The sequence below is a fragment of the Xenopus laevis genome, chromosome 6S (genome assembly GCF_017654675.1).
Source record: "Xenopus laevis strain J_2021 chromosome 6S, Xenopus_laevis_v10.1, whole genome shotgun sequence".
Taxonomy (NCBI): Eukaryota; Metazoa; Chordata; class Amphibia; order Anura; family Pipidae; genus Xenopus; species Xenopus laevis.
In genome coordinates this window covers 56,161,335-56,233,423 of record NC_054382.1, presented here as the reverse complement: position 1 = coordinate 56,233,423, position 72,089 = coordinate 56,161,335, and the positions used below count along the sequence as shown (strand labels likewise).

The window sequence follows — 72,089 nt, the reverse complement described above, 5'->3', positions numbered from 1 at the left end:
TGTTACCACAGCAGTTACTTTGCGTTGTATGAACTGTGTCGGTATAGAATTTGGTTTTAGGATTCTTTTATTTCCACTTCTCATAAAGCAATCCTCAGTGAAATGTTTTGAACACATACGATAGGTTGTAGTTTTTTTTTCTTGGAAAATTCGTTCTGCAACTGAATCAACATCAGCATATTGGCCCATCTGTCCTAACCAGTTCTTGATTAAATCAATGTGCTTCGGAAAAGAGTGAAGACTTACATCCGGATTTTTCTTTCTCTCCAGTTTTGTGAGGGCAACTTCTCACTATACAGTTAGGCATTCTGATAATAAAAAAATAAAAAAAAAAATATAATTAAAGTATATGGTATGGGAGAACAGAACCAGTTCAATGGTAAACAAATATCGTCCAAAGTTGCCAAGTATAGGCTAAGGGGCCAAGAAGTGTGTGTAATGGTCAAAACCGTATCGGCCAAAGCTGCCAAGTATAGGCTAAGGGGCCAAGAAGAGTGTGTAATGGTCAAAAACATAGCGGCCAAGTATAGGCTAAGGGGCCAAGGAGCCTGTGTAATGGTCAAAAACATAGCAGCCAAAGCGGCCAAGTATAGGCTAAGGGGTCAAGGAGCGTGTGTAATGGTCAAAAACATAGCAGCCAAAGCGGCCAAGTATAGGCTAAGGGGCCAAGGAGCGTGTGTAATGGTCAAAAACATAGCGGTCAAAGTGGCCAAGTATAGGCTAAGGGGCCAAGGAGCGTGTGTAATGGTCAAAAACATAGCGGCCAAGTATAGGCTAAGGGGCCAAGGAGCGTGTGTAATGGTCAAAAACATAGCGGCCAAAGTGGCCAAGTATAGGCTAAGGGGCCAAGGAGCGTGTGTAATGGTCAAAAACATAGCGGCCAAAGCGGCTAAGTATAGGCTAAGGGGCCAAGGAACGTGTGTAATGGTCAAAAACATAGCGGCAAAAGTGGCCAAGTATAGGCTAAGGGGCCAAGGAGCGTGTGTAATGGTCAAAACCATATCGGCCAAAGCTGCCAAGTATAGGCTAAGGGGCCAAGAAGAGTGTGTAATGGTCAAAAACATAGCGGCCAAGTATAGGCTAAGGGGCCAAGGAGCGTGTGTAATGGTCAAAAACATAGCAGCCAAAGCGGCCAAGTATAGGCTAAGGGGCCAAGGAGCGTGTGTAATGGTCAAAAACATAGTGGCCAAAGTGGCCAAGTATAGGTTAAGGGGCCAAGGAGCGTGTGTAATGGTCAAAAACATAGCAGCCAAAGCGGCCAAGTATAGGCTAAGGGGCCAAGGAGCGTGTGTTATGGTCAAAAACATAGCGGTCAAAGTGGCCAAGTATAGGCTAAGGGGCCAAGGAGCGTGTGTAATGGTCAAAAACATAGCGGCCAAGTATAGGCTAAGAGGCTAAGGGGCCAAGGAGCGTGTGTAATGGTCAAAAACATAGCGGCCAAAGTGACCAAGTATAGGCTAAGGGGCCAAGGAGCGTGTGTAATGGTCAAAAACATAGCGGACAAAGCGGCCAAGTATAGGCTAAGGGGCCAAGAAGAGTGTGTAATGTTCAAAAACTTAGCGGCCAGAGTGGCCAAGTATAGGCTAAGGGGCCAAGGAGCGTGTGTAATGGTCAAAAACATAGTGGCAAAAGTGGCCAAGTATAGGCTAAGGGGCCAAGGAGCATGTGTAATGGTCAAAAACATAGTGGCCAAGAAGAGTGTGTAATGTTCAAAAACGTAGTGGCCAAGTATAGGCTATAAATGATATATGCATACATACATACATACAGTACTAAATCAAATTATAAATATATATTTGTATACATATAAGAAGTAAAAAAAGTAAAAGAGACCAGTTCAATTCTCTTAGCCAAAGAACATTACTGTTATTGTAGATTAGTTTAGATTTTTTGAAGAAAAAAAAACTTTGCAGAGAACAAAAGGTGTAAGATCAGACATTACAAATAATAGATAAGGCAGACACTCTGGAGCCAAGCTAACTGATCACAATACACAAAGGAAGTGATACTACGTCTGGGTCAAACTTGCTGATCCCACTACACAAAGGAGATATACTACTATGTCTGTGACAAATTTGATGAAATAATATTATGGAAATATTTTTATTAACAGATGGAAAGTCAGAAGATATAGGAAACTTAAATCGTAAAAAAAAACAATTGAAAATTTTGAAAAAATAGAGATATGTGAAATTCATAAAAATCTGATCCCCCACCCTCCCCCTTTTATTTGTGAATAAAGTATATATACAATCAAATATATAAGAAATAAGACAAAGTTTAAATATTTAAAAAATAAAAAACAAACAAAGAATTGATGTAACAAACAAAAAGTATTTATTACATTGGAAACATATATATAAAGTTTAAAATATTTTAAAATTTATTAGGGCTCTAATTCATTATAAATGAAATAATCGTATATAGCTGTACAAAAATAAAATAGTCAAAAAGGATTTGATGGGGTAAAATATGCTTTTTTAAAAATAACTTACTTTGATTTGTGCAGTCCAATGGTTAATCTCTCTGCTCCCTTACTCTACTAGCTGCAGTCAGATGAAATATGGGCTAGCAGCAGCGGAGCAGAGAGTTAAAAAGGGCAGAATAGAGCGCACATAGCAACAATAAATGACTATTTTAACTATTGGCTCAACGAAGAAACAGGCGTGTCTTCAGAGGTCACTCTGATTATTTTGCCGACACTTAACACAAGAATGTGCGCATGCGCTCAATTTTTTTGCTGAACTGCGCATGTGCGCCTAGCCAAATTTCAGCATGCATTCCTAAGGGAGGGGGGAGAGAGGCTGCGAGTGACGGAAGAGTAGAACAACATTGCTGCTTCACGGATTCATTGTCAAGGACTTCAGTGGTCGGTATGTACAACATTTTAAAAGGCTTTTCGCTGGTAAAATTTATGTTAGAGGGGTTGACATGTCCTTTAAAGCCTGCCAGATGTTCGACGGAATTCTCCTTCTCCTCCAATTTCTGTTGCAGGTCAGCCTGAATATTTGGTACAGAGAGTTTGTGGATTCTCGCCTTTCCAAAGGTAACTTACAATATCTGGTACACTGAAAAGGTTATGGTCTTGAGGAGAGATCTTGGGTTCCTGTTTATATAGTTTACCTTTAAATCAGGCACTATATCTTTGAGTTTGTGAGTAGTGATGGGCGAATTTACTCTCCTGGCGCAAAATCGTGGCGAATTTCCTGCTTTTTTTCTTCAATGGGCACTGATTATCAGACACCCGTTGACTTTAAGGGCGAGCGTCAACTTTGACGCTGGTGCCCATTTTGATGCTGGAGAACTGTCGCCGGCGTCAAAATCAGGGTTTCTCAAATTTTTGAACTGTTTCGTGAATTTTCCGTGAAATACATGGCGAATCAGAATGGGACAAAGTCACCCATCACTATCTGTGAGCCAATATTGATGCATATATAGCAGCTATACATTTAGGGAAATTGGACATTAATTTGCGCACTGATTTTAGATTTTTGTCCTATAAGCTGCTATGCTGACAAGGTGTTCTTTGATGGTGATTTTGTGAGTGCATCAAAGATTGAATGACCTCATGTTATATGTATTATTATCTTGTTGGTAAACATTCCCATTTGTCAGAAGTTTACTTTAACGAGCATTTCAATTTTATTTTGGTTCTTTGTTAGACCATTTGTTGCTTAAACACAGTGGTAGTTGGGTTGTTAAATTAGCATTTTCCCTTGATGGTAAGAGATATTGAAGTGTGATCAGACCAGGTTCCTAGACCTATTATATATTTTGAATACAGTGAAACCTGTTTTAAGTTGTCCCACTTTTTATTTTCTGTTGGTCCCACACATATATATTATGCACAGTTCATTTACATTTTCTGGGATTTTACACGATTTTTCTGGTCCCCTGATAACATAAAAAATTAAGTTTTACTGTATTTTGAAAGGTTCGTGATTTCACAAGAATGATATCTATTCTTAAAGGGAAAACATGTTTTCATGTTTTTTTCAAAACGCATTGGTTAATAGTGCTGCTCCAGCAAAATTCTGCGCTGTAAATAGTTTCCCAGCTGCCCTCAGTCATGTGACTTGTGCTCTGATAAACTTCAATCCCTGTCACATATGGCAAACCCCAAGGGAATGACTGGAGTCTAGGATTGCTCTTCTGCCTATAACAGCTTTGGACCTGGACTTCAGCTACTTGGTGCCATCAGGACTTACCGCATGAGAATCCAGTACTCCCACAGAGACAGGCAAGGGTGTATACTCTGGGAAGGAGCTGGTAAGAAAGGAGCTGGAAGTAGTCAGACAGGCCGGGTCAGAACCAGATAACAGAAGCAGAATCATGAGGCAAACTCAAGGTCGGGAACAAGCTGGGTTCAGAAACAGAAAGTCACACAGAGGACAGAAGCAGGTAGCCGGAATCAAAAGACCAACATTCGCAGGGAACAGAGCACCTAGGACCAAATACGCTTGACTGACACTAAAAAACTGATACTGATGAGTGGGGGGAGGAGAAGGGGCAGTGGAGGCTAATGAGGGAGGAAGGTTTGTGACAGTCAGGAGGGGACGTAGGGGACAGAAGGGTAGGGGGGCTGGTCCACAGCTTGTCCAAAACAGCAAAATTCGCTATTTTGGCTGAAGATGCTGGAGAGGAAAACTCTGAACTGGCGTGTATGGAGCAGACGGACTCTCCGAGCACCCTGGGGGGCAGTGGCTCTAATATGGGTGGTGGGGGGAGTGCAAGGAAGAAAAGGCAGGTTATGGTTATAGGGGATTCAATTATTAGAAAGGTGGATAGGGTAATCTGTCGTAGGCCCCTACATGCTGAACAGTCTGCTGCTTGTCTAGTGCTAGGGTTCGGCATGTGGTGGAACGAGTGGACAGATTATTGGGAGGGGCTGGGGAAGACCCAACAGTCTTGGTACAGATAGGTACCAATGAAAAAGTTAAAGGAGGTGGTGAAGTCCTCAAGAACGATTTTAAAAAACTAGGTGTAAAGTTGAGGTCCAGGACTTCCAAGGTAATTTTCTCAGAGATATTAACTGAGCCACGAGCAACGCTAAGGAGACAGTGGGAGTGTAGGGAGATTAATGTGTTGCTGAGAGATTGGTGTAGGGAGGAGGGTTTTGGGTTTTTGAAAAACTGGGCAGATTTCTCAGTCGGCTACAGGCTCTTTGCTAGGGATGGGCTGCACCTCAATGATGATGGTGCAGCTGTTTTGGGAGAGAAGATGGCTAGAGGAGATTTTAAACTAGTGGGGGGAGGGTTCAGTAAAAGATTTAGTGGAAGACAGGTTAGATGAAATAGTGGGCAAAGAAAGGGAAAATGGGGGAGGAGACTTGGCTGGGGATACTGTTAAGGATAGGGAGGACCACATGTCATATGTTCAATATGGTACCAGTATTAAATGTATGTTTGCAAATGAAAGGAGTCTGACTGGTAAAATGGGAGAGCTGGAGGTGCTGGTGCTGGAGGGAAAATATGATGTGATTGGTGTGGCCGAAACATGGCTGAATGAGTCACATGACTGGGCAGTAAATATCAGTGGCTATACTTTGTTTCGGAGGGACAGACGCAATAGAAAAGGAGGAGGGGTATGTCTGTTTGTTAGGCAGGATTTAAAAGCTTATATAAAGGAGGAGGTTATGTTATAAAATGAGGAGGCAGAAGTCTTATGGGTGGAGTTCTTCACCAATTGTAAAGAGTCCAGCAAATTAATTGTAGGCGTATGCTATAGACCCCCTAATGTAAGTGAGGAGGAGGAGGCGAAGCTCATCATGCAAATAGAAAAGGCTGCTAGTTTGGGTAAAGTAATGATAATGGGAGATTTTAATTACCCAGCTATTGACTGGAGCAACAGTACTGCCACATCAGTTAATGGGAACAAATTTATAAACTTGTTGCATGACAATATTATGGCACAGGTTGTTGAGGAGCCTACCAGAAAAAATGCTATTCTGTATTTAGTGATCTCAAATGACCCAGAACTTATAGCAAATGTGCAAGTCATTGAACCCCTGGGTAATAGTGACCATAATGTTATATCATTTAATGTCTGGTGCAAAAAACAAATATATACTGGGGCAACAAAAACCATGAATTTTGCAAAAGCTAATTTTAGTGCCTTGAGGGCTGCCCTACAGAGTATTGATTGAGGCATTAAGTTTTCAGCTAAAAAAACAGAACATAAATGGTTGTCATTTAAAATTATATTAAATCATTACTGTTCTCAATTTATTCCCTTAAGAAGTAAATGTAGAAACTCTAGGAATCATCATATGTGGCTTAATACAGAAGTAAAGAAGTTAATAGGGAAGAAGAGAAAGGCATTTAAAAACTACAAATCTGTTGGGACAGAAGCTGCATTTAATGAATATAAACACTGTAACAAATGTTGTAAATCAGCAATCCGAAAGGCAAAGAAAGGAAATGAAGAGTTAATTGCGATGGAGGTGAAAACTAACCCTAAAAATTTTTTTTAAATATATTACTAGTAAAAAGATGCAGGTTGAGAGTGTTGCTACATTAAATAATGGTACCAGTATGGTTGTAACAGATATAGAAAAGGCAAATGTGTTAAATCAGTTGTTTTCTTCAGTGTATACAATAGAGGAGTCGGAGTTCCCAGGCTCACTTTATAGTTGCACTAATGGCTCAGCTCAAGTAGTCAGTGGCTGACTCAGGATGTGATTCATAAAGCTTTAATACAAATTAATGTAAACAAGGGTCCAGGGCCTGATGGCATACATCCCCGGGTTCTAAAAGAGCTTAGTTCAGTTTTAGACCAGCCCCTATTTCTGATTTTCTCAGATTCACTTTCATCTGGTATGGTGCCTATGGATTGGAGAAAAGCTGATTTTTTTCCAATATTTAAAAAGGGATTACGATCTCAGCCTGGCAATTATAGGCCAGTAAGCTTGACATCTGTGATGGGCAAATTATTTGAAGGCTTGTTAAGGGATCACATTAAAAAATTTGTCCTAGTCAATGGCATTATGAGCAGCAATGAGCATGGCTTTATGAAGGCTAGATCATGTCAGACAAATTTGATTGCTTTTTATGATGAGGTAAGTAAGATGCTGGACAGTGGGGGGGCAGTAGATGTGATCTATTTGGATTTTGCCAAAGCGTTTGATACTGTGCCCCACAAACGACTGCTTTCTAAACTAAGGTCTGTTGGGCTTAATATAGTCATTTGCACATGGATAGGAAACTGGCTACAGGATCGGGTACAGAGGGTGGTTGTTAATGGTACATTCTCTACTTGGAGTAAGGTCCCCCAGGGCTCGTTATTAGGTCCACCTTTATTTAACTTGTTCATTAATGACTTAGGGGAGGGTGTTGTAAGTAATGTATCAGTGTTTGCAGATGACACAAAACTATCCAGCCCAATTAATTCCATCCAAGATGTGGCATCCTTGCAACACGAACTTGACAAACTGGCAATCTGGGCAGCTAAGTGGCAAATGAGATTTAATGTTGATAAATGTAAAGTCATGCACCTGGGATGTAAAAATATCCAATCCACTTTTCAATAATGGATTTGCCTAGTGCAGTACCATTAAGGGTATAAGGACCTTGGAGTCCTTGTAGATGATAAACTTGGCTGTAGCAAGCAATGCCAGTCAGCAGCATCAAGGGCAAATAAGGTCTTGAGCTGTATTAAAAGGGGCATAGAGTCACGGGAGGAGGGGGTCATTCTTCCACTGTATAGAGCACTTGTAAGGCCCCATCTAGAATATGCCGTACAGTTTTGGCCTCCATCACTCAAACAGGACATTATTGTATTAGAGAGGGTACAAAGAAGGGCAACTAAGTTGGTGAAAGGTATGGAAAATCTTAGCTATGAGGAAAGACTGGCCAAATTGGGGATGTTCACGCTGGAGAAGAGGCGCTTAAGGGGTGATATGATAACTATGTAAAAATATATATATAATATATAATATAAGGGGATCGTATAATAATCTCTCTAATGCTTTATTTACCAGTAGGTCTTTCCAGCTGACACAAGGTCACCCATTCCGATTAGAAGAAAAGAGGTTACGCCTAAATATTCGGAAGGGGTTTTTTACAGTGAGAGCTGTGAAGATGTGGAATTCTCTCCCTGAATTAGTTGTACAGGCTGATACATTAGATAGCTTTAAGAAGGGGTTGGATGGCTTTTTAGAAAGTGAGGGAATACAGGGTTATGGAAGATAGCTCATGGTACAAGTTGATCCAGGGACTAGTCCGATTGCCATTTTGGAGTCAGAAGGAATTTTTTCCTACTCTGAGGCAAATTGGTGAGGCTTCAGATGGGGTTTTTGCCTTCCTCTGTATCAACTGGCAGTTAGGCAGATATAATAAAAAAAAAAAGGTTGAACGTGATGGACGTGTGTCTTTTTTCAACCTTACTTACTATGTTACTAAAAAACGACTTAAAACATGACATAAAAGTTACCTATAGGTCATGCTGATTGTTTTTTTCTGACAGGTTTGTTTTTGTAAGTTATTGTTAGTTGAAGTTGCTAAACCTGACTGTTTTGCCAACCTGACAGTCCCATCTCAGTCAGTTAAGGTTTCTAATGCTAAAGGACTCCTGCTGCACAAATATGGCAGCCTACTCATACAGGAACATGAGGCACCAGAGAGGTAATGTAAAAGCATTGTTCAAATTCATTTTTGGCAAAATTATAAGTAGCTTTCAAAGTCAATGTTATGATTGCTTGGGTGCCTCATTTCTCTTGAGAGACATGCAACTTGGGATGGAGTGTATAGTTATACAGAGCCAAGTAGCTTGAAGTTGTACACATTTTGATACTATGCACTTCTGTTTGTACTAGTATTCTGTGTAGGTATCAATAGTTTTGGTCTAGTCTTTATTTAGATGCTTCATATTGGAGCTTGCAGGACTGCCTTCCTGATGATTGGTTGGCAAGTTCCATTCTGTTAGAAGTACATTGGTGAGGAATCCCTGGTGATATGGGATAGTGGTGCTTCAGGGCTGAGAATATGTATAATATATCACTAGAATTATAAATTTAGATATGAAGGTGATCATTTAAAAAAAAAAAAAAAGATTTTTCAGCAATATGAGAAAAACCTTTTGAAAGGAGTTTCAGCATGTCCTTGTGTGACTCAAGAAAAGGATTGTTTTGATAATTGCAGATTTGTCCTTTTCTCACTTACTTCATTGGGATTACTGGAAGTAATCCCTCATGGTAAACCTTCCATGACAAGATGATGCCCACTTGTATTTTTATTTATAGCTATGATGATCTGTCACTATCTTGTTTTCAATTTTTCTACCATTAAATTGCTTAGCAAACAGCAGGGGGTACCAAAGAAATTAGAAGTGTTAAAACATTTTTATTTTCAAGCATCTGCCTTAAAAACAAAAGATTAACCCTGTAATACAAGTATTTCTATGAATTTAAAGCATGAATTTCTAAAATGTCAAGTGTATTTTGTTGTATATATTGTAGTTGGTTTTAAAATAAAATGCAATTCTGTACAAAATATATTAAGTAGAATAGCACATATCAACATGGGGCAAATTTAGCTAAAACCTAACTTTTATTGGTTATTTAATTTAATAAAGCAATAGTGATGATTAAAAAGCGTGCATAACACCTTCCAGTGTAGTGTTAGCAAAGAAACTGGAAATCATTGTGAATCATTAAGAAATTCAACAGTTGTTTTGTTGAATATACTACTGTTCAAGAATATAAAATGGACATGCGAAAAAAATATTTGGTTTTTGACACTAGGGGGCACATTTACTAGCTCGAGTGAAGGATTCAAAAGAAAAAAACTTCGAATTCGAAGTATTTTTTTGGGTACTTCGACCATCGAATAGGCTACTACGACCTTCGACTTCGAGTCAAAAGATTCTAACTAAAAATCGTTTGACTATTCGACCATTCGTTAGTCGAAGTACTGTCTCTTTAAAAAAAACTTTGACTACTGTGGGGGTTCACTCACTGGTTGGCTGCAAATGAGGCCACTTTATACACCAGGATCAGTTTTAGGGCTTCCTGCCTGAGTTTATTTTCCCACGGTTCAAAAACTTCCACTCGCAGGGGGAAGGTAACCGGAGACTTAAGGTTTACTAAATAAGCCTATGGCCTCTTGAAAACCTCGCCTATGGATTTGGGAATCCATCCCACCCTACTCTTGCGGGTTCCCAGATTCGTTTTGAAGGATTTAATCGTTCGATCAAACTATAAATCGAACGGTAAATCCTATTTGCAGTAAACATTCGGCAGTCGAATATCGAGGGTTAATTAACCCTCGATATTCAACCATATGTAAATCTGCCCCTTAGTGTCTAATAAAATGAAAAAAAAATCATGTTTCACAAAGAACAATCACATATATCAGAAACATAATTTATTTTTTGTATGAAAAGACAGCGGATTTGGAAAGGTCTGTGTCTCTTGAACGCGGCAATACCAAATATATATAGTTTTATAGAGATTTCTCACTTGTATAGATCAAATCTACAAGCAGTATACTACCAAATTTCCAAAGCGCCGCTCCCCAAACGACATACTTCTCATTTCAAGGCCAAACATTCCACTAACAGTAGGTTTACCCTAGAAAACTACCCATTATTAGAAAGAACAGATTCTGTTGAATCAAAAATGGGTAAATATATCTATGTACTCCAAACTACCAAGTTGCAATTGTTTCCTAAAATTAGAATGTTTTATAGAAATTGGTGACCGTGGGGTCCCCTGAACAGTTTGATGCCCAATATGTATAGGTTTACCTAAGCACGTGGTACATAGGGGCCCCGAAATGAGGACCCCTCATATGGGCTTTCATTTCAGGTACTGCAAAATCAACACATTTACATTGTTTGGGGGGGGGGGGCAAAGGTAAAAAAAAAGTATGTTTACCCCAGAAAACCATATCTTTTCAGAAAGTACATATTCCCCTGAATCCAAATTAGGTATGCATGTCTTTCTACTCCAAAGCACCAAGCTGAAAAACCTTACCTAAATTTGGCAATTTTGGTGACATTTCCAAAAATCACCTCAAAACTTCCACCCTGCAGCATCGTATGTCCCACATACTATTGAGTATCAAGATAAATCACACCAAATATGAAAGCCTGGGGTCCTCTGAACAGTTTGATGCCCAATATGTATAGGTGTACCCAAGCACATGGCAAATAGGGGCCCCAAAATGAAGACCTCCCATATTGTCTGTCATTTCAGGTGCTGCAAAATTAACACATTTACATTGTTTTGGGGGGCGGCAAAGGTACAAAAAATACAAGTACGTTCACTCCAGAAAACCATATATTTTCGGAATGTAAACATTCCCCAGAATCCAAATTGGTTATGCATGTCTTTCTACTCTAAAGCACCAAGCTGCAAAACTTTCCTACGTTTGGCAATTTTAGGGACATTTTCAAAAAATCACCTCAAAACTTCCACCCTGCCGCATCTTATGTCTCACATACCATTGAGAATCAAGATAAATCACCCCAAATACGAAAGCCTTGGGTTTGATGCCCAATATGTATAGGTGTACCTAAGCACGTGGCATATAGGTGCCCCAAAATGAAGGCCCCCATATGGTCTGTCATGTCAGGTGCTGCAAAATCAACACATTTACATCGTTTTGGGGGCGGCAAAGGTAGAAAAAGTATGTTCACCCCAGAAAACCATATACTTTCGGAAAGTACACATTCCCACAAATCCAAATTGGGTATGCATGTCTTTGTACTACAAAGTTCCAATCCGCAAATCATTCCTAAATTTGTTGATTTTGGTGAAATTTTCAAAACTCACAGTTTGATGCCCAATATGTATAGGTGTACCCAAGCACGTGGCATATAGGGGCCCCAAAAGGAAGACCCCCACATGGTCTGTCATTTCAGGTAATGCAAAATCAACAGATTTACAAAGTTTTTTGGGGGGGGGCAAAGGTAGAAAAAAGTTCACCCCAGAAAACCATATATTTTCGGAAAGTACACATTCCCCAGAATCCAAATTGGGTATGCATGTCTTTGTACTCCAAAGTATCAAGCTGCAAACCAATTCCTAAATTTGATGATTTTGGTGACTTTTCCAAAAATCACCTCAAAATTTCCACCCTGCAGCATCGTATTTCCCACATACTTTTAGGTATCAAGAGAAATGACCCCAAATATGAAAGCCTAGGGTCCTCTGAACAGTTTGATACCCAATATGTACAGATGAAGCCACTTGGATTTGTGAGTTAAATGTGTCATGACTCAGGGTTAATTGAAGAAACTGTGTTATCTAACGTCATCTTAACTCATTTAATGCATTTAACCTTTTCATTAGCATACCAAAGCACCATTGCTTTAATTAGATGGGATGTTGTGACGCAGTTTTCTGTGTTAAATGAGATAAATGGGATAGCTGTGTTTAGTTATTCTGTGTCAAACAGACAAACCAAAGTGGCTGCATCTGTATAGGTGTACCCAAGCATGTGGCATATAGGGGCCCCAAAAGGAAGACCCCCATATGGTCTGTCATTTCAGGTACTGCAAAATCAACACATTTACATAGTTTTTTTTGGGGGGGGCAAAGGTAGAAAAAAGTAAGTTCACCCCAGAAAACCATATATTTTCAGAAAGTACACATTCCTGCAAATCCAAATTGGGTATGCATGTCTTTGTACTCCAAAGTACCAAGCTGCAAACCATTCCTAAATTTGGTGATTTTGGTGACATTTTTTAAAATCATCTCAAAACTTCCAACCTGCAGCATCGTATGTCCAACATACTATTATGTATCAATATAAATCACCCCAAATATGAAAACCTGGGGTCCCCTGAACAGTTTGATGCCCAATATGTATCAGTTTACCTAAGTACGTGGTATAGAGGGGCCCCAAAATGAAGATCCCTCATATGGTCTTTCATTTCAGGTACTGCAAAATAAACACATTTACATTGTTTGGGGGGGGGCAAAGGTAGAAAAATTATGTTTACCCCAGAAAAAATATATATTTTGGGAAAGTACACATTCCCCTGAATCCAAATTGGGTATGCATATCTTTGTCCTCCAAAGTATCAAGCCGCAAACATTTCCGAAATTTGGTGATTTTGGTGACATTTCCAAAAATCACTTCAAAATTTCCACCCTGCAGCATTGTATTTCCCACATACTTTTAGGTATTAAGACAAATCACCCCAAATATGAAAGCCTAGGGTCCTCTGAACAGTTTGATGCCCAATATGTATAGGTGTACCCAAGCACGTGCTATATACAGTAGGGGCCCCAAAATGAAGACCCCCATATGGTCTGTCATTTCAGGTACTGCAAAATCAACACATTTCCATCGTTTTGGGGCGGGGCAAAGGTAGAAAAAATTATGTTCACCCCAGAAAACCATATATTTTCGGAAAGTACACATTCCCCCGACTCCAAATTGGATATGCATGTCTTTGTCCTCCAAAACACCAAGCCACAAACCTTTCCTAAATTTGGCAATAAAAGCAACGGTTTTTACATTTCTGAAAATCGCCTAAAAATATTGCAATTGGCCGCATTTATCTTTTTTTGGGAATCACATATCCATACAGTCAGCATTTCCAAGTAAACAAAATACTTGCAGAAAATAAAACACACTTTTATAAGTACATAAGGTAATGTAATCAGCCATAATTTGCAATTGCCTATAACAATATTACATTATTTGGGGCATACAGTCCCTTACACTATCAGCACCCTATTGTAGTGTCTAGCCACAACTGCCAACTACCCCACCATTTAGGGAGAAGTCCTTCTCTGGTAAGAATGATCTTTTCCTTGTTTGCCACTGAGGTAAATGCCTGGTGCCAGAGCTTAACAGAGGTTGGGGAGCTGCTTTTCCAGTTACATGTGATTTGTCTCCTAGCCTGGAACAATGCTCTGGATATTAACTGCTTATGTTCCTACAGGGTGCATTCCCTGATACCTATGCCCAAAAGGCAAAGACCAGGGTCTAAAGGCAGTTTTGAGCTTACTATATTGGAAAGATGTGCTAGGATTTCTTCCCAGTATTTCCGCAGTTGAGAGCATTGCCACACTGTATGTAACAGGGTGGCCTGTTATACGCATCTTAAGCATATGGACGAGACATTGGGGTACATATTATTTAGCCTTACTCTGGTATAGTAAGCTCAATGTAACATATACAGTTGCAGCAATCTATCATTATAGTTGTACGATACCTGTTAAGTAGTGTAGGTCCCTTTCCCATGCCATTAAAAGATGCCAAAAGATGGGGGGACAAGGTTGTGGCATGCCTTTTGTACACCTTGATCTGTATCCCATCAGCTCCTGGGGCCTTGCCATTGGGGAAGGACTCAATGGCATCGATCACTTCCTCTTTGGTGATGTCACTATCTAGATATTCACTATATTGAGAGGACAGCTTGGGGGTAAGCTAGATCAGTATAGAATTGAACCAGCATACAGTTGATTCCCTCTGGTTACAACATTGCCCCTCTGGCCTGTTAGAGCTGTTATAGTTGGTGGGGTGGAGTGCTGCCTAGAGAGCTAGCATTTTTCCTGCTCTTTCCCCTTGCTGTATATTTGTGCTCTGGTAAACAATTGCTTTCTCTGGGATTTTTGTGTCATGTACTGGCTATATTCCTGCTGTTTGAGCTTAAGGGCTGAGAGATTATCCACAGTGGGCTGTAAGGTCGCTTGCTTTTCATCGGCAACAACCTCGCTCTCTAAACTATTTTGCCTCATAAAACGTTGCTTTTTAAATGCGGCAATCTCTGCCCCTAGCTGTCCTCTGAGATGTGCCTTGAAGGCATCCCATACTACCAGAAGATCAGCTGACCCTTTGTTAATAGCAAAGAATTCCTGAATTGTGGCTTCCAATGTAGTTTTGTTATCTAGGATGTTTAGCCACACCGGGTTCAAGGACCATCTATGAGGCTGGCTCGAATTGTGGAGCTGAATCATTAGCCCTAGTGGAGAGTGGTCAGAGATCCCTCTGGGGAGATATTGCACCACTTTGATAAGTGGTAGCAGGGGTCTGTTCACCATTGCAAAGTCAATTCTAGATAGGGAAGAGTGGGAATATGAGTATTGAAATCACCCATAGCAATTGTATGTACATGGGGGTATTGGGCCATGAACTGGGCTAGGGCCACTAGGCATTCCCTGTTGAATGGGGGGGGGGGTGTAGATGTTTGCAAGGGTTAGCTCCTTGTTGCTAATGTGGCAATATACAAAAATGTATCTACCTTTAACATCCATTTTTATTTCATTCGGCACAAACGGAACTGCTTTGTGTATTAACAGTGCTACGCCAGCTGAGTGGTTCGAATAGGTGGAGTGGTATGCCTAGCCTATCCAGGAGCCATAACCTTGCCCCCTGTTAAGTGGGTTTCATGGAGAAATGCTATTTTAACCTGATTTTGCTTGAGATGATCAAGGACCAACATCCTTTTTGACTGTTCGTCTGAGGCCGTTTTGGATGGTTTAAAGTGGTCTTAGGTCAGAATAATGCTGGCCCAGAGAGAGGAACCCAGCAACACGTCTGTTCACATATAGCGTCAGGCCACGCCCCTCCTGACGCATTTATCTTACATACAATTGTTAAACACCATAAATATTGATGCCAAGGATCTACTGAACAGTTTGATGCCCAATATAGACCAAGGTAGCTGGCATGTGCAGACCCCAAATGAAATTAGTGCATAAGAGTTTCCTGCACTGCCAATTTGCCTTCTGTGAACAAAACCATATATTTTTGAAAAGTACACATTCCTATGAATCCATCAAAAATAAAGATGTCTTTCTACACCAAACTGCAAAGCTTTTCTAAACTTAGAGGTTTTTACAACATTTCTGAAAATTGCCTAAAAATGTTGCAGTTTGCCACATTTATCGCACACAATATTTTACGTACAAAGAAAAATCACCAAAAATAAGGACGTCAGAGGTCTACTGAATAGTTTGATGCCCAATATGCATAGATTTACCAAAGTATGGGGTATGTACAGATCCCAAATGAAAAACGTGCATATGAATTTTCACGGTGGCCAACTCAGCTGCTGAAAAGAGAGTCCCAACTGTGCGTTATGTGCCGTAAGACCCCCAGAAATCCATATATTTTTGGAAAGCACATATTCTGGCGGATCAAACTAAAATATATCTTTCTATACTAAAGCACCAAAGAGCAAAACTATACTAAAGATACATAAGGAACAATAATGCAGGGATAAAATTGCAATAAAACCACATAAAATATGTCAATTAATTAAATAAAATAATTGATCCGACATAGTAATTAGTGGCCAAAATTGATTTTCCAATAGTCACGCTGTCAAACTAACAAGTTTGTAGGCAAAACAAACAAAAGACAACAGTACAATGAATAAGGAAAAAAAAAGACCTGTTTGTGAGTTTTTACATGTTTGTGCACTTCTAAAAGTTGTCTGAGTGTGCAAATACATGTAAATATGTGTACAAAAGGGAGCAAGTGTGCTAAAATAAAAAATACCAATCTTTACTAAAATGTGTGTGTATAAATGTACTGTAAGTGTGTGTAAGTTTGTAAAAAAAAACATGGACTTACCGTTTTTGTAGCAGGAGGATCGCTGGAGACGGCCCGGACATCGTGTCGGCAGAGTTATTGCGCAGCAGGAAGTGAGTGGGCGGGTGTGTGCCGAAGAGGAGGTAAGGAAGTAATAGAAGCGCCATGCATGGCGCATCTGAAACTTTGAAGTCGGATCTGCGACACTCACATCACAGATCCGACTTGACAGCCCCCCAGCCTCATTGCCCAGGGAACTGTCATCCCTCTCTCTGCAGAGGCGGCAAAAGCCGCCGATGCAGAGAGAAGGGCTCAGCTGCTGCAAACGTACGGGGTACGTGCTTGGCAGTCTGAGCCCTAAACCACCAGCATGTATGCCGTACATGCTTGTCGGATAAAGGGTTAATAAATATAGGCAATCCACGCATTTTTAGAGATTCGTGGAAAAAATTAGATTGATTGTAAACAGGACCCTTAGTGCCATATTTATAAAGGGTAAAATAGTAAATTCTAATTTTTGAAATTTTTTTTGGTCACAACTTGAATTGGGAATTATCCAAACTCGGTTCAAAAGTGAGATTTATCAAACCTTTACCCTGGGTATAATTTAAATTTGACTATTCGCCCCCTAAAACCTGCTGAGTTCCTGTATAAGTCAATGGGAGAGGTACAGTGACACATTTGAAGATGTTAATAGTCTTCCTGAAATTCAAGTTTTGTTCTGAGAAAAAATTAGATTTGAGTTGAGTCTAATTCGATTCAAGCTTTTGAGTCAGTAATATTCGTTCAAGTTTTAGATGTTCGAATTTTTTCTTAAATAACCTCACATTAGAATTTCAAATATATTCATATTTATTAGAGTAAAAAAAATTCACATAGATTCAAAATTCGACCTTTGATAAATAGGCCTCCCGTGTTTCAAAGTAGCAGAGCAATGTTGAATTACTCATTAAATAACACCCTCTTTCCTAAATAGTAACCATTCAATTAAGCATTAAGCCAGACATACTGAAATGAAAAATTTAATTTCAGAAAATTGACACTGTCCATTATATGCAAAGCTTCCACAAACACAAACCTGCTTTATTAAATGAATGTGAATTATTGGATAACATAAATTATCCATATAGTAATAGTAGAAATAATTCTTTCATAGATTGTTGGAAAACTAAACTACTATAGCACAAAATGTGTCTAGTATCTTTTTCTTCAAATGAAACTATAAAATATTGATAGAAATGGATGAAATTGTATTAAAGGTATAAAAACACTGGTCTTTATATTTATTTATCACCATTTGCTTGTACTATGTTCTACATGTTCTGCTTATGTAAAAAATGAGTTATACTGCAAAATATAAATATTACTCTTATTGACTTGTTATAAATTTGTTATATACTGTATTTAAGTGTCAATGACTGGATGCTGGCAGTCCTGCGCCTAGACTGAGCCACATGACTGCTACTGAGGAGGCTAAATCAGTCTCTATATAGATATTTCAGACAAGTTTTCAAAGGATGACGAAAAGTGAAAATTGGATAGTTGGTGGAGTTGCTCCCAAAGTACTAATTGTTTGTTTGTTCTAATCCATGGGAGCACCACAAAGTGGGAGAAGGCAGAAGCATTATTATTACCTTTCCTGTTCTAAGTGGGCAATTCTATTCCTCAAAAACCGCAAACCCAACAGCTCTTGGAAGAGAAAATAGCGAATAGGTAAAAGAGTCAAGGCAATGTAACTAACGCATCACAAACAGGAACATGCGGCTATAAAGAAGGAGAGACGCTGACTAATAATTGCTTTTTGAGAAAGCTGTTTAGCGAAATGCGCGTCAGGACAAGACTTGGCTCTAATTGTTTTTATATAATTTTCAGAGTGTTGGTGATTGTATAAGCTAATCAACTTAATACATTTTCCTTGACTCTTTTACCTATTCTCCATTTTTTCTTCCAAGAGCTGTTGGGTTTGCATTTCTTTCAACAAAGAACAGGAAAGATAATCAAGACCGCAGCCCTTCTGCCTTCTCCCACTTTGTGGTGCTCCCAGGGATTTGAACCAACAAACAGTTAGTACTTTGGGAGCAACACTAACTATCCAATTTTCAATTACCTCATCCTTATTTTAGATACCTTGGCAAGCAGTAAATTATTATTTTTATTAATTTATCAGATTCATCTAATTTAATTGCACTAGTCACTTTATATTTATTACCATAATTAATTGATATGAAGATTTGAGTGAGACGAAGTTAAATTAATTCTTAGAAGTGATTTTAAAGCACTTTAATTTTTAAACACCTAAATGAATTATTGGGATACTATTGAAGTTTAATCAATCAAGTGAATGCACTGGATTTATTAAGTGAACAATAAATACAAAATCATTTTATCAAACACTTAAGTGAAGTAACTGTTTGCATATACTAAGTTTATTAAGTTGGTAATTTTATGGTAATCAATGTTCAGTAATTAATATTTATTGGAAGTGGTATTTCGTGTGAATTTTGGTGAATTAATGAATTGTACATGAGTGATTTAAAAGTACGTGGCACTTAATTTTTTTTAAAATTAGAAATGTATTAAATTTGAATTGATTGAGTGCACTAAATTCATTAAATTAATTTAAATTTATAGCAATTAAGTGATTAACTGAGTGCATAAGTTAATCAAGTTATAAATCAATGGTGAACGAGAATCAGTAATTGATTATAACTGCAAAATGTGTAATTATTGAAAAGTGATTTATGAGAAAATGCCCAAAAAAAATAACCCATACGTGGGTAAAATAAAATTGGGAGAAATTTATACAGTCACAAAAAATGGTTCTTTTCTTTATTCTTTTAATTTTAAAATTATGTCAGTTTAAGGACTTTCATCAAACAGTTACATTGCTCAGAGCATCACAATCTTTCAATCCAACTAAACATGCTCCTGGAGCTTTACAAAAGTCTGTGGCAGATTGTTAGTTGCTGTCATTTCTCTGACAGAAACTTAATAGTTCAGAAGGTTGACAACCTACTATATAGTAAATTTATGAGAGGGAATAAAATAATTTCATTCTTGAAACCTATATTTTAGATAAACTGAACAAAAAAGGAAATTAAAACAGATGTTATTTGTGTGCTTTGAAACAGATGTTTTCTAAAGATGATCTGTCCCTTTAAAACCTGTTACTAAAGATTTCATTTCAACCTACATAATGATTAATTAATAGATCATTTGACATATTAATCTGGCATTTTGCACAAATCCATTATTATTTTTCTAGCAGTTTGCCCTAGCAACTTTGGGCAATGTTATGTGTTAAGAAATACAATTTTTGTATTCCAATAAAGATCATTATTTAAGGTATTCCATAAAAAAATTTAAATAAGCTGTATTATACAAACTTAACGTAAACAAATACAACTTTGAATCAAGCAAACAAATCTGCTTCTTGTGGTATGCATAAATGGTTACTGCAGCATTAAGGGAAGTATGAACAAATGCTTTATATTGAAGTTTTGAAAGAAAACATCACAAAAATGTTTACCATTTTGGACCCTTTCATCACTTTGGTCAAAATAAGGAAATCAGCAATTGCTTCAGAGTAGATTATATACTTAAATTTGAATCGCTTTAATATTGAATATGCAATTTTAGATTTTAATTTTTTTTTTTGCTCAGCAATCATTTTATACATAGTTAACAGTAAAAAAATTATATGGCTATCACTGAGGCCATATATTTATAATTATACAAAGCAATTTCTTAAACGCCTGCTGATTATGAGCATCGATCAAATGGATAAGCGGTCAACAGTCCAGATCAGAAGACCCTCAATAAGTTTGCCCTGAGTGGTAACCCATAGCAACTAATAATATATTTGCTTTAAAACACAAATGCCACTAGCTGATTAGACATGTAGCAAGTTTTGCTCCTTTTATTAATGAAGCTCTTTAACTGTTAACTATAAAAAACAACAATTTCTTTTTTTTGGCTAATGTAATGACATTAGTTGTTGGTTTAACTTTCAAATAAACTCAGAAATGATCCTCATATCAACAGATATCTCTCTCTCTCTTTCACTGTGAATTAAATGGGAAAAAACATTAGTGTTCATTAAAGTTGATGTAACATTAACTATGGGAGTCAGCCTATGGTCAATATCAAGAACGGCTCATAGTACTGTTAGTTTAAAAAATATAGAAATGTATGCAGAATCACTTAACTGTAAAAAAAATAAAAAATTGATCTATTAATGATTCTATTACTATTCCCAAACTTTGAGGGAAAATATTACATACCATTTCAAATGAGCTTTCACTTTTTTTCTGGAAAAGCGTGAAGAAACAAATATGCAGCACTATAAAGTTTTGCATGAGTTCCACATACCAATCCTTTGTAGACTAACAATGTAACCATATTAAATTTAATTTCTGGTGTTATTTGTTTGATAATGAAAGTGTTAAAATTACATTACTTAATTACACTGAAATTCCTGAGAGAATAACCAATTTGGAGGTTATGTAATAAAAATGATTAAATGCTACCTGACAAAACTGGACCACACTATTATTAGATCACCCCAAATTCAATGCACCCAGGAATCATATGTTTGAAACTAACCTTCACAGGAGTCAGGGTAAAAATTATTGAAATGCATAATACAAAATCTACTTTTTTATCATGAACAATTTGTACCGGATTTTAAAAATACAGCTGGAAAATCACAAGGATTTTAAGAAATCATATGAAGTTATCAAGCAGCTAACAAAGCACTCGTTACTAAATAAGTGCTAAACTGTTGCGGCAGACCATGATATGGATCAGGATTTAATTCTTTATTTTTTGGCAAATGGTTAGCGCAATTGCACATCTATTTATATTCCACCCTTCATTTGCGAGGCTGATGGATGTGGTGGTTCACATGGTGAGCAGAAGTCAATTTTTCCACCGATGGATGAGGTTTTTGATGAGCTACTTGAGCTGCCACTGGGGGGAAATCCTTGTCACCCTGAATTAGAAGAATAAAAAAATTAAATTACAGATTTTTTAACCAAAAAGCATTTTATACAATCTTATTTGTTTTTAATTCCTATTATTCTATTGATTATTGTAGCATGTAAGAGATAATGCACACAAATTAGGTTTAGTTTATATTTTTTTTCTCCTCTTGCCAACTTAAATATGGTTACCTATACAGGACCATGTTGTTTTAACAGATATCATTATCCCCACTGTCTGTTCTAAACATAAAAGTTATTCAACCTCTTCCTATCAAAAGATACACATTTATGGTAGAGCCTTTTAAAATAAAGTACAGTTAAAGATTACTATCAGATATAAACCATATATGGTTTATGACAATGGAAGTGTTAAACTCTATAGTATGTCATAGAGACTATTAGGGGGTTATTTACTAAAACTTATTTTTTTTCTGATTTTAAAATTCGAATAAACTTTTTGTAGTGTTTTTAAAGATCCATGAGTTTATTATTTATTATAATTCACAAAAATATTGACGTACGATTTTTCATCATTTGTTTTCTAAAAAAATCAGATTGGGTTATTTATTATAATTCACAAAAATATTGATGTTTGTACGATTTTTCATAATTTGTTTTCTAAAAAAATCAGATTTTTCAAGAAGAAAAAAATAAACGGTTACGATTTTGAGAAATTTAAACAGACGTTCATTTCCATGCTTCCTGGTTTTTTTACAACAGGAAATCCTCCAGTGGCCATTTAAGCGGCAAAGATGGACATTTTACACTCTATTTGGAAAGCAAATGAGGAACATCTGGAAAGCTGCCCAAAAATGTATAATAAAATAAAAGATGGCCAACAGATGGAGAAGGCAGGTGAAGGAATAGTTGGGAGAGAACTGCTTCTCAAGTAAGTCCTGTGTATCAATTGCTGGATTTAGTGGGAGGCCATTTAGGGAAGCCAGTGGGCAGAGGAGGAAGAAGCATCTGAGGCTGCAGCCAGGACAGCTGACTGGTGCGGAGGGCATGGGCCACTGAGGAATTGGAGGAGAATTTCTCAGTGCCCTTGCAGGAGGTCACCTGGCCTGGTAGTGGGTCCTGGGGCAGGGGAAAAAGTAAGTTGTTAGGTAAGGGACCCCATTAGTTAGTGGAGGGGACCCCAGCTGGGTGGGGACCACTTGGGGGAGGAGAGCTCAGCAGGTAGGGGGGAGGAGAGCCCAGCAGGAAGGCAGAGCAGACCCCAGGGGGAGGAGAAAAGGGGAAAGAAGGGGACCCTGGTGAGAGGGTGGCCAGAGGGAGAGTATGATGGGCACAAACTAAGCTCAAAGTGTCTGGACTTGCTGCAGAAGCTCTTTTCATAAACACAGAAATAGAACACCAGTGCTTGAAATTCTGTTTAAGATCAAGAATTATTGTCCAGCAAGAATTATATTTTTGTTTCTGAATATGCTGCTGTAACAGTTGCTGCAAGATCAACAACAAGCACTGAAATCGTCATATATGTTAAATCCATCTCAGATTGTATGGGCATCTGTGAGCCTGCTTCACACACTCCAGCCTACAATCAAACTGAAACAGAATTTCAAGCACTGGCGTTCAATTTCTGTGTTTATGAAAAGAGCTGCTGCACCAAGTCTAGACACTTTGAGCTTAGTTTGTAACTTTAAGAAAATCTTGGTGCTAAGGGCTAATGTAAGTGACCAATATTTGCATTGAAACATTAAAGATGTCACGATTACCTCCAAAAACTGAAAGCAAAAAGAGAAATGTCTAGAAAAAATGTACTTTACATAAATTCAGGGGATTCAGATTTAACAAAAAATAAAATGGTTTATATCTGAATGCTGGATTTTATTAAAAATGATTGTCCGTCTATGTATGTATAAGTCAGTCTAAGTATATGGAGCCCTTAACAGACTGGAGCCATAAAAATACCTTTGAGGGAAAACCTTAGCTGGCGTGCCCTGCTTTATATTCAAATATACATAAATATGCAAAGAGTTCTTTACATTTTCTTAATTAACCATTTCTGAAAAGGGAGAAAAGGAAATCAAAGCTGTAAAATTACAAGAGAAAAAAATAAGAATAAAAAACAAGGAAACATAGTATACACAATAATGAAAACATTTATACTAGCAAATGCATTGCATGTAGTTTTATTCAAAAGCTGGCAAATGAATGGTTCATCTGCAGATTAGGAAGTGGAGACCCAGCTCCTCCACCCTTCTTTCTGTTCCGATCATTCCTATAGTTGGCCGAACAAATAAAACCACAGAGGTGTTTATATCATGAATGGCCCTTCGTAAGACATCTGTCTGTTTAGTCTGTAGGATACCTGCGATGACCCAGTGCAGGGCATAGCAGAACTAAAAAAATACACACAGCCTGCAGGTGCAAGACTGCAGGGTAGAACTCTTCTCACACGCCCACATACACTGCTCCTCCACGTCACTTCTCTGGTGGCCTGTGTTTACAACCTCTCTCATTACTCCACCTAGTGCTAAGCTGTTAATGCATATTAAAGTGAACATTTAACTTACAGAAATGGATGGAACAACATTACAGGTTCATCCACCATATAGCTCCTTTAAAGTCCAAGTAACAATAGCAAAGCTAAATGTATTACCTTCTAGAATGTAAGGGGTTCAAGATGAAAATAAAATTCATGTTTCCATTAGACAAACTGAAATTAAAAACTAAATGAACAAAAATCCTTTTATATAGAAGTATGATAAATTATGATTCAGCTCCATTAATCAGTAACTGAAGGCTTACCCTTGCAACAGCTCCCGAAATAATCAATGTTGGTTTAGGTTGCCTGAAAAAATTTTTTAGAAAAAATTAAAACAAGCAAACTCATTACTTACTAAGGGAATGTCAATATGTTATGCTAATTGATGTGAATAAAATCCACACTTTTTTTATTCTGGGCCAGGCTCCTTTTTTGGAACTTTCTATTGCAGCACCAACATTTTAAATGCTTTTTCCAGTCAACCCTAGCTTAGGTTTAGACATGTGCCATTTAATACTTTTATATTACTTTAAATTGACTGTTCTAAATTAATTTTCTAAGTCGTTACAGGAAAATACGGAAATCTGAATATTGAAGAAGCGTGAAAAAGTACTGATGCCTTGGAACTTAGGTTAAGATTTTTTAGAACACAACACAAAGCATACTTTATCAGTTAGACATGAAGGCAGGTAATCAAACAAGTCTTAAAGAAAATCTTATTTGGGTTCTTAGGTGTTTGCTATAAAATTCCACAGAATGTAACTGAAAGTGTGAATAATTCCAAAGCCAATCAACCAAATAAACAAAGAAAGAAAAAATGAAATATAACAAGATTATATAATCTTTAATATTTTACAGTTTTGCAACTGCACATAAATAAATATGTGACTGCTTGCTGGTAGTGATTAAGTTCGCACTGACATCATGCCATTATAGCACAAGGAGTGATAAACTATTCAGACAGGAATCTAAACCCAAGCCATTTATACACTATATGAAAATAGCGCAAGAGCATGTGTTGAGTGAGAATTATCATTCTCATCATGGTCAAAGGCCTATAATATGAGCAAAAATGTAGAATTTAAAATAAAGAGTACAGCAGATGAACATAAAAAGTGTGATGAATAATAAAAATCTCACATTGCAAATTATGAATTTTATGAATGTCAGTATTAACAGAAAGCTTAAATTCCACATTTTTGTTTTTTTAAATTCTTGTTTGCATGTAACTAGTAAAATTAACATTTTGAATTTTTTTTTCTAATGCTGAAAATGTAAAGGAATTAATCCTTATTTTACACATAGAATATGAGGGGCAGATTTACATAGGGTTGAATATCGAGGGTTAATTAACCCTCGATATTCGACTGCCGAATTGAAATCCTTCGACTTTGAATATCGAAGTTGAAGGATTTAGCGCTATTGCTACGATCGAACGAATAATCGTTCGATCGAACGATTCAAAGGATTTCAATCCATCTATTGAAGGATTTTCCTTCGATCAGAAAATTGTTAGGAAGCCTATGGGGACCTTCTCCTAACATTCAGCTCTCGGCTGGCAGGCTGCAAACAGCAGACGGTGCAATGTTGTGCGCACTCTGCAATCCACTGATCATGCCTGCTGTTTGCAGCCGGCCAGCCGAGAGCTGATTGTTAGAAGTACAGGAGATAGCGGGGCTACATAAAGGTCTGTTTTACTGCTCCACACGGTCAGTACAAAGGGCGGGGGAAGGGAACATGCTCGGCCAGTAGATCAGTTGACTCCAGGACAGTAGATAGGAGCGGCCCACTTAACAAAAATTAGAGCGGCCCCTCTGGCATTTTCAGTAAGTAAGTAAGTAGGGGCTTTTCTTAATGGGGTGTTTAGTTCTCCTTTAAAAACAATACCTAAAAAAAAGGACAAAATATTAAAGGAAAACTATACCCCTCAAACAATATAGGTTTCCATAAAAATATATTGCATAAAACAGCTCATATGTAAAACCTTGCTTCATATAAATAGAACATTTTCATAATATATACTTTTTTAGTAGCATGTGCCATTGGGTAATTATAAATAGAAAACAGCAATTTTAAAAAATAAGGGCAGCCCCCTTTGATCGTATAATCAACGCTGCACACAAACATACCAAACAAACTATACTTGTTAGGTCGCATGAGCCAATTAACAGACAGAATTTTGTCTTTTTCTGCCACACTTCTTCCTGTTACAGTTAGAGTTGTAGTATTGTTGGTCAGGTGATCTCTGAAGCAGCACTCAAGACCATCATGAAATGGTGGTTCAAGGTAAGAGTGCAATATTTACTTAAATATGTATTCTAATTTGATAAGATTCTTTAATATTCCACTTAATTTGATATAAACTCTCTTGATTTAGTATTCTTTTTGGAGGTATAGTTTTCCTTTAAAGTGCCTGAACATATAAACTTGTCTCCCAATGCTTGGACTATAGAAGTCATAATCGTTATTATGAGATACGGACAAGGTTAAAGATTTCTTTAAGAAAAGTACTTACACTGTGCCACTTTCCCAGTTTTCTTCATCTTTGTCCTCCTTAGTTTCTACATGAGGTGAGTGAGGATGTTTCTGCACTATCCTCATCCCACCAGCCTTTACTGAAAAACATAAAATGAGAAGTAACAGATTATATAATATTTCACTTCACCTGAAGAACTATATACCACTGCAGAACAAGTAGAGTCGAGTGTGCTGCTATATGTTGTGGAAATGCCTATCACTTTTATAAGCAAAGCACTATTTACACTTTGGTGGCAATACTTACAATAATTTACAATACAGGTAAGGGGCCTGTTATCCAGAAAGCTTGGGACCTGGGATTTTCTGGATAACTGATCTTTCTGTAATTGGGATCTTCATACCTTAAGTCTACTAGAAAATTATGAAAACATTAATTAAACCCAATAGGCTGGTTCTGCTTCCTTTAAGGATTAATTATATCTTAGTTGGGATCAAGTACAAGACACTGTTTTATTATGACAGAGAAAAAGAAAATAATTTTTAAAAATCTGAATTGTTTGATTAAAATGGAGTCTATGGGAGACGGCCTTTCCATAATTAGCAATTTTGTGGATAATGGGTTTCCTGATAATGGATCCCATACCTGTACCATATATTTGCATTAGAGTACATTTACAATGATATTATAAGAAATGTTGACTCATCTGAACAATAAAAGACTGGAGTGAACGGATGTCTAATAAAACAGCCAGAATCCAACTTCCTGCTTTTCAGCTCTATAACTTTATTCAGCGACTTGAAGGGGGGCCACATGGTAAATTTCTGTTCAGTGAGTTTGTCAGTCAGTGAGTAATTGATTCTCAGCATTCAGCTCAGATTCAAAAGCAACAGAAATGACCCATGTGCCCCCCCCTCAAGTCTCTGATTGGTTACTGCCTGGTAGCCAGGGTAACCAGTCAGTGTAAACCAAGAGAGTTGAAAAGCAGGAAGTAGTGTTCAGACTGACATGTTATACATCAAATCACTCCAGCCTTTATACATTACATTTTTGGCTAACTAACTATATTAGAAACATTTTTTATTTTGCACAGCCTATCTATTTACCCATTTTTAATTTTACACTGAACAATTCCTTTAACCCCAAATAGGCTGTTCTGTATGAACAGACTCGACTCACCACAGTGTCCTAAGTGTAGGGCCTCAGAGGCATCTTACCTACACCTCATGGTCTCAGGTTCTCAACTATATTCAGGTACTGCAATGGCGCTCCCAGAATTTCATTAGTAATTTCCCTCCATCCTCACACTGCTGACAGCCTCCCACTTCTGAGGAAGTGGCGAGACGCCACGAAACGCGTCAAGCGTAGGGGTATATGTCACTGTCATTGATGTTTTTAATGATTTCCAATAAATGAAGATTTTAAGATTCAGCTACCGACATGCTCCGCAATCTTTGGTTTGTTTCTACATTACAGCCTCCCACCGCCAGACAAAACCCCACATACCAAGGAGACTGTCCGCTGCGGAGGGAGCTCACTCCTAGCCCCGCTGCGTCATCTGCGCCCGGGATCCCCCTAGCAGCAAAAGTTGCCAAGCAGCGTGCACAAAGCCAGGGATTCAAATAGACGAGATACCGGAAGTGGTTGCATCGCGATCGCATCTGCACAAATCTACCCGGTCATGCCACAGCAGAGGCGTTGAGGCAGCCTACTGAGGGGTGAGTCAAGGATGGACCCTGGGGGCGTCCTTTCTTCCTCCATAGTCTGCCTAACACTGTAAATAACATCCCCAGTACCTCCTCCTCTGTGCAAGCCATTTAAATTGGATTGTGACCATTTACTCCTACAAACTTCTGAGCTATTGCAGGAGTATACTGTTAAATCAATGATCCTATATAGGGTGCAAGACTCACTGTGAATTTTTTGCCCACATGTAGTACTTTATAACTGCAGGGCACTGCTATACATGTGATACTCATCCTGTTATTATTACACACCGCTCACCATTGATACTAGGGTCAACAATTATCTGCTACTTGGCACAGGTAATTCACTGACATATCTAAATTGATCTAAACAGATAGTATGGGGAAAAACACACATAAAATGAGAGCTGAAGCACCTGCACATTTGGAGCAATATGCCTGCAGCAACAGCCAAAAAACTGCTGGCCCCATCTCTCCTACACCAAGGGGCAGATTTATCAAGGGTCGAATTTCGTAGTACAAAAATACTTCGAAATTCGACCATCGAATTAAAAAATTTCGAATTCGAATATGTTTTTTCAACAAATTTGGCAATCCTGCCAACAATTTTTAGCGATCGATCGAAGAATTTTTATTCGACCAAAAAAAAAAACGTAGAAAAGTGCTCTGGAAGGTCCCCACAGGCACTTCGGTAGTTTTAATTTGGCAAAGTATGAAGTCGAAGTTTTTTTTAAAGAGACAGTACTTCGATTATTGAATGGTCAAACAATTTTTACTTTGAATCCTTTGAATCGAAGTCGAATGGTCGAATATAGCCTATTCGATGGTTGAAGTACCCAAAAATTTACTTCGAAATTCAAACTTTTTTAAATTTGAACCCTCACTCGAGCTTAGTAAATCTGCCCCCAAGTGTGCCCCCCCCATCCCCAGCTTCTACTGAAAATGAGCTCGTCAAAGAGAGTTCTGCAGTACCAACCTCAGTAGATCTAATGTCAGCTATCCTGCAATTCCAAACCACCTTAACCTCTGCATTTACTACTGAAATCGAGGAACTGAAGGTAGTTCTTTCTGATTAAACAAAACATCCAAAACAGCCGAGAAAGAACTGGCAAGCTAGAGGAAAGGGTTGGAGCGGTGAAGGATTGCACAACACACCTGCCACAAGATATACACCATATTAAACTTCAACTCCAAACCATGACGGACCGCATACATGACTTGGAGAACCGACAGCGCAGGTCAAGTGTCTGAATTCTGGGTCTCCCAGAGCAGTGTGAAGGGACCCAGCCGGAAATATTTGCAGAAAAATGGCTCAAAGTAACTCTGGATGTGTTCTCCCCACAATTTGTGGTTTACTGTGCGCATTGGATAACCACAGGGATAAGACCCCTGCCCCCTAGCGATCCACCGCGGGCATTTATCATTAAACTGCTCAACTACAGAGACAGAGACATTGCACTAAGAGAGGCTATAAAGAAGGGAGACCTGCAATATGCAGGAACTAGGATCTTGCTCTATCCCGATTATTCAACTACAGTACAGAAGAAACGCAACTCCTAAATGGGAATCATACGTAAGCTTAGAGAGCTTGGCCTAGATTATGCAACGCTCTACCCTGCAAAATTGAAAGTGATGGATAGTGGAAAGGCCCATTTCTTTGAATGACCAGAATCGGCATTGGAATGGCTGGAGAGGAGGCCTGGCCCTGGTCGAAGTCCACCAAAAGATTAAGTGTAAAAGCAGCAACTGAACCTGAGCCAAGGATTTTTTTCAATTCTAGCAGAGTTGTCGACCCTCCAAATCTGTATCCTATATGCAGCGGCTGAGTATAAACGGATATCCAGAGACCCCCAATTTTGTCACATCGGTTGTCGGTATGGGGAACTTATCTTCACTGCTCTTAACAGTTGCAGCATGATAACCTGTGATTGGAAAGGACGTACAGAGCAAAAATAGCCTGGAAACCATCCCCCCATAGAACAGGAGCACTGAACCAGGGGCCCGCAGCTTAGTATTGAATCATATTCTGCTTTACACCTTTGAGATGTATGACTGCTTGAGCGGTTTGGAGGAAGTGCTCTGCAAATAGTACAGCATCCCTGTAGACATCCTACGATCTTTGGACAAAACTGCCCTCTTCTTGTTTTATGGTCTTTTACAAATATTTCTCATTTGGCTTTTTGTACTACCCACTCCCCTGTTGGGATTGTTCGATTTTGGGGGAAAATTTATCTCCAGGTTGGGAGGAGGATACCGGGCAGGGGTAAAATATTGGGGGTTATGTTTTATGTTTACTTCTTCTTCTCCTTTTTTCTCTTTGCTCTCTTCTGTGAGGGGAGGTACAATGTTTGCTAAATATTGGTGGATGGGTGGGAATATTTTGCCAACAGCTGGGGGTGCCCCACGAGTACTAGAGTTCTTTCTATTACTGCCTGCTGTGACCACCCTTTGGTGTGTGATTATGACCCCTTGAAACTCCCGTTGCCCAAATGGATCTTATTATACCCTAAAATTGAGAATGGCTACTTAAGGTTTTAAATTAATATCCTGGAATATGTGTGGGATTAATGACAAAATTAAAAGGGCATTGGTATTGGACAGGGCCAAGAAATCGGGGGCAGATATTATACTATTCCAAGAGACTCATCTGGTTGGACAGAGTTTGTGCACTTAAGCGCAATTGGGTCTCGTGGCCTATCATGCAGACTTCTCATCATATTCCAGGGGAGTTGCTATTCTAATTAAAAAAACCACAAAATTTTCATTTTGAGGCACTAATCTCTGTGGCTTCCGCAGCGATGTCTCCTATAGACCTGTGTCTGGGTACAACAGATAAATTACTGTATGTTGACTCCATTCTGACAAGGATGTGTTCTGATCATGCACCACAGTTTTTATCCCTAGGTGAGACCCCTCAAGGTCGAGCGGATAAATGGAAACTACCCCCCAAGTTTATAGCTACTCCTAAAGTGAGTGAGCGATTCCTCCCCCTGCTGACACAATATTGGGAACTAAACCAGGGCACTGCAGAGGGCCATACGGTGTGGGATGCTGGTAAGACCTACATAAGGGGCACATATATCTCCCTGATTAAGTCAACCTGTAGAGAGGGGGAGCAGGCCCTTTCCCTTGCCCAAAACACTCTAGCTAGAGCAGAAGTAGAACGAACACTAAATGAATCTGATGCAACTAAACAGGCTATGCAAACAGCTCAGAGAGATGGTGACTTACTCCTAATAGAGAAATATTCGAAACGTGAGCTCTATGATAAGGGGGACAAGAATGGGAAATTGTTGGCCCTACTGGCCAGGGGGGGGGGGATGTGCCCAGGACTGTGATACAGGTCTGAATGGCCTGATCACAGACCCAGCGCAGGTAACACAACATTTTGAAGAGTATTTTCAGTCTACATATCAATCACCCCCAGACATCTCGCTAGAGGGACTTAAAGGATACTTAAATTCTGTAGATTTTCCAGAAGTTGCCCTAGACCTACAGTAGCTTTGCGGCTAGATCAAAATATCACTCTTGGTGAAATTAGGGAGGCAATAAATGGGTTCCCCACCGGCAAAATACCTGGTCCAGATGGGATCCCGATAGAATGGTATATGAAATATGTTGATTTTCTGGCCCCCAAACTGTTAGACCTTTTCAATGGGATTAATAGAACAAAGGCTTTACCCGACTCTTGCTACGAATCTTATATGACCCAAATCCTTAAGGAAGGCAAACCCCCCCTGATAGCTGCGATTATCACCGGCCCATATCTTTGCTTAACTGTGATGTAAAGATATTTGCCAAGATCTTAGCTAACAGACTTAAACACGTTGTATCTGAACTAATACACCCAGACCAGACAGGCTTTATGCCCTCTAAGGCCACATATATTAATGTGAGACTAACTTGGCGGTCCACCATGATAACGTAGGAAATGGAGTCGTAGTGTCCTTGGACAAGGCAAAGCCCTTTGACACTGTTCTGTGGCAATATCTATGGGAGATATTAACCCGTTATAAACTTGGCCCCAAATTTCCGATGTGGATTCAGACACTCTATGCCCACCCTCGGACCAAAATATTGGTAATTGGGCAGCTGTCTGCAGGCATATCCCTGGGGAAGGGCACTCAACAGGGCTGCCCCTCTCACCACTGCTCTTTGCCTTGGCCATAGAACCCCTGGCCATCAGAGTAAGGGCAAGTGAAGAAATAGATGGCTTCCGAATAGGAAATCTGAAAGTAAATTATATCACTTTACGCTGACGATATGCTGCTGTACTTGGCTAACTCAGCTGGGGCCCTAGAACACCTCCTGACAACTGCCTCTGAATTTGGCCAATACTCAGGCCTAAAAATGAATCTCTCTAAATCAGTTGTTTTTCCCATAGAGCCCCTCCCCCCGGACAGATCCGGACTGAGAATTAAAATGGGCCCTGGCATTTCAGCCCATTAAATACTGACTTTCTATGGCACTTTATAGCAGAACCCACAGATTGCTAGTCCGGGCCTGCCCCTGGACACCCTGAATACTCTACTACAGCTCAAAGTAGTAACATCATTCAGGTACCTGGGCATAGTGATCCACAAGGATCTTAACAATATGAACAATTGAATTTTAATCCAGTGGTGCAGGCATTGAGTAAGAAAGTTTCGGTATGGCAAGACCTTCCCCTTTCTCTTCCGGGTAAAGTTAATATGTTTAAAATGGGAACCTTGGTAATAGTGACCATAAGGTGATATAATTTAATGTCTGATGCAAACAACAAATATACACTGGGGCAACAAAAACTATGAATTTCAGAAAAGCTAATTTTAGTGCCTTGAGGGCTGCCCTTCAGGGCATTATGTTTTAATCTAAAAAAACAGAAATGGTTGTCATTTAAAATGATATTAAATCGTTACTATTCTCAATTTATTCCCTTAAGGAGTAAATGTAGAAGTACTAAGAATCACCCTATGTGACTTAATATGGTAAAAAGTTAATAGAAAAGAAGAGAAAGACATTTAAAAACGACAAGTCTGTTGGGACAGAAAAATGAGTTTAAATGAATAAAACCACTATAATAAATGTTGTAAAACAGCAATCCGGAAGGCAAAGATAGATAATGAGGAGAGCATTGCCGTTGATGCGAAGACTAACCCTAAAAAGTATATTAATAGTAAAAAGATGCAGATTGAGAGTGTTGCTCCTTTATATAATGGTACCAGTATGGTTGTAACAGATACAGAAAAGGCAAATGTGCTAAATCAATTATTTTCTTCAGTGTATACAATAGAGGAGCTCACTTCATAGCTGCACTGTTGGCTCAGCTAAATCTAGTCAGTGGCTGACTCAGGATATGATTCATAAAGCTTTAATAAAAATTAATGTACACCCTTATTCTAAGAGAGTTTAGTTCATTTTTAGACCGGCCCCTATTTCTGATTTTCTCAGATTCGCTTTCATCTGGTATGGTACCTATGGATTGTAGAAAAGCTGATGTCATTGCAATATATAAAAAGGAATTACAATCTTAGCCTGGCAATTATAAACCAGTAAGTTTGACATCTGTGGTGGGCAAATTTGAAGGCTTGTTAAAGGAGAAGGAAACCCCTTGGGCGCAAAACCCCTCCCCCCTCCCCTGTGTTGCCCCCCTCCCTGCATGCGCCGAATGTCACGAAGTGAAATCCGAAAACTTTGTGACATTCGGTGCATGCGCAGTAGATCCGTACAAGTAACTGTTCCTACTGCGCATGCGCCAGAAGACGCCGGTCAAAGCAGGAAGAAGACGCGGTGGGAGAAGATGGCGACTGTGAACTCCGTGGACAGGACCTGCGCAGAGGGGTGAGTAACAAGTTAGGGGCATTTGCCCAGGGGGGCAGGTAGGCCAGGGGGGAGGAGGGAGGGGTTTTGCGCCCAGGGGGTTTCCTTCTCCTTTAAGAGATCACATTCAAAATTTTGTCCTAGTGAATGGCATTATGAGCTGCAATCAGCATGGCTTTAAGATTGCTTCTTATGATGAAGTAAGTAAGATGCTGGACAGTGGGAGAGCAGTACATGTGATCTATTTGGATTTTGCCAAAGCATTTGATACCGTACCTCAAAGATGACTGCTTTATAAACTAAGGTCTGTTGGGCTTAATTATGTCGTTTGCACATGGATAGGAAACTGGCAACAGGATCGGGTACAGAGGGTGGTCGTTAATGGTACATTCTCTACTTGGAGTATCAGTGTTTGCAGATGACACAAAATTTTCCAGCCCAATTAATTCCACTCATGATGCAGCATCCTTGCAGCAGGAGCTTGACAAACTGGCAATCTGGGCAGCTGAATAGCAAATGAGATTCAATGTTGATAAATGTAAAGTCATACACCTGGGATGTAAAAATATGCAAGCCAGTTATAGCCTAAATGGGACTGCACTAGGCAAATCCATAATGGAAAAGGACCTTGAAGTCCTTGTAGATGATAAACTTGTCTTGTCAGCGGCATCAAGGTCTTGAGCTGTATTAAATGGGTATAGATTTAGTATGTCATAATGATTTGGTCTCCAGTGCTCTAATAAGACATTATTGAATTAGAGAGGGTCCAGAAAAGGGCAACTAAGCTGGTAAAAGGTATGGAACATCTTAGCTATGAGGAAAGACTGGCCAAGTTGGGATTGTTCACACTGGAGAGGTGGCACTTAAGGGGGGATATGATAACTATGTATAGATGGATTTTTAGCAAGTGAGGGAATACAGGGTTATGGAGCATCGCTCACAGTTCAAGTTGATCCAGGGACTAGTCCTATTGTCATTTTGGAGTCAGAAAGGAATTTATTCCCCATCTGAGGCAAATTGGAGAGAGGCTTCAAATGGGTTTTTTGCATTCCTCTGGATCAACTAGCAGTTAAGCAGGTTAAAATAGAGTTAAAAAGTTGAACTTGATGGATGTGTGTCTTTTTCCAACCTAACTTACTAAGTTACTATAATGCACAATGGTGTCTCATATGAGACTGTCTGCATTCCCAACTCTTGGGCCACTGGCACAGCACCACACAGCTGCTAAGCCAAAAGCATGATATTATCAACAGAATGGCTTCAAATTTAAGTTTTTGTGCAAAGGTTACATTTTGTAATTACTAACACTGAATTTATCTCCAGTAATAATCATTAAGGGAACTGTGATCATAACATGGTCTACTTTAAGATGAAGAGATTATAAAAGTTCATCTCTGTGATCACCAAACCAGTTGCTTTTTTTGGGGGAGGGCTGGCATAGTGCTGAGAGTTTGGTTATGTGGGTACATTATTTAAAAAGGGATCCCTTTCTCAGCCTGGAAACCATGGACACATTCCTTTTCCATAGTTGGTAGAAAAGCTTCTGTGGGGGTTAATAAGGGAAGATAGGAAGATTTTCTTACCTGAAAAAATCCTTTTCTTTAAGGCCCGTACTGTCAGTGCAAGACGACTGGGGTTAAGTTGCTTCTCCTGGAGGCAGGACAAACTTAATAAACTTTCTCCAAACCCTTTTTGTCCCTCTGGCTCCACCTTCTGATCCAGTTTTAGTCACCAAGCCTGCTGGTGGAGACAGAAGAAACGAACTCCCTTAATGAATGCCGTGCAGCAAAAACCGGCACCCCATCGGAGGGATGCTGCACGGACAGTACAGGCCTATGAGAAAAGGTTTTTTTAGGTAAGAAAATCTTCCTTTGTCAGTCGGCCCTACCTGTCAGTGCAAGATGACTGGGAATGTCCCAGAGCCGTCAAAAAATATGGGTGGGTACTAACAAGAGGCCAGGGCTGTGACGCTGACAATTGTACTAGTTCTGTGAACCATCCTCTGCGTGGCCACCATGGGTCAATGAGAATCGTTGGAACCTGTTCTAGTCTTATCTTGTTCAACAGTCAAGGAATGAGAGGTATGGGTGGAAATACATATGCCAGGTGACATTGTCATGGGCAAGTGAGTGCATCTACCCCTTCCCTTCTGGAGTCCTGTGCTTTCGCAATGAAACAAGGAAGCAGAGTGTTGAACCGTGATGCCATGACATCTACTTCCAGTATGCCCTACCTGTTGGTGATCTGTTGGAAGACTGTCGGTTTTGGACAGTCCCAAATTCTGCCCTTGGTGAGGTTGGTTATTTGAGTCCAACATACGAGACTTTGTCTTGTGGCTGTTGAGAGTTGTATAATTTGAGAAAGGTCTTGATAGTCTTTGTTCCACATTTTCAGGAATTCCCATTGGATTGGTCTGAAGTGGATACGTGCAAAGGGTACTGCTTCTATGCTAGCTGCCATTAGTCCGAGAAGATTGAGGTTGATTGAAAATATTGTAAGCCATTTGTTGTAGTGCAATTGCATTGGGAGATGGTAGAGTTACCGTCCTGTCTTGTGAATTGATGTGCATTCCCAGAAATTCCAGACTCTGTGTTGGTTTGAGTAGACTCTTTTTGTAATTGATCAGCCAACCGTGGTGCTGAAGTGTGTCTATGCATTCTCTTGTGTGTCGAATGACTTCTGCCTCTGTCCGCTACTACTATGAGGTCATCTAGGTAGGCTGTCACTCGAATACCTCTTAACCGAAGAGTCACTAGCAATGCCCCTAGAACTTTGGTGAATACTCTGGGTGCGGACGTTAAGCTGAATGGAAGAGCTCGGAACTGAAAATGTTGTTCTATTGCAAATCGTAAAAAATGCTGGTGAGATTGATGAATGGGTATATGCAGATAAGCATCTTTGATATCGATTTTGGACATGAATATGCCTGGTTTTAGGCTTTTTATGATTGAGGAAAGAGACTCCATTTTGAAACGGTCGTACAGACGGTCTTACAAACTTGTTTAATGTGCGGAGATTGAGAACTGGGCGAAAACCTCCGTCTTTCTTTGGCACCAAGAATAGACTTGAATAGAATCCGTGAAAGCGTAACTCTTTTGGAACTGGTATGATGAAGTTGTTGTTTTGGAGATCTGTTAAGATGCGAGATGAGAGCCCTTTGTTTGGTTGGGTTGGAAGGATTGGGAGACTTTACAAACTGGTTCCTTCTAGATTTTGTGTTGAAGGGAATGGTGTAACAATGTTCTAGAATGTTTAACACCCAAGCGTCTCTTGTTGAGTCTCGCCATTGTCTTGTAAAGTCGCCCGTCTATGAAGGTCTAGTCTAGATCGCCTGCCTTGTGGCAGAAAAGCACCCTTTCCACCTGTGACATCCGATATTATCTGTTTAAGCTCTGGTCCAAACAGTTGTGTTCCATTAAACTTTAGCGATGTAAGTTTGTGTTTGGATGCTGTGTCCCCAAACTATTGTCTTAGCCATAATGCTCTGCGTGCAGATATTGATGCTGCAGAGGATTTGGCGGCGAGTTTTGCTGTTTCTGTAGCCACCTCTCCTAAAAAGGATAGATCTGTCTTTATATTTTCTAGTGCTGCAGTAAATTGTTCGGGGGAGTCTGGGGGTTGTTTTAAAATCTCTTAGCACCAGTATTTTGCAGTCTTTGCTACTGTTGGCGATGCTGCTGCTGGTCTCAAAATGGCTGCTGCATTTTGAAAATCATGTTTCAATGCAGCATCTATTTTTTTGTCCATAGGGTCCTTCAGGGAGCCTGCATCTTCTGCTGGTAAAGTAGTGTTGCGTGCTAGTCTGACTATGGGAGGGTCCACCTTGGACAAACCTTATCCACCTTGGACATAGAAATCTGCTCTTCCTTGATTTCTAGGGTAGCAAAAATATCCTTTAGGATCTTTTTAATTTTGTCTGGTTGCTAGATGGCTCGTTAGAACCAGTAGATTGGCTGTCTGATGAAGAACCCTCATCTGAGTCTATGTCACTTAGTTCCTCTGAGGAGTGATATGAATTAGAATCAGAATCTTGTGCAGGAGAGGGAGAACGCTTCCTCTTTTTTTTGCATGATTCTGGGATGGGTTGGGCAGAAACGTCTTGTTTCACTGAAGATGACAGATCTGTGGCTGGAGGCATAGGATTAGCCTCTACTTGTGCTGCTTGTGAGGACTGTGGGTCCTGGGGAGCATGTACAATTGCTGTAACCATATGCTTGTGGTCAGGCTGATTATCCCTAGTTTTAGGGGGAAGGAGAACAATCTCTATATTTTGTGGGGCCTTTTGTAGCCTTTTTTACTTTGGCCTTGAGCTTTCTAGGCTTGTCCGGAAGGTCTCTCTCTTCTATTAAGGATAGTAATTCCTCATTGGGGTTAGCCATTATGTAGGCTTAGATAGAACTGCCGTAAGGTGTTGTCTTATAAAAAGAAAATTGCTACCTTAATTCCGCTAGTGCGGATTTACATGTCTTGTTTTCCGTTAGAAGGGACCCCTGTCTAGCTGGACACCTGATATGGTAGCGCTGACCTTGTGGTATGAGCAACTGTAATTGCGCTTGAAAGCGTGTACTCAGGTGGAACCAGGTATGACGCAATGCTGCGTTCGCGGGTATTCACTCTATCCGCACGCGGTAGTGAAAGCACCAAAACTCCCTTCCGTTTTTTTGAACCGGGAGTTACGCTGGGGCTCAACCTTGCCGACAGAGTGATCTGCGAGGGAGAACTCGAACAGCGTATATCAGGGTGTGGGGAGCACGATATAGGGCGCTACCTACGTACCTCACCCTGTGATGACAAAGATATGGGATCCAAAAAACGGTGTGAACGGAATGGTACGTTTACACTGCTTAAGTCCTAATATATCAAATAGGAGCACGCACAAGGGGCTCAAATCAGATTTATGCAGATTTCTTCTGGGAGCACACAAGTTATGAAAACCAGGGCTCAACCTTGTTATAATCCGTTGTAGTGTCTTTAATGTTGCTGAAAGGAAAAAAAATAAATTAATAATAAGTTGATTGTAGAGAGAGGAGAATTGCTGCCTCCTAGCAGGACAAACTGAAAAAACTGGATCAGAAGGTGCAGTCAGAGGAACAAAAGGGATTGGAGAAAGTTTATTCAGTTTGTCCTGCTTACAGGAGGAGCAACTTAACCCCAGTCATCTTGCATTGACAGGTAGGGCTGACTGAGAAATACTGGAATGCATTTCAAATTACCATAGTATGGGTTTATGAAGCATGGTTTTATGTGCAATAGATAAATAGACAAATTAATTGCGTTCTAAGGATGTGAGCAGAAGTTTAGACATTGTTGTCAGTATGTATGTACCTGTACGTCAATGGATGTGATCTACTCAGATATTCTTAAGTTTAAAAAAGTATCACACAGATGGTCACACAGATGGTTACTGACTGAAGGAATATTGACATAGGGCATATTTGTACTTAGATTGAGAACTGACTGAAATATCACAAAGATCACAAAGAGTGATGGTAAACGGACAGAATTATCTTAGGGGTCCATCCTTAGTCCTATAATTCATGACTGAGATTTGTATTGCGACTACAGTCTCTGTTTTTGCTACTGAAAAAACACTGTGCAAAACTATATGTTCTGTGTACGATGTTGCTGTTTTTTCAGAAAGATTTGACTAAATTGCAGGACTATGTGGTCATGTGTTGGGGGCAATGTTCCTTCTAAGATGTCAGATTTGAGGGTAGCGCACACAACAAATTGCAGAACGCACAAAGAATTTTGAGTGAAAACACCAAATTATGTATTAATTCTGACCTGAGAACAGTTTTTTTTTTTAAACTGTGCACACAAAATAATATTTGTGCGCACATAGCCGAGAATGAATTCAAAATGAGAATGAGTTCAAATTGGAAGTCCTTTTGAGTTAAAATATTCCTACCTAGACAGCAAAATAAAAAAAAATATATAGCCCAATAAGTAGAGATATAGCAACGGATGAAGCTTGCACTCACAGATCTTAAAATAAATTTTCAAGTGTTTATTGGATCAGTTGTTTTTTGATCCAATAAACACTTGAAAATTTATTTTAAGACCTGTGAGTGCAAGCTTCATCCATTGCTATATATATATATATATATATATATATATATATATATATATATATATATATATATATATATAATATGATTTATGCTTGTTTGAGCTGTGTTGGGTGAACATAAAACAGCGGAGCACTGGCTAATTGTGAATTTCTTGGGGATTTCCATGCATGCCGAATTTATTGCTACTAGGTAACACCTCTGCACTAATTCACATACACTACACCAATTACACTTCACATTTAGCTCTTCCTTTTTCATTTTCTGTTCACATCTATACCCTCACCTGTACTTATGCTTATACTCACACACAAGAGTGCACCTATATATACAACTTTACTTTGCCTTAATTATAGTCTTTTCATTATCAAATTTTTTAAAAAATGGGCGTTGGTTTGGGCAGTCTCCCTTTTAAAAGCCGCATAAGCAGGTGGCGGGGGAGGCTCTAGTTCACAGATTGAAACCAAGCCTCAGGAGATTTTTACTTCAAGTAATGCTGTTAAGCAGAGAGGTATATGACCTTTTATATTTTGATTACAGGTTAAACAAGTTAGAGACCACTGTATGGGGTTTACCTTGACGTGGTATGGTAGCTTATCAACTTTATGATTATAACAAAAAACGCTGTTTTTCTTTTTTAAATACATGCACTTGCATATTCATTGAATTATTTAGACAGGGGATTATTGTACTTAAAGAGGACCTGTCACCTTGAGATATGAGTAATATATATCTTTCCCTCCTTAGTTAAACCCTTTAGTCAACTGTTTTTGTTTATATCTAAAATGGATTAGAAAATATCCTACATGTAAAAAGTGTTTCATAGGTGCTGCCATCTTGAATCAGGACCCCTCTGTTTGGTGTGTGGGCAGAGCCAAACTGCCAAATCTCATGCATGCTTAACCCTTTCCCTGCCAGATGTTTTGCCCTAGATGCGAACATCTACTGCCAGCAGTTTTTAGATGTTTTGCACTCTAAGGGCCTTACCTGGGGTGGTCTTTTAGTTTACCAAGGAAAACAATATATTGTTTTTTTCAGGACAACCTGAACTTTCAAAATATGCAAGAATTTCTACTTCTGTAAACAAATATAGGCTTCTAAGTGTCTAATAAAATAGAAAAAATCATGTTTCATAACGAACAATCACATATACCAGAAACATCATTTATTTTATGTACGGGAACACAGCCGATTTGGAACGGTCTATGTCAGGGGTGTCCAAACTTTTTTTTGCCATGGGCCATATGCGGTAAAATACACAAACAGCCGGGCCACAGACAGATACTCACACACACTTCATAAACTATAACATTGTTTCACACACTGTGTGAATCCCAGCCGCACATTTGTTTGTATGAGACACTAAGATGTAAACATGTTATTTAAGGTGGAAATTCGAACGGAAGCAGCACCATCAATACTTATGCGTCTCAGTGTCTCATATAAACAAATGTGCGGCTGGGATTCACACAGTGTTACTAAGTCCACCTTTATTTCTAAATGTCTTGTTTCTGAAATATGAAAGCCTGGGGACCACTGAACAGTTTGATGGTCCTAAAATGTAGAGCTATCAGTTCTGTAATGGCAGATACTGCAAAATCAACACATTTACCTAGTTTTGTGGGGGGCAAAAATAGAAAAAAGTAAGTTCACCCCAGAAAACCATATATTTATGTATGTATGAAAAACATATATGTATGTATGTTTTGCATATGAGAGAATTTCTGTTTACTCATTTGTAAGAGGGAGAGAGAGAGTGATGGGGCAGTGGGTATATATATATATATATATATATAGAGAGAGAGAGAGAGAGAGGGAGCGAGAGAGAGGACAATGTATATATAGAGAGAGAGAGAAAGAGAAAGATAGGACAGTATATATATATATATATATATATATATATATATATATATATATATAGAGAGAGAGAGAGAGAGAGATAGGACAGTGTGTGTGTATATATATATATATATATAGAGAGAGAGATAGGACAGTGTATATATAGAGAGAGATAGGACAGTGTGTATATATTTATATATATATATATATAGAGAGAGAGAGAGAGGTGGGGGGTTGCAATGAATTCACTGCAGAATCCAGTGGCGTAACTACACCCCTAAGGGCCCTGGTACGGAAATTTAAAACTGGGCCCCCAACCACCCCCCACGTATGGGCTGCATCAGCGCTGCACTGCGTCATAGGCACATTTCTCCCTACTATACCTGCTATCCCACAGTCACAGTCCCTTCCGAAGTGTGGGGCATTTTTCTGCGCCTTTCCTCTAGGTACCCCTATGCTTCAGTTCTTTCAATTCATTACAATTGCTGAATACATGGCTTTATGCATTATTGTGTTTTTGCTCCAAAATTACTAAATGAGCCTGATTGGGAAGCAAAATTCCTGTTTGATGGGGACTGTGCATAGTTATACTTTGTTTTATTATAGCTGGGTAGTGGGTTGATATCCAAATCAGTGGGGTTATAACTAAATATTTAATCTCTGGTGGAGCTACATGTTTATATTCCTATTGGAATAACTCAGGGGCTTTCACAGTAGTTAAATCAGGCTATTTCTTATGCCATTTAATACTTTGTTTGTTTTTTAAATTAAGGGTTATTTTGGCTGACAACAAACTTGGACAAGACTGCAGCTAATTTTGAACACAGACACACAAACTGCTGCAGTTCTAGAGGGCCCCAGTAATAGGAAGTAGGTGCCTAGGGTGATGCTGATGTGTACTTACCATTCTTTCCTCATCTTGCCCTTGCGCAATTTAGCTCCGCCCCTTTTATGTTCCAGCTCCGCCCCTTTTATGTTCAGGCCCCGCCCATTCACGGCGCGGCCCACCCCTTTTATATCATGGCCCCGCCTCTTTTGCGGCGTGACGCGCCCCCGCTGGCCAGCAGAAACGCTGAGCCAGCACAAAGAAAAAACCTGTAAGATAAAAAAAACCTAAAAAAAAATCAGTGGCAGAATCTCCCTTGCAGCAGCAGGAACAAGTGCTGAGTGTCATTGGATCAGCGCGCGCGCACACACGCTATACTTGTGCTCATCCCAGGCAGGGACAGGGTACATAAGTAGAACACTAAGTGGAGTTGTTGAAAAACCCCAATAAGCAACAGTGAAGCGCAAAACTGAAGCTGTAGCGCACCCACTCGTGCCCTGCTGTTACCTCACTCCCACACAGCATGCCCCCGGGAGCTTAGAATGCTGGGAAACGTAGTTCTGAAGGGGGGAGAGAGAGACCGGTGCGCAGATTCACATAAGTTCTCTGTACTTTACCCAGTCACTTCTGGATATGCGCACATTCACGAACTTAACTTCCGATGGAGGAGCTTCCGTACTCACACCCCTGCTGTGCAGTGACAGTACAACCTCCCATACCTTTTCCCATGAAGCTTTGCGTGCCGACTTTGACAAAGTCGGGTCTGCTGAAGTCTCGCGCGCATTTCTACTGTGTCTAAACTCCTACATTACTTAACTTAATGAAGAAAATAATTAAGGTATATCATTCCAATTATCTGTTTCATAACTAATCCACTACATGTGAAAAAGTGACAGGTTTCCTTTAAATATGTTTTTATATGGCCTTAGGAGTGCACCCACAACCCCCCTTTTTTGCACTTTAAACCACAACCATGTTTCCAAAAGACCATGTCTACATTAAATGCACACAAAAAAAACCAATGCTTGGTGCTTGACTGCAGGGATGTCACTCATATGTGAAAAAAGTTAAGTCCTATTGAGACTTACCCTTAAATCCATATGCCTCCTCCTCCTCCAGTACCCCCAGCATATGATTAAACACATTGGGGGCTCCTAGAAATAATTTTCAAATGCTAACAAACCCCCAGAACAAATACCTGGCTTGTGTTCCACAGGCAGAGCAGGGCACACACAGGCAGAGTATGGCACACACAAGGAGCACAGGGAAGGCAGAGTATGGCACACACAGAGTATTGCACACCCAGGGAGCATAGGGCAGGCAGTTTGTCACACCCAGTGAGCATAGGGCAGGCAGAGTATGGCACACACAGGGAGCATAGAGCAGGCAAAGTAGAGCATACACATGGAGCATAGAACAGGCAAAGTAGGGCACACACATGGATCATAGGGCAGGCAGAGTATGGCACACATAGTGTGCAAAGAGCGGGCAAATTATGGCACACACAGGGAGCATAGGCCTGGCAGAACCGAGCAGGACACAGGGCAACCCATCAGGACCACTCTAAGATGTACTACATACAGTAACACAATGCTTTAGCATTTTAAATAAGGTGTGAACAGGTGAATAATGTGGGCAGTTTCAGTCTGGGTCTCAGGTATGAACAGTACAGGGCTGAAAGTTGTCAAAAGAGTTGTCAAAAGTGTGAACAATGCAGGGGGGATTACATGTCTGAATAATACAGTGGATTACAGTGTGCATTTGAGGTTTAAACAATGCAGGGGCCAGTTAATCTCTGTAGTGATACCTTTTAAATTTTACACATGGCAAGCAGACACAGCAGGCAGACTTTCAAGTGGAGGGCCACACAAGGGGGGGCCGCAGGCCACATGCAGGGTGGCAGGCCACCAGTTGGACAGCCCTGCTCTACGTCATACAAAAGGTGAACTACCCCTTTAAAAGAGTTTCTGAGCAAAAAGTAAGTGAATAAGGGTCCACCACAGTCCACCTTAGTTGCAAATAATGCACTATGTTGCTGGAAGCTCAATGAATGAAATGCTCCTATAGCTTCTGGGGTAAGTGACTACAATTCTACATATTACATATGCACATTATTGTTACAGTTTAGATTTTTAAAACTCATTAAATGAGTGGCCTTGATGTGGCACATGATCTTAAATATTTTGGCCAAAATTAGATTTTTTTTTGTACCTTTCGTTTCAAATATCTGTAAAAAAAGCCTAAAAACGGATTTAGTTCTGCCCCTTACCCTTATTTCTGATCCACAGATTAATCTGCCCTAACTGTTTTCATGTCGTTTCCAGGCAGAGGAATCAGCTATCACCCCTCTCCCTTCTCATTACCACCATTGCCCACCTGCTCCCCCTCCCTTCTCAGCACTGGCATTGCCCACCCGCTCTGCCTCCCTTTTCAGCACCGACAATTGCCCACCCGCTCCGCCTCCCTTCTCAGCACCGACATTGCCCACTCACTCCTCCTCCCATCTTGTTACCGGCATTGGCTGTCCGCCCCCTCTCCCTTCTTTTAACTGACATTGCCCACCAGCTCCGCCTCCCTTCTCAGCACCAGCATTGCCTGCCTGCTCCCTTCTTGTCACCAGCATTGTTCATCCGCTCACCATCCCTTCTTCACCGGCACAGCCTGCACACTCAATCTCCCTCCCTTCTCATAACCGTTATTGCCCGCCACCCTCCTCTTCCTTCTTGTCACTTGCAGGCTGGCAATGTTGGTTATGAGATTTCTTGCTTTCTCTCACTGGCATCTGCTTTCTGCACAAAATTATTACAGTCTAATTAGAGATCAGCAGTTTTATTAATACAACTCCCTGCATCTGGTATTATTATAAATGATTTACACTTTCTGCTCATTAGAATGTATTAATATCTAATTACACAACGGTTATCTGTTTTTTCATTTTTCCTGGAACTCCCGGCACCTAATTAATATTATATGTAAAGAAACTGTTTATCATTTAGAATTTTAATAGGTGCCTGGAGTTGCAGAAAAAACAAAAACACTGATAATGTTCGGTAAGTTTTAGATTAATTAATAGAACAAATAAATAAAGCATTATGATAATTTATGGTATATGTCCCCTTTAAGGCAGTGTGCTTGGAACAGCCACACAGGCCAGAGGTTGGGAGGGGGTTCCCTGCTATTGCAGAGTTCAGCCTATCAGTTACGGCTATGACCACTTCCTGTGAGAGAATGAAGGGACACTTCCACTCCTCATTTCAGTCTAATCTCTGAAGAGGAAGGTTCTCATTGCAGCTCTGATATAACAACAGTTTTAGGAGGTAAATGCTTTCAAAAAGTTTTTTTTCTGCATCATTACATATTTTAAAGAAGGATGAATAATATAGCTAAAGATTAATATTATATAATAAAATGTCTCCTTTAAATGGACTCAGAGCAATTTCACGTGGAGTAAGTTTGGGCCCTTTACTACCCAGTGCCAATCCCATATCCTGCTATGGCAATCACCTGAGACCTAACATTAAAGTTCTTTCATTGCATGCCATGGCACAATATAAGGTTGCGTGCTATTGATCTAAAATAATAAATAAATATTGACACGTCTGCCTTTGTCACCAACCTTTAATTTATTTAATGGCAGGCGGTAGGCCTGAATAATACAAAGCCACAAGCAGACAGACCTCTGTGCAAAATAACTCAATGCTTTGAGTGCACCAGTCACAGCTCTTGCCATTAAATTACATAAGGAAAGGTAACAGACAAGCAGGGGTGTAAGCAACAATAGCATTCAAACCACCCTATGTGTAGTTGCCATTGGCTTTGGTGCCCCAGAAGCAATTTGGTATTTGCCTAAATTGATCATAAAAATTACAGATACAGGGATATGCAAAACCTATATTCTCCTACCACATACTTCACAACATGTGAAAAATGCAAAGAGGGACAAAAAGATCTGCAGGCATTTGTGACCACACCTCTTAATTACCATGTCCATTTTACAAAATTTGACAGGTTATGAAAGTTTGAACACATTTCTGGGAGTTTTAGGGCGATATTTTATGCATTATTACAGTTTTGTTAATGAAGGTGAATTGCCCTTTAAACTGTGAGTCACAGTTCTTCCAAAAGACTTGCTTCTCTTAAATACTAACATTTGCATCATTTATTTGTATCAATGCTGTTCTTAAATTGTTACAAATGTATCAGAGTGCAGGATTCTGGGCTCTCTGCCAAAAGCCTCTTATTAAATTAAGTTTTAGAAACACCACATAGAATCCCAAACCAAACGTATCCCAAGTTCAACAACCTCAGGCTCTCTTCCGCCTCCAGCACAGTTCCAAATTCAAATGAAGGTCGTGGTGTCCCTTAGAAAAGGGGAGATGGGTGAAAAAACATAAATAGTGTAGCGTTCCTGGTATGGTATCACACCCAGTGTTGTTGATGTACAGACAATCAGTGTTAGAATAGATATTTGCACCTTTTATAAACCGTGAATGGTGCTCTTAATAAGCATCAAATTGCCACTGATTGACCAAAAAGGGATAGTAATACTTTTAATACCCACACTTCAGTTCATGTGAAACTATGGTGGTATATTATACTCACAAACATCAGAAAAAACAATTGCACATCAAGAGTTAAAACCGTTAGCAGCCAGCTTCCGATATGCCTTCCTCCAAGTGGACTTTAATAAATAGTAGTAAAATTGCACTCACAAATTTTCTTCCGTGCATTCACATTTAAGAACAAAGTTAAACTTTTTCCCTAAAGTTAACTTTGTTCTTAAATGCGAATGCACAGAGAAAAATTTGTAAGTGCAATTTTAATATATATTAAATTATAAAAACGATTCCGCACATTTCTCTTTATTGTCCACCAAGGAAGATGGAATATCGGAAGCTGGCTGCCAACAGTTTTAACTCTTGATGTGCAATTGTTTTTTCTGATGTTTGTGAGTATAATATACCAACAGAGTTTCACATGAACTGAAGTGTGGCTATTAACTAGGGATGCACCGAATCCAGGATTCGGTTCGGGATTCGGCCTTTTTCAGCAGGATTCGGATTCGGCCGAATCCTTCTGCCCAGCCGAACCGAATCCGAATCCTAATTTGCATATGCAAATTAGGGGCGGGAGGGAAATTGAATGACTTTTTGTCAGAAAACAAGGAAGTAAAAAATGTTTTCCCCTTACCACACCTAATTTGCATATGCAAATTAGGGTTCGGATTCGGTTCGGTATTCGGCCGAATCTTTCACGAAGGATTCGGGGGTTCGGCCGAATCCAAAAAAGTGGATTCGGTGCATCCCTACTATTAAAGTATTATTACTAATATTTTTTCAAATCACTGCCAATTTGATGCTTATTAAGAGAACTATTCACGGTTTATAAAAGTGGAAGTATCTATTCTAACACCATTCTCTGTACATCAACAACACTGGGTGTTTGATCATACCAGGAACGCTACACTATTTGTGTTTTTTCTGTTTTTTTTCCCAGCTCCCCTTTTCTAAGGGACACCATGACCTGCATTTGGATTTGGATTCTCCAAAAACAAATAGCAGCTTTCATCTGGCAGCCATTTTCTGACACATCAGGTTTCAGGTAAGTAAATATATTCTCTAAAATTTGGCACCCGAAGTGTGAAACGACTTTCCTTCTCCTTTAAATAATGTTGAATTTTTTTTTTTAGTAGACTTAGGGCTATTCCACACGGGGAGATAGCCACGCGTTTGCGGTCGCGGCGACAAAGCGCCGCGCCAGTCGCCGCGACCGGCGCAGGCGACAGTTTTGTATGGGCGCCTATGTAAAAACGCCTGTGCTAACCACACGAGGCGATGCGCTTTTCAACAGTCGCCTAAAAATGCCTCGCCAGGCTTTTTCAGGCGACTGTTGAAAAGCGCATTGCCTCGTGTGGTTAGCACAGGCGTTTTTACATAGGCGCCCATACAAAACTGTCGCCTGCGCCGGTCGCGGCGACTGGCGCGGCGCTTTGTCGCCGCGACCGCAAACGCGTGGCTATCTCCCCGTGTGGAACTAGCCCTTAAAGTATGGAGATCCAAATTACATAAAGATCTCTTATCCTGAATACCACAGAACCAGAGCATTCTGGATAACAGGTCCCATATCTCTACAAGAACAGTGTGGAATGTGGATGTTTAACACCCAGGGGTCGGAATGCAACTTATTGCTCACAAGCCACTGGCTGGGGATCACTGATCTAAATAGTGGTGATTGTGCATTTGAGGCCTGCAAAGTAAATAGACCACATACTAATACTTTAATGCACATGCATGTGAATTTTTCTGTGATAAGTGCTTACTAATTCGCAGCAATTTTATTATTTATTCTTTCTTAGGGCAAGAGCACCCATGACAATGTCACCAACATTACATCTCCTCCGGCACTTCATAGGGAAACACACACAAAAATACATCCGACCAAAAGTATCTTTGGACATTTTGTCTCCTGTGCTGGAAGATATTAAGGGTTGAGGCAGACGGGTTCGGGGAGATTTAGTCGTCTGGCGACTAATCACCTCTTCTGTGGGGTGACAATCTCCCTGAACTGCCTTCCGTCTGCTTGAATGAAAAAATATACTGTATTGACTGATTGGAAGGAGGTGTTGGAATGCAAACAAAAATTGAGCAGTATTTATTCTCCATTTAAAAAGAAGATGCTCAAAATAACTATAAACCATTACTTTTTGTCCATTTTATTTACATTCCCCTTTAGTTGATAAATCCCACTATATTTTACACAGAACATAAAACTGAAACAAGATACAGTATTAGGAATTGAAGAAGCATAACAATGTCTTCTTTCTAGAATAGTTTTGAAAATGGCTTCAAACCATTAGGGTAGGGTTGCCAACTTGGACTTTCTACTCTTATATTTAACTATGAATAGCAGTAATAGCTGGACTGGTGAAGTAACAGTCTGCTTGCAAAAAGTTTAATACGTCAAATTGATACTATTATCACCGAGCTTTCTTTACTTGGGTGGCATGTGTTTTGTCTGGACACATACTGTTTGAGGAGTCAATAAAACCACCATTCTGCAAGGTTGCACGGCCCCTGTGCTGATCCATCTTGCACCCAGTGAAGAATTCCTTGCGTGCATTCTGCTACAGTTAAATCAAAGCTAACAGGGTTTTGCAAATCCACTTCCCTTCTAATCTGTGCAGTATATGGCATTGATAAAATACGCCTCTCTGGCCCGAGCACCTTCTCCCTCCTCCCAGTCCTGCCATATAGTAAACAAAGCAAATTAAATATACCAGCAGGAAGGTGACCGGCTTTGATGTCCATTTTCTCTTTGGGAGGAGAAGACATGTTTTCTTTCTGTTTAAAGTTGTCAGTTGTCAGCAACCCTCCAGAAACTCTGTATAAACAGTAAACAGCAACGTGCTTCTTTACAGCTTAGTCACACATCAGCAGTTGATTCAATCTCCGCCCCGTTTCCCTTTTTACTCTGCCTTCTCCTCCTCCTCCTTTTCTCAGAGAAGCACAACCTTTGGAAAAAAAAAGCTAATACAGAACTACAATCCCCACAATTCCCGAAGTCGATAAGTTATTGGGCTGGAGATGGGAATTGTAGTTTCCGCAACAAATGCAGGTTCCCATACACTGCTCTTGTCAACGTGGCTTTCAAAGGCAGTATTTTTTTTTCTTTAAACATCACTTTATTGAGAAATTACACTCACGTAGGGCTTTATTTCAGAAAGGTACGCTGCAATACTGTCTAAGTAACACTAAGTAACAGCGTTAAACAATACAGTGGCTGTTATAGTTATTTTTTGTAGTAAAATTTGGACTTGATTTGGATTTTTTTACAACTTTAAATCATTTAACTATTTCATTCTTTGTGTAAACTTGTGAATTAACGGCTTGCATCAAATAATGTCTGTCTCTGAAGGCATATTTATAAATGTATGTAAAAGCCTAAAATCATGCACACATTTTACTCTACTCCTGTACTATATACCATTTTCAGTCATTTAAACACAGATTAAAAAAATTAAATCAAAACGTGCTGGAAAAAAACATTAGAAATAGCATTCATAGTTTGTAGAAACCCCATTGGTGTTTTAAAGTCCAAATAAAAAAGTAGTTTATCTCAGACCTGCTGAGTTCATGTAGACTTCAGTGGCAGATGTGTTGTTTACAATTGGAAGATGACCAGATCTGCACTGGGTTTCATTCAATAAATCAGTTATATGGCTTCTTTAACACCTCTTTTGAATCAGTCACTCTCTCTGGTCATCAGTCACTCTATCTGGACTTGGCCGTCTTCAAATCTTAAATTTAAAATCTTAATTTTTCAGGATTCATTGAGGTCTGGCATGGTGCAGAGAGACTGGCGAATTGCTAATGCGGTGCCACAATTGAAAAGATATCCTGTTCTCAGCCTCAAAACAATAGGCCAGATAGTCTGATGTCTGTAGGAAAGCTTTTTGAAGGGTTAATAAAGGATAAGATACTGGACTTCATAGCAAATCATAATACTATGAGTTTGTGCCAGCATGGTTTTATGCGTATGCGTAATAGATCTTGCCAGACTAACTTAAATTTCTTTTTATGAGAAGGTTAGCATGGACCTCAATTCTAGCATGGCAGTGGATGTCATTTACTTAGACTTTGCTAAAGCATTTGATACAGTGCTACACAGAAGGATACTGGTTCAGTTAAGGAATGTTGGCCTGGAATATATCAGTGGTGATAAATTGGACCAGTGTTGTTAGTGGCGTACCACAGGGCTCTGTACTAGGTCCTTTGCTTTTCAACTTGTTTATTAATGACCCGGAGGTGGGCATTGAAAGTACTGTCTCTACTAAATTGTTCAGAAGTATAGGTTCCATGCAGGATGCTGCCACTTTGCAGAGTGAAAACTAGGCAGCAAACTGGAAAATGAGGTTCAATATTGATGAATGCAAGGTTATGCACTTTGGCAAAAATTATGTAAGTTCAAGTTATACACTAAATGGCAGTGTGTTGGGAGTTTCCTTAAATGAGAAGGATCTACGGGTTTTTGTAGATAACACATTGTCTAATTCTCAGCACTGTCATTCTGTGGCTACTAAGGCAAATAATGTTATGTCTTGCACTAAAAAGGGCATTAACTCAAGGGATGAAAACATAATTATGCCTCTTTATATATGTGATGGTATGAAGGGATGGGTGTATGGATGCTGGGTTTTCATTTTGAGGGGTTGAACTTGATGGACTTTGTCTTTTTTCAACCCGATTTAATTATGTAACTATGTAATCTTCTAGCAAGTAGATACCGAAAAAGCTAGATGGGCCCTGATCACTCTGGGTAACCTACTGATTAATCAGTTTGAACTAAACCACATACCAAAGTGGTTAGATTCACAATTTTCACAAATTATACATAGTGCGCCACAACTTACTAAAGTGAAAGGTACAGCAATTATTCTGGCAAATAGCCTAGAATTCAAAATGGAGAGTTCAGAAATAGACATGTTAGGCACTTATACTTTTGTTAAAGTATAAGTGCTTCTATATATCTACCAAACAATGAACAAAGCCCTACTGGGGAACACATATATAATAAACTTTTGCTGTTTACCGAAGGCACATTACTAATAGGAGGAGACTTGAATACGCTCTTGTACCCTAAACTCGATTGTTCATCGGGTAAATCCTCCATTTCATATAAGCAAATTAAGAAACGTAAATCATATTTACATTCTCTACAACTAGTGGATACCTGGAGGACTCTTAATCCAACAGTCAAGGACTATACTCACTTCTTTCATAGCCAACACACTCACAATCGGATTGATTATATATTTTAATGCATAACTATATAGATAACATCAAACATGTGGACATAGGACCAATTACGTGGTCGGACCACGCACCAGTTCTGGTAAATCTTTCCCCCTTTATAAACACCAAACAATTCTCATGGAAATTAAATGGGAGCTTGCTAAAAAAAAAAAAACAGAAATGTTGAAAACTTTGACTACAAGCACTACAGAATTTTTTAAACAAAATACCAATACTGCAACCAATGCCATTATTGGGAGGCCTATAAATGTTTTATAAGTGGTGTGTTAATACAACAAGCTGCAAGAGTAAAAAGAGATAAAATTCAAAAGAAAAAAAGAGTTAATACAGAAAATTCAACAAATAGATACAGCACATAAAGCCTTCTGAATTGACACAAATGCGATTAGAGCTTAAATCTTTAAAGTGGACCAGTCACCCAGACAGAAAAATCTGTATAATAAAAGTCCTTTTCAAATTAAACAAGAAATCCAATTTCTATTTTTTATTAAAGCATTCATAGCTGTTGTAAGCTCATTGAAAAATCTGATTGTCAATCAAATACTGTCTGCCACTCCTCTATGCCATGGGCATAGAAGTGGGGCAGACAATTACTTTCACTTTTCATTCAGCACTTCCTAGATGTCACTGCTCTCTAAATATTCCTCCGTTTTCTTTACCATTTAAATCTGTAGCCAGGGCATTGGGATGGACATTGGGTCCCCCATTCTGGTGCACAAACAAGATTCTGAGATGATGCAAGACTTGCCTTAATAACAGTGTGCACAAAATGGCTGCTGCCTGCTTGCTATAATTTTGAAATCCCAGACTGAAGGAAACAAGATTCAAATAATTTATATAGTGCAATTAAAATTGCATTTTGCTTGACTAATGTGATAAAATAGGATTTTTTTTGGGTGACGGGTCCCCTTTAATAGAAGCAGAAACCGACAGAGCAGCATTTATGCTACGTAAACTCTATTACGATCACGGTAACAAATGTGGCCTTATCCTGGCTAGAGCACTGAAAGCCAAAGAACATAAGAGTCATATATTCCAATTGAAGGATTCAAAAGGACATATACACAATTCACATAAAGGCATACTCAAGTTGTGGTAGATTTTTGCACGAGATTATACAAGATACCCAATGCTTCCAATATACCTAAACAACCTAACGATGATTTGACGGGAAGACAATATATGGAATACACAGAATCTTCCAATATGAGGAAAGGAGATTTAGAATGGCTCCAAGCTCTAGAGAATGATATTACAGCTGCAGAACTGGAATTAGCTATTAAAGATACCCCATCAGGTAAATGCCCAGGACCTGACGAATTTTCCATGATATGTTAATTTAATGCAATTCAAAAAGTTGACTCCTCGTTTCTGGCATCACTAGAAGCACATATTAGTCTCATACTCAAAAAAGGGAAAGACCCAGCCTCTCCTACCAGCTACAGACCAATTTTGTTAATAAATAATGAGATTAAAGTCATGGGCAAAATAATTGCAACACGCCTTAAACCAGGACTGGCCCAAATCATACATCTGGATCAAGCGGGCTTGATCCAGAAGCAAGGGACAATCTAAACAAGCAGCAATATTGCAGCAATAGCCAATAGGGACTGTATTCCTCTCTTTTTCCTGTCCACAGATTACTGAAAAGGCTTTCGACAGGGTCAGATGGGAATTTATGTTTCATTGTCTCCGGTACACATGCATAGGGCCTAATGCTATGAATTGGATCACATCCCTTTAACAGCCAAGATTAAAATAAATAATACTCTCTCAGAAGCCATATCTCTTCATAATGGTACCAGACTGGACTGCCCCTTATCCCCCTTCTGTTTATATTGACTATAGAACCCCTTTTATGCAAAATATGAACCAACCCTAACATTCGACTTTGATTTGAAGTAAAAATCGTTCGAATATTCGATCATTCGTCAATCGAAGTACTGTCTCTGTTAAAAAACTTTTACTTCAACACTTCGCCAAATTAAACCTGCCAAATTCTTATGTTAGCTCATGGGGACCTTCGACAAATGTTTTCTAAGTCTTTACAGATCGAATAAAAACCCTTCGATCATACACTAAAATCATTAGATTTTTATTCGATCGTAGGATTGCCAAATTCGGTGAAAAAACTTTCAATTCGATGGCCGAATATCGAAGTTTTTTGTATTTCGAAATTCGACCCTTGATAAATCTGCCCCTTACACAAGCGGTCGTTACTTTGCCCAATTTACTGCAAGAAATAAGGCAATTTACCCTATTTAAGTGATTTTAAAATGAATTAGGATAAATCCAGTGGACTCAACATTAGCCTACCCCGAGATACCTACACTGGACTTATAGACAAATTCCCCTTCAAATGGTCGAAGGACAAATTGTTGTATTTAGGTATCTATTTAACACCAAATTGTGCTGATTGGGCTAGAACTAATTACCTCTTACTTTTACAGGAAATCAAAATGATTTAGATGGCTGGTCTAATAAGACTTTATCATGGTTTGGCAGGGTCAACACAGTTAAAATTAATATTCTCCCCAGATTATTATATCTGTTCCAAGCATTACCAATGAAACCTCCTCCAGATTTCTTTAAGTTACTGAACACCCAACTTCACAAATTCATTTGGCACAATATCCAACATCCTCGCATTATGTTTGAGATTCTGACACGCCCTAAGGCAAAAGGTATTGTCAAATTATTTGAATTGAAATGTTACTTTTTTACTGTCTAAACTCTCACGTTTTATGCCTGGAATCCCTTTCCTTTACCCCCACTTCCCTTTCCTTTCCACCCCAACTCTCTCCCAACCCAGCAGACGCATACTTTCTAAAGGCACCAGACTAAGGACAGGACATTGAAGTTAGCTTTAAGAGGGCTTTGCAGTTAGAATTTAGATATGCTGTGGTATCATTGTGAATAATAGCAAAACAGAGCACAGATCCCATATCTTTGAAAATGTATAGATAATTGAATGTCATTATGTGAAAAGAGATGTATAATGTTCTCCTGAATATGATGAATGTGTACAATGCTGGTTGGCTCTTGTGGATATCAGGATTTTAGATTAAAATTATATATATATGGGTTATGTATTGTATAAAATGCAATGATTATAGAATAGGACACTGCCACAGAACAGCTGTGTCAGACTCTACACTTCAAGGTTAGAGGCCTTTCTACTAATTAGGGTTGTAGAATGTTTACATAGAACTAAGAATACATCTGTTGTCTCATGTCACAAGTATTCCTAGTGCAAGGTTAAGAAAGACACGTATAGCCCCAAAAACACACCCATTGCACAGATACCATTCTGGACACTGTGCTAGCACAGCAAATATACTTAGGTCAGGAAGAATTGTACTAAAATGGACAGAGAGGCATAGTTATGTTAAACCAAGAACGAAGATTGGATGTCAAGGGATCAGCCCCATGGAAGAAGAAATGGTTAAATAGTCATCTGTTGTATTGCTTATTGTCCCCCAACGTCCTCACGAGCTTTCAGGGCGTGTGAGCTATTATTTAATACTCTGTATTGTAATACTCTGTATTAATGTATACCTCAAATAAAGCTGTCTGGTTAATTTCCTGAGAGAATCTGTTTGGTTCAAGTCAGGCCCAGGGGGAACTTCGGGGCCAGGCTCGATTTGAGTAAGTATTTATTTAAATCCAAGAGGGACTTACTCATCGTGGCTGAGAATCTTATATGCCTGGAGGACTATAGGAGCATAAATCCGACAGCTCTTCCCTGTTAATTCTAAATAAATTTTTTAAAAAAAAACAAAATCTCAAAAATGTGTGTTTATTTTTTCCCATGAATGCTTAGTTGACCTTAAAATGAATGTTCCTTATGATATAGATGTTCATATTGTGTTACAATGTTTATGTTTGATTAAACAATTTGTCTGAAATGGATTTTTCTCAATTAGTTCTCCAGTGTGCCATTTAATTTTTTATGTCCAATTTACCGTGGCAACCAGACAGTAGTTTGGATGATAGACTGCTTTTGTCTGCTGGGGTCAGTGACCCAATATGAAAGATAGAAAAAGACAAGAGAAGAAGGGAAATAATAAACTCTTTTCAAAAATGCAAAATAGGACTAACTTTTTCATTTGTAGGCAAAAATCATCTAATTAGCATTACATACCTCTATCTGTTATGGCATTTCTTTTTTTACTTGGATTAATTCAGTATAGTTCTCTTTACAAAGAGTAAAGCACAGGTCCAGTTTTCACATTTTCTCTGGAAAGTATACAGCTTTGGGAAAATTGTTTCTTTAAAGTAGAAGGAAACCTACTGAAGCAGTTTATTGCCAATAGATTAGCCACAATAGGGAAAGCTATAACACTATATTTATTCTGCAGAATTCTTTACCATACTTGAGGTACACTTACCATAGGACTAGCCTTTTCATTTGTAGGCAAAAATCATCTAATTAGCATTACCTACCTCTATCTGTTATGTCATTTCTTTTTTTTTAATTGGATTAATTCAGTATTGTTCTCTTTACAAAGAGTAAAGCACAGGTCCAGTTTTTACATTTTCTCTGGAAAGTTTACAGCTTTGGGAAAATTGTTTCTTTAAAGTAGAAGGAAACCTACTGAAGCAGTTTATTGCCAATAGATTAGCCACAATTGTGCAAGCTATAACTCTATATTTATTCTGCAGAATGCTTTACCATACTTGAGTAAACAGCTCTTGAAGTGTTCTCTATTTGTTTAGGATAGCAACTGCCATATTGGCTTGGTGGGACATCACTTCCTGCCTGAGTCTCTCCCTGCTTTCTCAAAGCTCTGGGCTCAAATTACAGCGTGGAGGGGAGGAGGGAGAGGAGCAAACTGAGCATGCTCAAGGTCGTGCTCTGGAGGTTAAAGCTGAAAACAGGTCTGATACAGTCCCCAATAGAACAAAAGAAATGTGTTTCTTTTGACAGAGGACTCGGAGTAGCATTACTTTGAGGGTTTACTGGTGTATTTATATAAACCTTTCTAATAAAGCTTACTTAATTTTAGCCTTTTCTTCTCCTTTAACCCTTTAAGCGCCAAGCACGTACAGTGTACGTGCTGGCGGTTCAGGGCTCAGGCTGCAAAGAACGTACACTGTACTTTCTCCTGCAGCTGAGCCCTTCTCTCTGCTTTGGCGGCTTTTGCCGCCTCTGTAGAGAGTCAGGAGGGTAGACAGCCCCCTGGGCAACGTGGCTGGGGGGCTGTCAAGTCGGATCTGCAACGCGATTGTCGCAGATCCGACTTCAAAGTAGCAGAAGCGCAATGGAAGCGCTGCTGCTGCTTTCCTTACCTGCTCCACGTCGCACACCCGCCCACTCACTTCCTGCTGTGCAGTAACTCTGCTGACACGCTGCCTTGGAGTTCTCCTTCGGTTCCAGCAATCCACCTGCTACAGAAACGGTAAGTGCACGTTTTTTTACACACTTACCTGCACTTACACATACTTACAGTACATGTATGCACTTACACATACTTACAGTACATGTATACACTTACACAAACATTTTAGTAAAGATTGGAATTTTTTATTTTTTTTATTTTAGCACACTTGGTCCCTTTTGTACACTTATTTACACTCAGACAACTTTTAGAAGTTCACAAATATGTATACACAAAAACTCACAAAGTGGTGTTTTGTTTTCTTTTTACTTATCCATTGTACCGTTTGTTTTGCCTAAAAACATGTTATTATGATAGCGTGACTATTGGATAATCAATTTCGGCCACTAATTATGCTGTCGGATCAATTATTTTGTTATTTCATTGATTTACGCTATTTTTGAGGTTTTATTGCAATTTTATCCATGCATTATTGTTCCTTATGTATCTTTAGTATAGTTTTGCTGTTTGGTGCTTTGGTATAGAAAGATTTATTTTACTTAGTTTGATTCGCCAGAATATATGCTTTACAAAAATATATAGTTTTCTGGAGGTCTTTTTACAGTTTTGGGGTCTTACGGCACATAACACACAGTTGGGGCTCTCTTTTCTGCAGCTTAGTTGGCTAGCGTGAAAATTCATATGCATGTTTTTCATTTGGGGTCCGTACACGCCACATACTTTGGTAAATCTATGCATATTGGGCATCAAACTATTCAGTAGACCTCTGACGTCCATATTTAGGGTGATTTTTCTTTATACGTAAAACATTGTGTGCGATAAATGCGGCAAACTGCAACAATTTTAGGCGATTTTCAGAAATGTAAAAACCTCTACGTTTAGAAAAGCTTTGCAGTTTGGTAGTTTGGTATAGAAAGACGTCTTTATCTTTGCTGGATTTGTCAGAATGTGTACTTTGGGGGTCTTTGCTGTTAGGAGGGTCTTGAGGCACATAATATGAAGTCAAGGGTCTATGTTCACAGAAGGCGAATCGGCAGCGGAGAAAAATCATATGCACTATTTTCATTTGGGGTCCGCACATGCCAGCTGCCTTGGTATATCAACGCATATTGGGCATCAAACAGTTCAGTAGACCCTTGGCATCAGTATTTATGGTGTTTTACAATTGTATGTAAGAAATTGGGTGAGATAAATGCGGCCAATTGCAATATTTATAGGCAATTTTCAGAAATGTAAAAACAGTTTTTATCTCAAATTTAGGAAAGGCTTGCGACTTGGTACTTTGGAGTACAAAGACATGCATACCCAATTTGGATTCTCCGGAATGTGTACTTTCCGAAAATATATGGTTTTCTGGGGTGAATGTACTTTTTCTATCTTTGCCGCCCCCCAAAACGATGGAAATGTGTTGATTTGCAGTACCTGAAATGACAGACCATACAAGGGGGGGGTCTTCATTTTAGGGCCCCTATATGCCACGTGCTTGTATACACCTATTCATATTGGGCATCAAACTGTTCAGAGGACCCTAAGCTTTCATATTTGGGGTGATTTCTCTTGAAATGTAATAGTATGTGGTAAATACGATGCTGCAGGTTGGAAATTTTGAGGTGATTTTTGGAAATGTCACCAAAATCACCAAATTTAGGAATGGTTTGCGGCTTGGTAATTTGGAGTACAAAGACATGCATACCTAATTTAGATTTGTGGGAATGTGTACTTTCCGAAAATATATGGTTTTCTGGGGTGAACTTACTTTTTTCTACTTTTGCTCCCCCCCCAAAACTATGTAAATGTGTTGATTTTGCAGTACCTGAAATGACAGACCATATGGGGGTCTTCCTTTTGGGGCCCCTATATGCCATGTGCTTGGGTACACCTATACATATTGGGCACCAAACTGTTCAGAGGACCCTAAGCTTTCATATTTGGGGTGTTTTACATTGATACCTAATGATGTGTGGGAGATATGTTGCTGTAGAGTGGAAGCTTTGAGGTCATTTTTCAAAAAATCCACCAATTTCTATAAAACATTATAACTTTAGGAAACAATTGCAACTTGGTAGTTTGGAGTACAAAGATATTTTTACCAATTTTTGATTCACCAGAATCTGTTCTTTCTAATAATGGGTAGTTTTCTAGGGTAAACCTACTGTTAGCGGAATGTTTGGCCTTAAAATCAAAAGTATGCTGTTTGGGGAGCGGTGCTTTGGAAATTTGGTTGTGTACTGCTTGTAGATTTTGAGCTATACAAGTGAGAAATCTCCATAAAACTATATATATTTGGTATTGCCACGTTCAGGAGACATAGACCTTTCTAAATCGGCTGTGTTCTCGTACATAAAATAAATGATGTTTCTGATATATGTGATTGTTCTTCGTGAAACATAATTTTTTTCATGTTATTAGACACTTAGAAGCCTATATTTTTTTATAGAAGTAGAATTACACCAAAATTCTTGCATATTGTGAAAGTCCTGAAAAAAACAATATATTGTTTTCCTGGGTAAACTAAAAGACCACCCCAGGAAAGGCCCTTAAAGTGAAAGAGTGCAAAATATCTAAAAACTGCTTGGCAGTAGATGTTCGCATCTAGGACAAAACGGCTGGCAGGGAAAGGGTTAAAGCCATAATTACAAGGACAAGTCATGATGTACTTAACATAATAAATATATATAATAAATATATATATAAATATATTTTGAAGGTAACAAAAAAGACACAAGCCCATCAAGTTCAACTGTAAGTCTGTATATTACATAGTTACATAGTTAAATTGGGTTGAAAAAAGACAAAGTCCATCAAGTTCAACCCCTCCAAATGAAAACCCATACAGTATCCATACACTCACCCCTCCCTACTTTTAATTAAATTCTATATACCGATACCTATACTAACTATAGAGCTTAGTATCACAATAGCCTTTGATATTATGTCTGTCCAAAAAATCATCCAAGCCATTCTTAAAGGCATTAACTGAATCAGCCATCACAACATCACCCGGCAGTGCATTCCACAACCTCACTGTCCTGACTGTGAAGAACCCCCTACGTTGCTTCAAATGAAAGTTCTTTTCTTCTAGTCTAAAGGGGTGGCCTCTGGTACGGTGATCCACTTTATGGGTAAAAAGGTCCCCTGCTATTTGTCTATAATGTCCTCTAATGTACTTGTAAAGTGTAATCATGTCCCCTCGCAAGCGCCTTTTTTCCAGAGAAAACAACCCCAACCTTGACAGTCTGCCCTCATAATTTAAGTCTTCCATCCCTCTAAGTTAGTTGCATGTCTCTGCACTCTCTCCAGCTCATTTATATCCCTCTTGAAGGGATACTGTCATCGGAAAACATGTTTTTTTTTCAAAATGCATCAGTTAATAGTGCTACTCCAGCAGAATTCTGCACTGAAATCCATTTCTCAAAAGAGCAAACAGATTTTTTTTCTATTCAATTTTGAAATCTGACATGGGGCTAGACATTTTGTCAATTTCCCAGCTACCCCTGGTCATGTGACTTGTGCCTGCACTTTAGGAGAGAAATGCTTTCTGGAAGGCTGCCGTTTTTCCTTCTCAATGTAACTGAATGTGTCTCAGTGGGACATGGGTTTTTACTATTGAGTGTTGTTCTTAGATCTACCAAGCAGCTGTTATCTTGTGTTAGGGAGCTGTTATCTCGTTACCTACCCATTGTTCTTTTGTTTGGCTGCTGGGGGGGAAAGGGAGGGGGTGATATCACTCCAACTTGCAGTACAGCAGTAAAGAGTGATTGAAGTTTATCAGAGCACAAGTCACATGACTTGGGGCAGCTGGGAAATTGACAATATGTCTAGCCCCATGTCAGATTTTCAAAATTGAATATAAAAAAATCTGTTTGCTCTTTTGAGAAATGGATTTCAGTACAGAATTCTGCTGGAGCAGCACTATTAACTGATTCATTTTGAAAAATTTTCCCATTACAGTATCCCTTTAAGGACTGGAGTCCAAAACTGCACTGCATACTCCAGATGAGGCCTTACCAGGGACCTATAAAGAGGCATAATTATGTTTTCATCCCTTGAGTTAATGCCCTTTGCTTTAGTAGCCACAGAATGACACTGCCTAGCTGCTAGTTGATCCACAGGAATACAAAAGAACTATTTGAAGCCTCTCCAATTTGCCTCAGAGGGGAAAAATTTCCTTCCTGACCCCAAGATGGCAATCAGACCAGTGCCTGGATCAACTTTTACTATAAGCTGTCTTCCATAGCCCTGTATTCCCTCACTTGCTAAAAAGCCATCCAACCCCTTCTTAAAGCTATCTAATGTATCAACCAGTATGACTGATTCGGGAAGAGAATTACACATCTTCACAGCTCTCACTGTAAAAACCCCTTCCGAATATGTAGACAGAACCTCCTATCTTCTAATTGGAATGGGTACTCTCTTGTCAGCTGGAAGGACCTACTGGTAAATAAAGCATATCATATCCCCCCTTAAGCACCTCTTCTCCAGTGTGAACAACCCCAACTTGCTAGTCTTTCATCGTAGCTAAGATTTTCCATACCTTTTACCAATTTGTTGCCCTTCTCTGGACCCTCACTAATTCAATAATGTTCTATTTGGGCACTGGAGACTGAAACTGTATGGCATACTCTAGATGGGGCCTTAACGGTGCTCTGTACAGTGGCAAAATTACCCTCTACTTTCGCAAATCTATACTCCTTTTAATATAGCTCAAGACCTTAATGCCGCTGACTGGCATTGCTTGCTATAGCCAAGTTTATTATCTACAAGGACTTCCAGGTCCTTTTCCATTATGGATTTGCCTAGTGCAGTCCCATTTAGGGTATAAGTGGCTTGCATATTTTTATATCCCAGGTGCATGACTTTACATTTATCAACATTGAATCTCATCTGCCACTTAGCTGCCCAAATTGCCAGTTTGTAAAGATCCTGCTGCAAGGATGTCACATACTGGATGGAATTAATTGGGCTGAATAGTTTTATGTCATCTGCACTACATTATTTACAATACACTCCCCTAAGTCATTAATGAACAAGTTAACTAAAAGTGGACCCAATACCGAGCCCTGAGGGACCCCACTAAGAACCTTACTCCAAGTAGAAAATGTACCATTAACAACCCACCACCCGATCCTGTAGGCAGTTTCCTATCCATGTGCAAATTAACTTATTAAGCCCCACAGCCCTTAGTTCAAATTTGTCTGACCTAACCTATCCTTCATAAAGCCATGCTGATTAATGCTCATAATGCCATTCACTAGGACAAAATTTTGAATGTGATCCCTTAACAAGCCTTCAGATAATTTGCCCATCACGGATGTCAAACGTACAGGTCAATAATTGCCAGGCTGAGATCATAATCCCTTTTTAAATATAGGAATTACATCAGCTTTCCTCCAATCCATAGGTACCATACCAGATAAAAGAGAGTCTGAGAAAATCAGAAATAGAGGCCGGTCTAGAACTGAACTAAGCTCTCCTAAAACCCATGGGTGTATTCCACCTGGCCCTGGTGCCTTGTTCACATTAATTTTCAGTAAAGCATTATGAAGCATATTCTTAGTCAGCCACTGACTATTTGAGGTGAACTTGAGGAAACAAGTTGGAGTCCATCCACAGATTACAGTTGCACTTCACCTATCCTCCACATCGCTGTGAGGGCCCAACCTCAGAGTAATAAGTCTCATCCGGAGCAAACATAGTTTGGGTAACGATGCCACTCTATTTACGATAGCCTTACACTTGTATAATGTGTTCAGTTGGTTCCTCCTTGTAATATGATTTATCCAACAGAACTATGGCCCCACCCATATCAGCCTGCCAAATAATTAACATATATTTAATCACAATAATTAATCAGTTATTAGGGTTCCAATGGCCCCCATTCAACACTAGAAACATTTGAATAGGATCTGATTTTGGTAAAATGAATCCAAGCAGTGTTGTAGGGGCACATTTACCTAGGGTCGAATATCGAGGGTTAATTAACCCTCAATATTCGACCGTCAAAGTAAAATCCTTCGACTTCGAATATCGAAGTCGAAGGATTTACCGCTATTCCTACGATCGAAGGAATAATCGTTCGATTAAATTCTTTGAATCGAACAATTCGAAGGATTTTAATCCATCGATCGAAGGATATTCCTTCGATCAGAAAATTGTTAGGAAGGAAGCCTATGGGGACCTTCCCCATAGGCTAACATTGGCCTTGGTAGGTTTTAGGTGGCGAACTAGGGGGTCGAAGAATTTTTTAAAGAGACAGTACTTCGACTATCGAAAGGTCGAATAGTCGAACGATTTTTAGTTCGAATCGTTTGATTAGAAGTCGAAGGTCGTAGTCGAAGGTCGAAGTAGCCCATTCGATGGTCGAAGTAGCCATATTCGACCATATTCGACCATTCGAAATTCTAACTATTTTTCCTCTATTCCTTCACTCGAACTAAGTAAATGGGCCCCGTAATGTAGAGTATCCCAGAACTAACACCAAGGTACTGGTCACAGCTCATGCTTCTGCCTATAATCGCCACCTTTCACTTCGGGAGGAGCCCTCCCCTACTGGATGCCACCAGGTGAGTAAAAGGGGAAAGTTCTGGGCAGACAAGGGAACCGAACTTGTATTAGAAGGACAGGGAACAGGAAGCATAGTCGAAGGTCAGGTCGGTACCAATCGGGCAGTGCAGTACAAAATCAGGAATCAGAGATGTAGTTGGGGTCATATGCCAGGGTCGGAACCAACAGTAGCACAGTAAAAAATCGGAATCTGAAGAATAATCAGTAAACGGGCAGTGGTCGGTATAGGCAGCGAAGTAGCAGAATTCAGGAACAGGCAATGGTCACGGAATAAGATCAGAACAGTGTAAACGCACCCAGGCACTATTGGGATAGACCTACATCTGGCAGTGAATTATTGGCCACGGCCCCTTTAAATATTTGAATTTGGCACCAAGTGCGATAACGTCACATGTGGCATGACAAATAAAACCAAAGAAAGTCGAGTGGTGAGTGAACTCGGAAGCAGCCCAAAGAAGATGCCGCACGTGTCAGGAGGCAGTGCGCAGGGAGACGAGGTGGCGGGAATCCCTGCATGTATTAATACAGGAGTCCTTAGAAAGAAGGCGGTAACTATGACTATAGAGTGAGGTGTATTTTGGGGGACAGAGTCACTCTCGGGGTTTAAACAGTATATAAGTTGTCTTTTCTCTGTCTATAATGGAACGGTTCAGTGCTAAATAAAAACTGGGTAAATAGTATGTGCAAAAAAGAAAATGTTTCTAACATTCTAAGTAAGTTCACCTAAAATGTAATCTATAAAGGCTGGAGTGACTGGATGTAACATAGTAAGTTAAGTTGAAAAAAAAGACACACGTCGATCAAGTTCAACCTTTTAAGTAACCGGCCCAACTGCTAGTTGAGCCAGAGGAAGGCAAATAACCCATTTGAAGCCTCTACAATTTGCCTCAGAGGGGGAAAAAATCCAACTTGTACTTCAAGCTATTTTCATAATCCAGTATTCCCTCACTTGCTAAAAACCCATCCAACTCCTTCTTATAGATATCTATTGTATCATCCAGTAAAACTGATTTAAGAGAATTCCACATCTTCACAGCTGTCACTGTATAAAAAACCCTTCCGAATATTTAGACGGAACCTCCTTTCTTCTAATAAGAATGGGTAACCCTGTGTCAGCGGGAAAGACATACTGATAAATAAAGCATTAAGGAGATTATTATACAATCTCCTTACATATTTATTCATAGTTATCATATCACCCCTTAAGCACCTCTTCTCCAGCATTAACAACACCAACTTGGCCAGTCTTTTCCTCATAGATTTTACATACCGTACCAACTGAGAAAAAGGTTTATCACCCATTCCGATTAGAAGAAAAGAGGTTCCGCCTAAATATTCGGAAGGGGTTTTTTACAGTGAGAGCTGTGAAGATTTGGAATTCTCTCCCTGAATCAGTTGTACAGGCTGATACATTAGATAGCTTTAAGAAGGGGTTGGATGGCTTTTTAGCAAGTAAGGGAATACAGGGTTATGGGAAATAGCTCATAGTCCAAGTTGACCCAGGGACTAGTACGATTGCCATTTTGGAGTCAGGAAGGAATTTTTCCCCCTCTGAGGCAAATTGGAGAGGCTTCAGATGGGTTTTTTTTGCCTTCCTCTGGATCAACTGGCAGATAGGTAGTTAAAAAAAAAAAAAAAGGTTGAACTTGATGGTCATGTGTCTTTTTTCAACCTTACTTACTATGTTACTATGTTACTATGTAAAAGTCATGGTACAAGATTCAATTCAGAAAAACTTATCATAATTTATCATGTCAAAATTCCATTGAAATCTGTGGGTATTTTGCACATTAGGGTGAAAGACAAAGAAAGGCTTTTAAAGAGTTAATCTCCTTTAATCGATATACCTCCATTGGTGTAAAGATTCACAGACAGGAGCCAATGTGCTGTATAACTTTACGTTTTTTAGTAAGAAAAAATATGCAGACCTTTGCAGAATAGTACAAGAATGCAAAAAACGAGTCCAGGTTCAGGCCGAAAGTCAAGGGCAGGTGGCAGACAAACAGATGAGGGACAGGCCAAAGGTCGGGACAGGCAGAGTTCTTTCAAGGTCAAAAACAAGCCAAGGTCAATACTGGGAGATCCAAAAACAGAGGGAAAATAGAACAGATTAGTACAGAGCAGGAAAAGGAACAAAATTACCGGATACATGGACTGGAGCAAATACAGGAACTGAACAGGTTCAAAATAGAAACAGGAACTGAACAGGATCAAAACAGGAACTGAATAGGATCAAATGCAGGATTTTCCACAAGGCTTGGAGTTAGCAGTAGGGCTTTAATAAGGAAAAAATATGCAGACCTTTGCAGAATAGTACAAGAATGCAAAAAACGAGTCCAGGTTCAGGCCGAATGTCAAGGGCAGGTGGCAGACAAACAGATGAGGGACAGGCCAAAGGTTGGGACAGACAGAGTTCACTCAAGGTCAAAAACAAGCCAAGGTCAATACTGGGAGATCCAAAAACAGAGGGAAAATAGAACAGATTAGAACAGAGCAGGAAAAGGAACAAAACTACCGGATATATGGACTGGAGCAAATACAGGAACCAAACAGGATCAAAATAGAAACAGGAACTGAACAGGATCAAAACAGGAACCAAACAGGATCAAATATAGGATTTTGTACAAGGCTTGGAGTTAGCAGTAGTGCCAATAATCCAGCACTGAGGAGTCTGGGATGCAGGCTTAAATAGGTCTCAAATGAGCAAATGCCCTGGATAGAGGGCGTGGACTAGAGAAAACTGACACGCAAGCAGCAAAACACAAGGCATCCCATCAGAGCCAGGCCGCCCCCACACTACCTTCTGTGGTTCAAGCAGGAGAAGCAGTGTCTGGAATATAACAGGTCCCTGGTTCGAAACCGGGGAGTTCCTGACACTACCCCCCTCCTTTACAAATCGCCCTGCTGATACAAGAAATATCACACATTTTTTAATAAACAAAAAGTCAAATCGAAGTATCTCAATAAAAGATGCCACAGTCAGGGACTGAGGATCTTTCAGAGACTGAGGACCTGCCAGGGTCAGAGGCTTAGGAGCCACCAGGGTCAGAGGATGTGAAGCTGCCTGGGTCAGAGGCTCAGGAGATGCTAAGGACAAGAATTGGAGGACCACCTGGAGCAACAGCTGGACCCAGAGGACCACCTGGAGCAACAGCTGACTCCAGAGGACCACCTGGAGCAACGGCTGGAACCACAAGACCACCTGGAGCAATGGATGGAACCGGAGGACCACCTGGAGCAATGGCTGGAACCAGAGAACCACCTGGAGCTATGGTCGGAACTGGAGGACCACCTGGAGCAACGGCTGACTCCAGAGGACCACCTGGAGCAACGGCTGGAACCACAAGACCACCTGGAGCAATGGCTGGAACCAGAGAACCACCTGGAGCTATGGTCGGAACTGGAGGACCACCTGGAGCAACGGCTGGAACCAAAGGACCACCTGGATCAATGGCTGGAACCAGAGAAACACCTGGATCAGGAGATGAAGGACCACCTGGAGCAGGAGTGCGACTAAACTCAGGAGCCCAAGCAGGTAAGTCGGCAGGGTCAGGAGCCAGAACTGAGGAGTTGCCAGGATCAGGAGCCTGAACTGGAACATTTCCAGAGTCAGGAACCAAGACAGAAACATTGGCAGGGTCAAGAGCTTTGCCAGAGTCAGGACCCGGAACAGGAGCTGAGTCGACAGAGTCAATGACCAGAGCAGGAGCTGAGTCACCAGAGTCAGTGGCCAGAGCAGGAGCTGATTTGCCAGAGTCAGTGGCCAGAGCAAGAGCTGAGTCGCCAGAGTCAGTGGCCAGAGCACCCATTACAGATGAAGGACCACTGCAGGCACCAATTACAGGTGAAGGACCACTGCAGGTACCCATTACAGGTGAAGGACCTCCACAGGCACCCATTACAGGTGAAGGTCCACTGCAGGCACCCATTACAGGTGAAGGACCTCCACAGGCACCCATTACAGGTGAAGGACCACCGCACACAGCCACCTGACTGGTAGAATCTGGAGCAACAGAACTACCAAATCTAGTAGCTGAAAAGGCAGGTCTGGAGGCTTGGAAACCACTGCAGATTGTTCCCCAGAGGCAGGAACAGGCAGAGCTGCTGGCACAGGAGTTGGAGACAGGACTGCTGGAGCTGCAGTCGTCCCTGGAGCAGGAACTGGAGGCTGGGCAGCCGCCCCTGGAGCAGGAACTGGAGACTGGGCAGCCAGCCCTGGAGCAGGAACTGGAGGCTGGGAAGCTGGCCCTGGAGCAGCTAAGAATGAGGAAAATATATTTTCTGGGACTGGCCATAAGTCTCTTTTAAAGTGGGCTTTCATAACAGAAATGAAAATGCAGGGGTCATCTAGGAATGAACTATAGCTTGTCCTCCCCAGTCCTGAGCTTCGCCCTCTAAAAGCAGTACAATGATTACAAAAAGCGGCGGAGCTTGCGGTTGCCTTTCTCTCGCTATATAAGGGGCGGCGCATGTGCAGTGACGCTGCACAGTTATACTTATGTCAACCCGGAAGAAGGTTCGGCGTCTTCATGCTCCAAGATTTTTTCTGCTCCTGTTGTCGGTTTGTTCCCTAATTTGGCACAGTACTTCTCCCATGGCATCTCAGCATTGGTTGGACAGATCCTTGATCCTCGAAGTCTTGTGTTGCAAGACTTAGGTTAACGGTTTCAAGCCCTCATCAGCTCAGTCAAGAAGGTGCCATGAACCCTTGCTAGCTGTGCTACATTTGTTTGTTTTCCTGCAAGACTACTTATTCCTGCTTGCCTCTGTTGCCTGGCTTAGCTTATTGCTGCATAACCCTTTATTGACTGCCTGTTATCTACCTAAGTGAGGGGTTTACATAATTTGACTGGCTCCTAAATCTGGGACTGCATACTTACCCAGTTTCCCAACGGTCCAGAGTTTCTTACCTCTGTCGGAATCAGTGTCCTTCCAGCTGTATGGATTAACTTCATCCTTTCCAGTCAAGAGGTTTGTCTGGTGAAGGATCCACTTCTCTAAGGACCTGTAGGAAGAGGTCATCATTAAGACCACATATCTCCAGTTGGAATTACCATCATGCTGGTTGTTCGGCAAGAAGAATCATCGCGTCTATGGGGAGCCGAACGACCGATTTTAGGGAAGCCCGACCAATCCTTCGAAATTATTGTGCGGTTAGTGGTATTCGAACGATCGTACATCTTAAGATTTTCGGCCGACATCTGTCGGGAAATTGTTCGGCCAGGTCAAAAAATCTTTGTCGGCCCCAGTGCAATCTATCTATGTTTGCAGGGTCAAGCAGGCAGCTCCCCTTTGTTTTCCTGGCAAATTGGTCTTTTTAGTTGATGGTAAATTCGTAGGATCGTACGATCGTTCTGAGAAGATCGTGGTCTCACGATCAGGATCTGATCTTTTAAAAATCTCAACATCTATGGCCAGCTTAAAGGGTGATATAGTGATATGAAATTGCTTCCTTTTCCTGATCTTCCTGATCTTATTGCCCTCATATGTAAAAGATACATGAGATGTTCTGAGAAAGTGAAGATTTCAGTAGTTTATCTCTCAGGCTACTGGTGATTTCACCAATAGAGGTCACTGTTTTATCTCCTATAAAAGCTGCATAGCAGCGTAATTGCATTATCACTGAGATAGGGACAGGTGTTCCCAAAACGTTTGATTGTAACTGCAGTGTCTGGTAGCACCATGGAATAAATTGGGATCACCCCAATTGCAGCATACTAAGGTATTGGCGTTTTTTTGTATTCGGTGTAAGTGTAATGCCTAGATATATCAGTTTCTCTGTTTCCCATTTAAAGGGGAACTTGTCTCTTAAGGCTGTAACCACGGTAGGAGGTAAACTGATATTCAAAGCACTAGACTTTCTATAGTTTATTTTAAAATCACTCAGGCAGCTATAGTCCTTAATCTCCTGTAGCAGGTTGGGCAGTGTGACTATGGGTTGCGTAAGCACATATTTTGTGTGTCGTTATGCCGACTGTAATACCACAAATATTTGCATTATTGTGTATTTTAGGTAGTAATGGTTCTAGAGTCAAAACAAAGAGAAGGGGCGAGAGCGGGCAGCCTTGCCTCGTTCCATTTTGTAGTGAGATAGGGTCAGAAAGTGTGTTATTAATTTTAAGCTTAGCAGTAGGGTTTTGGTACAGAGACTTAATCCAAGTTTCATATGCGGGCCCACCCCTATGTGCGATAAGCAGCTAAACATAAAATCCCATCGCACCCTGTCGAAGGCTTTCTCAGCATCAGTTGACAAGAGGAACAGTGGGATGTTCTTACGCTGAGCTACTGTGATAAGGTTGATGCGTTTATTAAGTTGTCCCTTGTTTCCCGCCCTGGGAGAAAGCCTGCCTGGTCCAAATGGATGAGTTGGGAGAGGCCTGGTTTGATACATGAGGCCAGTATTTTTGCAAGTGGGTTTCATGTCATTATTGATTAAGGAAATCGGTCTGTAACTGGCCGGCTGGGAGGGATCCTTTTCCTTTTTAAGTATTAAACTGATGTGGGCTTCTAAAGAAGGTGGGGACCAATGGTGACCCTGGTGAATCATATTATATACTCTGTGCAGACCTGTGATCAGGTGGGGTTGTAGAGTCTTAAAGAAGGACATGGAGAACCCGTCCGGGCCAGGACACTTGCCTGAAGGAGAGTCTTTTATAGCCCATTCATTTCCCTAGTGGTTATGTCTTGTTCTAAGTATTGAAGCCAGTCAGGATTTCCCTGGGGCATGCCAGAGGAAGTCAAATAGTCACTGTAACTGTTGTTTGTGGGTGTAACATTGTCAGTTGATTGTTGTTGGTAGAGACACTTATAGAAGTCTGTCAAAGTAGCCTGTATGCCTGTAGGTGATATGTGAATATTGCCCTCTGAGTCTTTCATTTTGAATATGTGACTCTTCCTTTCCTTTGCTTTAAGTGCCCTAGCTAGCATTTTGCCGCATTTATTTCCATGGTCATAATACAATTTCCTAAGTAAAAAAGTAGCTCTGTCTGACTCTTTCTGTATCAGCAATTTGTCTGGCTTTTGTTAAATCAGATAGTGTGTGCGTCGCTCTGGTAAGTTTGTGGTGTTGGTCAAGTTGCTGTATTTTAGAGATAAGATTTTGTTTGTGTTTCTGTCTATCTCTCTTAATTCTCGCTCCTTGCTGAATGAGGATACCTCGTATAAAGCACTTATATGCTTCCCACTCGGGAACAGCTGAGCTGGCAGTATGGGCATTTGTCTGGAAGTAATCTTTAGTGGAGGTCGAAATCATTTTGAGTACTTCTGGGTCTTTCAATAAGCTGTCATTTAATTTCCATGTGAATTGCTTGTGTCTTGTGGAGGGGGTGTGTAGTCGTAGAATTACCGGAGAGTGATCCGACCAGGTGCTGTTCTCTATAGTAGCATCTCTTAAATTATCTAGATTATTGTGAGAAAGAAAGATATAATCGATTCTGTTATGTGTGTTGTGGCTATGAGAAAAATGGGTGTAATCTTTCCCTGTAGGGTGGTGAATTCTCCATGTGTCTATGACCTGGAGCAGTTGTAATTGGAGTTTATGACTATGAAGATTTTCATTCATCCAGGTCATGGTATATCTAGTATAGGTCAATCTAAAAACAACTGGACTTGCTGAGTAATCAATGAAGACGTTTCACTACTCATCCGAGCAGCTTCTTCAGTTCAACTGACTGGTGTGGGAAATT

General features: G+C 39.9%; 2 protein-coding genes across 2 annotated transcripts in view; both read right to left on the bottom strand.

Annotated features, from left to right (window-relative positions):
• Window positions 1–4,457, bottom strand: part of LOC121395070 — an 8,072-nt gene extending 3,615 nt beyond the window's left edge. Inside the window, exons 1-2 of the mRNA XM_041567611.1 lie at window positions 2,496–4,457; window positions 1–308 (exon numbers count right to left, since the gene is read on the bottom strand). The exon at window positions 1–308 is cut by the window's left edge and continues 3,615 nt beyond it. Coding sequence (XP_041423545.1) covers window positions 1–189 — 189 coding nt within the window. The 5' untranslated portion in view covers window positions 190–308; window positions 2,496–4,457. The remainder of the gene's footprint in view (window positions 309–2,495) is intronic.
• A 15,682-nt stretch (window positions 4,458–20,139) lies between these two features.
• Window positions 20,140–50,104, bottom strand: dap.S (death-associated protein S homeolog). Its single transcript, NM_001086130.1, has 4 exons — window positions 49,963–50,104; window positions 26,485–26,584; window positions 24,233–24,275; window positions 20,140–21,486 (listed from the first exon to the last, which is right to left on the bottom strand). Exons 1-4 carry the CDS (start codon window positions 50,015–50,017, stop codon window positions 21,367–21,369), a joined length of 318 nt encoding a protein of 105 aa, NP_001079599.1. The 5' UTR covers window positions 50,018–50,104; the 3' UTR covers window positions 20,140–21,366.
• Window positions 50,105–72,089: the final 21,985 nt, after the last annotated feature.

Excerpts from the sequence above, each read along its gene's own strand:
- dap.S (NM_001086130.1), bottom strand. The coding sequence starts at position 50,017 with ATGTCTTCTCCTCCCAAAGAGAAAATGGACATCAAAGCCGGTCACCTT. Across the intron at positions 26,585-49,962 it reads AGCCGGTCACCTTCCTGCTG|TAAAGGCTGGTGGGATGAGG; the intron begins GTATATTTAATT and ends TATGTTTTTCAG. Across the intron at positions 21,487-24,232 it reads TTTCGGGAGCTGTTGCAAGG|GGTGACAAGGATTTCCCCCC; the intron begins GTAAGCCTTCAG and ends CTTCTAATTCAG.